The 60,948-nt window shown below is 46.0% G+C and overlaps 2 protein-coding genes across 2 annotated transcripts; one reads left to right on the top strand and one right to left on the bottom strand.

The window, feature by feature from the left end:
- Window positions 1-4,405: 4,405 nt before the first annotated feature.
- On the top strand, window positions 4,406-53,578 carry CDHR1 (cadherin related family member 1). The gene is given in 18 exon segments (XM_055793707.1): window positions 4,406-4,574; window positions 5,341-5,436; window positions 14,173-14,318; window positions 15,169-15,219; window positions 16,547-16,636; window positions 17,141-17,227; window positions 18,931-19,047; window positions 20,674-20,817; window positions 23,715-23,793; window positions 26,684-26,784; window positions 28,557-28,760; window positions 31,854-32,006; window positions 36,552-36,716; window positions 38,894-38,961; window positions 41,587-41,815; window positions 42,759-43,013; window positions 50,736-51,080; window positions 51,082-53,578. Coding segments are annotated over 18 exon segments (2,595 nt in total). The 5' UTR covers window positions 4,406-4,513; the 3' UTR covers window positions 51,286-53,578.
- Window positions 53,579-54,372: 794 nt separating this feature from the next.
- Window positions 54,373-60,242, bottom strand: LRIT2 (leucine rich repeat, Ig-like and transmembrane domains 2). The gene is made up of 3 exons (XM_005236751.3): window positions 60,040-60,242; window positions 58,867-59,648; window positions 54,373-57,382 (listed from the first exon to the last, which is right to left on the bottom strand). Exons 1-3 carry the CDS (start codon window positions 60,147-60,149, stop codon window positions 56,571-56,573), a joined length of 1,704 nt encoding a protein of 567 aa, XP_005236808.2. The 5' UTR covers window positions 60,150-60,242; the 3' UTR covers window positions 54,373-56,570.
- Window positions 60,243-60,948: the final 706 nt, after the last annotated feature.

Consider the following 60,948-nt stretch of genomic DNA (forward strand, 5'->3'; position numbering starts at 1 on the left):
AAGTGTGCAGCACTTTTTATGTTGAATTTATTTGCAGACACAAATGCACACACAGAATGCTGAATATTCCGTTCCAAGGTAATGCTTAATGTCATATGCATCCAGAATGGGAGGACAAGCATAGGAAAAAGAGTAGCTGGAGTTGTTATTATATGGATTTGAACTTCATTACTTACCAATATTGTCCAGAGTCTAGAACAGAGGGGCTTTTAACTCGGATGGAAGCAGAACAGTGGTAGATAATTTAATCTCGGTTATTTCTTTAATTTTATGTTTCTCTGTATTTTTAAATTGCAAATGCATGTAAGCATCCAAAACCTGATTGAAATGCGACTCATGGAAACCTCACATTTGTATGCCAGGCAGGCATTCCCCAGGTAGGCAGCTCTAATGTGATTGCCCTGAGGTGGACGGGCCACCCACAATGTGGAAAGAGTAATTTATCTCTGCGCCAGCTCGGTCTTTGCCCTCCCAGCCCTGGCTGCCAGCATGGGTGCTGTGCGTGCCAGCTGGGATGCCAGTGCCGGATTGGGGCACTTGCTCCTTGCAGACCTCCTCCCAGCTCCTTGCAGACCTCCTCCCAGCCCGCAGCGGGGGAAGCCCTGAGCTCATACTGGTATTGCTGCCTCGTGTGGGGGGCTGCAGTCTTTTGGCACTTTATGTGCCGGTTTAGTGTTGGTGTCTCGCTGGTTCTAGCCTGGCCTATGTTTTAAGTTGGGCTTTGGGACTGGGCTCAAGAACAACTGTCTTGGTGGGGCCCATGACTCCCATATGCAGGGACGTGGAATCAGGAAAAGGGCAGCTCTCAGTACTGGTGGAAGCCCATTTCTTGTCAGCCATACTTGCTTAAGGAAGACTACTAGTCTTAAGCTTAAATTGGGGTTTAGAGCTAAGAAAACCAAGTGTGTTGGGGCCCAGGTCTTCCAAGATCCTCTTTTACTCCAAGGATAAGAGGGCAGGAGCTGGAAGGGGCTCATGTGTGGTTAGTTTTGTGTCTGGCCCCTGTGTCCTGGAGGGGTCTGGTTTCGGTGTGAAGGTATGGGTTTGTGCTAGGGGAAGAGAAGCCTCCATGGCTCAGAGCATCCCAGGGGGCTGCGCGATGCACAAAGCAGCAGCTACAGCCATGCTGCACCAGTACCACCAGTACCGCCCAAGCTACGGCCAGAAGGGGTGAATTCCACAAAAATGTTCATTGCATTATTGTAGTGTCCTTCAATGTTTAAGTTTTTATTTTGTAAAAATTCATGTTTTCTTAAAAACTGGAGTAGATATTGTTAATCAGTGGCCCAAACCCAGAAGTTTTGTTCTGAAAATATTGGGTCTTTCTAGATTTGTTTTCATGCTGAATAGTAAACAAACAGAACGCCCTGGGAAGCTAATTGTTTCAGATCAGATGGGCATATTTCATTCTTTTTTAATGTTTCTTGCTACTTGATATGCTAAAAATATATGAAGCAGAAAGTTTCTTCTACATAGAGAGAGGGATCCTTCCATTCCTAAAATGGTTGGGACAGAATATATTGCTCTCCTGAAACCCTCTCCTGCCCCTTTTCTTCCAAAGGAAAAAATTCATCAAAATCAGCCTGGCTCCATGAGCTGTATTAGCTTTGATCAAAGCATATTTTCTGACAGAAAAAAATATTCTGTCAGAGTGTTGCTGTGTTAGGTACGTATCTGAGCGTGCATAGGCATGTATTAGCTAGGTTTTCAAATTCTAAGGGGATTAAGAGCTCAAACTCATTGAAATTCAGGAGGAGTGAGATATTTTGCTTCCTTGGAGATGCAGGCCCTAGAGATTTAGATCCCCAGGGGATGCAACCAGGGGAACAGATAGCTATTAACTTTGACAAGAGCTCTCCATCACTTTTTCTAGGAAAATACTCTGTAGAAAAAAAGTGTGTTGCTAGCTCCAGATTGAGGAGGCAGGTGAGAGGACATTTAGGTGCTATTTATGTTTCCTTTCGGGCACCACGCAGGTGCATTTCTGTAATTTTATCAGGAGTTTAATATCACTTTTGACAGTGGTGACATGGTTAAGTCTGTAACAGGGACTACATTTATATCCATCTTCTATATGTGTATCCCCTCCCACACAGTTTTCAGCTTTGGATCCACATAATGTGAATTGAAATGCACTAAAAATACATTTGTTTTTCTTAGTTGCCTGCTGCAGGTTCCCCCGAGCTTCACAGGCCGCTGCTGAAGTCACACGTTGGTTCGGCACGGAGCCTCTGCAAACGCTGCTCTACAGGAACAGGCATATGGAGTCACACCTAAGGTCTGATCTTGTAGGAGAGGGTTAGGAAAAGACCAAGATGGCAAACAGCTTTCCCCCGGTTTAACTTTTGAGCTTCTGGCAGTTGGTAATTTAGTGCCTTACCGAGCCAGGGTTTGCACCTGTATCATCGCATTTGCTCATCACCGATGAACCTAACCTTCATTGATTTGTCTGATCCCTTAAGGCACCTTTTTAGGCTTTTGCTCTCTGTACCATCCTCTGCCAAGTTCCACTACGGATGGTGAGTTTCCTTAATACTGTGCCCAAAAGTTTTACTTTTACCCTTCTGGGAGCCTTACGGCTGATGTGTTCTGCAGGCAGAGCTGCCCTCCCAGCAGGTCCAGGGGAACCTGGAGGTGCAGAACTGCCCTGCCGGCAGCGCAGGAGCATCACAGCACTGCAGCTGCAGCAAGGCTTCTCTGCCACAGCCCCCTCCATCATTCCTTTACCTGCCGTTTCAGCAGCCGGTGGGTAAGGTATGCTATACATATGCAGCGGGATCTAACTGCCAGCTCCCTCTGTAGGAAAAATACATAGAAACTGCCCAGCCTGTCCCTCTCCTGTATGTGTGATGAGAGGTAGCCCCGGAGCACTGCCCACCTTTAGCTCGGCACCCCGCAGGCTGGGGATGGAAGGCAGACTGTCCATAGGGTTAGGTCTAGGGAACACTTACCTCCTCTTTTCCAAAACCTTAGCAAATAATGATAAAACACATGGATAATTAGGAAGCCAAAAATCTCTGCTCTTGCCCAGTCTGAAGCTACTTCCTAGCTCTGCACTTGCTTTCCATGTCCCCAGCCTGTTCCCGAGGGAGCAGTGGTTGCCTGCCTGCTGCCCAGCCGGACACATGCGGGACAGGCAGCGTCCCACAGAGCTGCATGCGACCTGGGCGCTCCGCACAGCCAAGCAGCACTGCCATAGCAGGAATGGCCTCCAGCCATGAGAAGGTGCTGAGGACTTGGCGGCACCATCGAGTCATCCAGCAGTGACCTCTGCCAGAGACCTGTGTGTGGGCACAGGCTGCCAGGGTGCTGGCAGCTGCGCCCATCCCACCAGCACCCATCCCACTAGCCCCCATCCCTCCAGCACCCATGCTGCAGGCAGCGAGTCACTGCTGGTGTCAAGGGTCTCTGCCAGGAAAAAAACTTCATCTTTTCAAGCGTTGCAACAGAAAGCTCTTTGACTGATTAATTTCTTAGACACTGCTTTCACGCAGGCTATTAATTAAAAAGCAGGAAACTCCATTAGCGAACACATCCTTAAAGGGCAAGTGCTTTACCTCGGGTGAAGTTTAAACAGCTAAGCCTCTATGTAAACATCTCCTTGATTGGAGGCGAAGTATCACCACTGATAAAGTTCCTTTTAAGCAGCCAAAAGCTTTGCCTGTGAACAACTTCCCAGACTGGCTGATTTGTTAATGCTATCAATTATTGGATGACAGATATTTTAAATAAACACCTTTTATGTGCAGAAAACCAAACCAAGCAATGAACTAAAGCTACTTTGTCATTTTTTTTCCACACTGTTTAGTTAAATACAGTGTTAAATACACTGTTTAGTATGTTGGTGAAAAATTACCTGCTGAATGTAAAAGATGCTTTCAGAAATTCATGCAGTTTAAGAACTAGATGATCAGGCCAGCTCATGAAAAGAACATTTTGACTTCTGCATTTTTGGTAGGCAATTTTGCTGTATTTTTTGCTATCATAATTGTGATTTTCCTTTAAAACAGTAACAATTACATTTACTGTTTGTTACTAATGTTAGATTTTCTGCCTCTGTAGTTTCTCAAGATTATCAAAGCTAAAATAAAGGGAAATCTGGTGTAGTTCTCAAAAACACAATACCGGCTTGGAGAACTAAAGACAGAGTTCAGAAAGAAAACAGCTTTCTACTTTACCTTCTCTCTGACTTGTGTGTTTGGACAGCACAAATACAGTTACTAACAGCAGAGCCTATGAGAGTTACACTGATTCCTCCAAATCTTGTCTCAGAAATGAGTCCCACAGCTCCCTGCAAAGTAATTGGTCTAATTAGGTGGTAGGAAGGAGCTTCTTTAAATTCCTCAGAAGTTAAGACGTGTCATCCGCTTAACATCTTAGCATCTGTTAACTGCCTCTTGCACATTTCTTCACTACATCAGTCTGAAGGACACTTTCCTGGACCTTTCAGAGAGGAAAAAATATATCCCAGTCCCTTGAAGCAGAGAAAAAAATTGGCCCGTTCTTCAGTGGGATGAAGCATGTAAGGCATTTCAGCCCCTCCTTATTTCTCAGTTTGATGCACGTTTGCCTGGGTGAGTACAAGAATCACTTTGTTAAATAAAAACACAGGAGGATGCAGGCACAACCTTAAATCCAGTGATAATCTTTACTGATGTGATAATGTCCTGAAATATTTTCCTTGGCAACTGTTCCCCCTGCAAATGTCACCCTCTGTGTTAATGTATTTGGAGTTTTGTTTCCAAGGGGTTATTTTGAATCTCTTAACAGTCAGTCAGTAGAATGACAACTAATTTGTTGTTTCTTGTTTTTTTTTTTTTTAACTTTGTTTGCTGTTGTCTGGCAGCAAGTAAGTAACTATTTAATTATGGCTAATTGCTCATGCAGTAGGCGTAATTTTAAGACAGAATGTGTTTAGAATACTGGGTAAGGTACCGAGGCACTGGGAAAATTTCAGACTTGCATGTGTAGAGCAGGGGAGAGGTGTACAGTCGTTGCAAGCTGTCTGGAACTGATGGAGATGTTTTAGAGAGATCCTGCTACTTGTTTTGTTTCTGTTGGTTTTGGTTGGTGGATTTTTTTTGTTTGGTTTTTTTTTTTTTTTTTTTCATATACTCTCTATTTGCTGCTGTATGAATACTGGAACAGTGGCATGTAGGAGTAATTTTATTAAAAAATCTGTATGGATATATTTCTGAAAGTCCGTTGCAGCAACTGGGTATGTGACACACTCATAGTATTCCCAAAACACCTCCTGGTTACTGAGAGTCAGGCAACAAAGCCAAATAACTGCCACCTACAAAATGCTTTTCTTTGCCTTCTGTTTTGTTTTAATTGCAGTTCAGGCAAATTATGCCCCCTATTTCTTCGATAATGGAGCCAGAAGCACGAATGGGAACATGGCACTTCTCAGCCTTTCGGAGGACACACCTGTTGGTCAGTATTAAAATCAGTATCTTTAAATTGTGAAACCGGAGCTGCTTGCTCTTTTGATTAGCAACATCTGTTTGGTTGTAAGTTGTTATTATATACTGTGGTCTTAAATGTTTTTCTCTCAAGCTTTTAATCAGCCTCAATTTAAAATGACCTGTTTGAATTGTAGCTGTAATTTAAAACATGCATTTTAGCTCCTTTTCTTGGTCCACCAGCCTATTCACAGTACCAAGGCACAGACCTTCTGGGGTCAGAAATAAATCCATGGTGGCGAGGGACTTCTTACAACTTTTGTAAATGCTTATGAGAAGAAAGGCTAGCTGCTAATAATTTTATCAGCCTTGGGAAGAGCAAGCTATGCATTAAAAAGTAACAGAAGGATGATTTCCTTTGAACAGTTATCCCATTTTTTTCATGTTTACAGTACAAATAGTAGAAAATGTTTCTAGATGGAGTGAAAACAGCTTTGTCTAAATAACTGATGTTTTTTAAAAAGGTTTAGTTTTGTTTTATTGAAAATTCAAGAACTAGTATATTTTTCAGCTTTCAGCGTTTTGAGGCAGGTCTGTTTATCCTTCTTTTAACTGTAGTTGCATTAAGAAAAATTAAGAACAGAAGGGTGATTTATAATCTGTATTTTCCACGGGGAAGAATAATTTCCTACATTTAAAAAAATTTATGTAAAATACATTACAGTGATGAACACTACCTTTTCTTCAAACATCGCTCTGTGGTTTTGTTTAGGATTTGCTCCTGTTTGTCTGTAGCTTTTATGGGCTAAATCAGAAGAGTATTTAGCTATTGCAAATTGGGTACCAAAGCACCCATTTATTACCCTCATGCACAGAGGAGAAAGATGGCTGCACGGAGGGGTGCATCCAAACCCCTGTCCTCCCAGGGCTTGGGCAGCTTGGGGAGGTGAGGGAAGGATCCAGAGGGAACAGCCTCTTCTGGAAGACTGATGCTGCCATCTTTGCCTTCCTTAAAGTGACTAGGGATCACTCACTGCTTTGGAAGGCAGCTGCCTGGGGTTTGCTCCAAGTTTCCGTTTCTGGCCCATCGGTGTTAATGCCAGCCAAGATCCACACCGGGCATGCTAGGGGATGGGGAGAGGGTGGCTGGGAAGCAGTGACTTCTCCTTTGCCTGCTTAACCAGAGAACAGGAGGGGGAGAAGGCGGCACACAGCACAGAAGTGACGCATCTAGCCGATGAACTGAAAAAGAGCTTGCTTCTGATGCAGCAGGGATTTGCTATAAGCTTGGTCAAGCTTAAATGGAAACCTCGGCTGAAGGCCAACAGTAATGTAGTGGCACTTGCAAAAGCCAGAGGCAGCCCAAAGAGCTGCGATTTTTGCTGTACTTCTGCCTGAAGTCACATGGAAACCACACTCGCTTGGCCTTAGTGATCTGGACAGCCCTGCTGATTGCTGGAGTAAGATTAGCTGGCACAATCGCTTGTCTAGTAGCGTAGGTAAGGCTCGTAAGCCCGGGGAGCTGCAAAATGGGACCCTGACTCGGTTTGGTTGGGGTGATGTTTGCCAATTCAACCGCTCAAACCGCAAGCAGTACAACGCACCGGCTTGCCATCGAACTCCTGTCCCCTGGTGTGGTGCCAGCTCTCAGGCATCTACAGAGCATCGGCCTCTCCCTGCCACAGCTGGGAACCTCCAGCCTCCTGCCTGGGGATGGGGAGCTGGAGATGGCACACAGCAGCAACACAGGCAAAGACGTCCTTCTATCAGGACCGCAGGGCCACGCGGTGTCTCAGGTGACAGCACTCCCTGCAGCAGCAAAGGACAGCAGTAATTTTCCAGCGCTGGGACCCAGTACATCTGATCTGGGACTCCGGGCAGGCAAAGAAGGAAAACGTGCATGCCTTGTCAGCAAAGCAGCAGTGTGAGGGATCAGAGCCTGTGTTAGTGCTCTTGTAACTGGCCTGAGTAAGAATAATGACAAATATGTGATGGGCTTTCACACGTGCTATGGTAACGTTAGCAACTAGACTAGGTACATCGAGGTCCCTGGAGGGTTTATGCTTTGGTTGCAGCAGTGCTGAAGCTCAAGCTGCTCTGTCTTCGGTGCTGGTGTGACTCATGCCTGCTGGCTTCATCCAGAATGTGTTTACATTGGCTGGCTTGTACTTCTAATTTGCTGTATAAACGTGCTTTAAAAGACAAAAGAAAAGCACCTTCTGGCTTAGAGCTCCAAAGGTGCCACCAAAAGCGTTTCTCTGAGGTGAAAGGTTAGGAAGTATTGAGTCTAGGCTTTTGCAAAAGGCCTAGAGAAACCCTTCAGAAAGGGAGATAAGACCTTACTTTTGAGAAATCAAAATGTGGTAGCTTTGCTGGGCAGCTGCCAGTGTTTCTTTGGGCTAATTCACAGAACACCTTGACTAAAAGCTGCGAGTACCACAGTGTCCTGTCTTCTGAAAGCACTTTGGCAAGTTCCCTTGGTGCATGGCTTCTCGGGATTTGCTTGGTGCAAACTCCTGCTACTACGCACTGCCCATGTCGGCACAGCTGCTCCTTGGGGATGCTTTGGCAGAGAGGCTCCCGCAGGAGGGCAGGAATGGTGCCCATGCTTTGGGGCCACAGTGCTGCGTGTGCGTTTGGCTTTGCGCAGGGCAAAGATGACCAGTGTACGTGTCAGACCACAGTCAGAGTTTCATGCCAGAGCTTGCTGAGGACTCACACACTGCCCATGCTAAATGGCTACCAGGCTGGCCCTTTTCTGTGGCCCCGTAAGGGCCCCCCTCACACCGCAGAGGAGGCTATTACTTTTCATCCCTCTGCCCTGACATCCTCCGGAAGGAGGAGAAGGCATCTGGTTTCCCATGTTGGTGGCCAGTCCCAAGAATCCTCACTCCAGCAGTCATCTTTCAGTTTGAGCAGGATGATCAGTGACAGAACAGGGGAATTAAAACCTTCATATGTTTGATTCTGGATGGCTTCACTCAGGCTTAGGTGCTGCGAAAATGGGCAGGTTGCCATTCGGTCTTCCCTGGGCTTACATAAAATTTGGAGTCATAGGCAAGATGCTTCTCTTGGCAGCAGCCGGTGCCTGATGTGAGCAATGCCATGGACAGCAGCTTTAATAAACTTCCAGGAATTTTACAGTCTTTGGCGCTGCTGAGATTACAAGCAGTTGGCAAAGTGGCATCTGCTAGTTATATTCCCAGGCATCTGTAGGCAAGGGACATGCAACCTTCTGGAGCACCAAAAGGAGACAATGGATTCTCTACGTGACTGTAGAAAGAGAAATTGCAGTGCTGCAGCTGCAGGAATGCATCAAATTTAAGAAAATCATGTTATCGTGCTCATACCATCCTTTACTTTCTTTTTCCTTGTGAAATTTTGCTTACTTGTAGATCATTGTGATCTACCAAGATACATGCATTGTGGCATAAGTTATCATAAAAACAGCAAACAGTAATCTTGTGTGAAAGCTTGAAATTGTCTGCAGATTCCCAGATCCTGTTTATTGCTGCAGAGCATGAGACCCCTCGAGATAAGAAGGGCCAGAACAGCAGCCCCTTTCAGTGCCAGATTTAAGAAGAATGGGAAAAGTTAAGAACTGAAATAGCAGCTGCAGCTCATGTGGCTGTTCCGCAGGGCAGGTGGGGGAGCAGCTCTTTGCGAAGAGCTGCCTGTGTACATACAAAATGTACGTGTGCTCCTAATGAGGGTCTTAAGGCATGTGTAGGATGCTATTTCGGGTTGTTTGTTTCATCTTACCTCATTAATCCCTGTAAGCCCTCATAGTGGGGACAGAGCGGGACTGAGAACAGCAGCAGAGCAAGGGATTGAAGCGTACGCAGAAGGCCTAAGTTCATTACTCTCTCAAAGCCCAAGCATCGTCAGTGCTTTGGAGATCTTTGCGTGCCCCTCATCCTCGCAGTTTTCCTTTCTTTTTTTCCCCATGCCCCCAACAAGTATGCACTCTTCTCCATTAACAGCCGGTTTGCAGAGGTAGTTCTTTGATCTGCCAGCTACTTACCCCTGGCTGACCGACCACTTCACGTCTCTCCATCCTTCAGGCTCCCCCTGTTGCTCCTACATGCTCCTGGTCTTGTTTCTTCCCACTGTTCACAACTGGCTGTGGAGAGACTCTTGTCCCCTCTGGTACCCATTGTTCCTTCCCCATTTCTATCACCCTGATCCAACTGATGGTCCCCAAACTGTTGAGAGTCCCTGCTAACGTGTTTCCCAGTCCTTCCTTCAGTGCTCAGTGATCCCTTCCCTGGCACTCTGCCATCTCTGTGTATGTGTTTCTGTATTGTATTCGCCACAGGCACAGTAGCTGCGGGACCTGCAAGGAATTTTTTCTGCCCACAGTTTATTTTCAGCCCTCCTTGTCACAAAAAAATATCTGAGCAAAAGAATTAACATGCTGCTTTTTGTAAATGATAATTCCTTTCTGACTGGCAAGGACACAGACATGGACAGTTTAGTCCAAGCTGCATCTTGAAATCTAGAGACCCACCAAGACCTCGCATCCAGATGACTCTGGGAAGGCTAAATTTTTAAAGGTGTAAAACTGCTCAGCTTCTTGCAGAAATGAAAATCTCCCCCCTAGGAAAGCTAGGAGCTGCTGGACCAACACCGTTAGACACAGCCTGCCTCCCGCTTCGCTGCGCAGCACGGGGAGCCCTGCATGGTACAGCACTGCGCAGCGGTGCGCCGGGGGCTCGCAGGTCTTACAGCCTTCGCCTTTGTTTTTATTCTTCTAACAGAAGCTGGAGGTACATCAGAAAACTGCCCTCAGGTGGCTTCTCCTCGCTGTGGGTGCCACAGGGACGCACCGCTGCTGTGGGTGGAGTAGTGTTTGGGGCCCCGTGCGGAGCGCTTGCCGCCATACCTCCCTGTCCCTGCCGCAGGCACTTGCAGTGCCAGGGCCATTTGTGCTGCTGCTGCAGCCGCCGTGGCTTTGGGGATGCCAGTCCAGGCTGTGCCTCCGCTTCATCGGCCACTGCGGTGTGCAGGGGGGGAGCAGGAGTCACCTGGCAGTGCTGGGGAAAGAGCGGTAGCTGGTAGGGAATGGGAAAGGAGCTGGTTTTGAGGTAGTCTTGGTGTGTGGTCCATGCCATCCAGGATCCTGAGCTTCCCTTTGCTTTGCATGACCTTGGAGTGCAAAGCGTCCATCTGCAGGCTCTGTGTTAACTGACATCAGCTTTCCTGCTGGGGAAATGGGCTTTTGGCTGAGACAGGTGGACAGCAGGCACGTAACCCTGGGCGAGATGGTGTTTGCAGTGACACTGGGAGCAGAGGTGTCCTGTCCTGGGAGCATGGCCACGGATGTCCCTCTCAGCATCTTGTTAACAGATGTCAGCTGTGGTGGCAAAGACAACCGGGAGACTGAGCATGAGCCCAAAATGTGCTTGGCTCGTTTAACTTGGCAGGGAGGGGGGTTGATCGCCAAGTGTCGCAGAGCAGAGAGGGAGAGCATATCTTCAGTGAAAGGGCAACACCAGCCCCAGAGCACATGGGCAGAGGCTGGTCAGGAATAAATTTAAGTCAGAAATGAAGTAAAATGGAGCAATGGCATCATGGGATAGCCGTTCAGCCTTAGTGTCAGGAGCAAAGAGCAAACAATTTTTAAGATGGAATAGGGAAGCAGAGTGAAATCCTGGTGTGGCTCGCGGGAGGCAGCTGTAGCAGGGAGCAGTGGGCAGCTCCCCCAGACCTGCCCACCCCAGCCTGCTGCACGATCCGCGAGGTACCAGGAGCATCCAGCTCTGCCAACTGGGGCCCTCACACGGCGTTTGCCATATCCCCAGGTACAGGCTCTTCTATTCCCTTATCTTTCTGACAGGGAGAGACTGTTTTCTTCATACTCCCTGATAAGATTTTAGCTGCTTTTCCATTTACTTCCTTTTCAACAGCTGGAGATAGCACACTGAGAGGAGATTTTTAATTGGCATTAACACTCTTCTGAGAAGTGTTCCCAGGGGTGTTAATGATATGGAGAGTACTGTGCAGTGAAATTACAATTCAGAAAAAATTAGGAATAATAATAAGCTATGAAAAAAAATTTTGGTCCACAGTCCAATTTAAAAGGCACACAAGTGTCCCATATTATGAAAAATGAAGAAGCATCAGCTTTAGGTAGGAAGCAAACAGTCCAGTGTAAAGGTCAATGATGTCCTTCATTACTTGCTCAGAAACCTCAGTAATTTCAGTCTGTACCAATATCAATGTTTCTTCTCATATTTAGCAGCAAGAAAAATACTGTTTTCCTTATAAAAGAATTCCAAAAAAACGTAGGAGAGAAAATTGTGTGATCAGGAGAGCAAGCCCAGGTCCCAATGTATTCACCTAAACTTTCGCAGTCTGTTCTTCCCCACACGTGCCCTGCCATACCCGAGGAGTGCTCTGCAGTTCTTGTTCCGTTGGCAGCTGAGGGCACTCGACCTTGTGCCTGGCTGTTGCCCCCAGACTCCGAGAGACCCCAGATGTGGGTTGCAGTGTCTGTCCTGTTTCTGCTCTACATGGCAGCTCCACAGCCATCCGCCTTGGCTAGAAACAGGCAGGACAGCCAGTGGTGTGTAAAGGGGAAGGGGCAGGAAAAATTAAAAGCAAGGGGAGAAAAGTGACTAGGTAGGAAAAACTGCTAATGACTGGAAAAGGCTGAAGAGAAGTGCTGTATTGATAATGACATCAGTGAGGTGCTGACAGTTGACACCTGAATTCTCGGTTTGGCCCCAGCTGTGATAGTAAAGCAAAGCTTTTGAAAAACAGGAATACATGCAGCCGGTGCTGGTGCTGCAGAACCTTCAACAGTCTTCAATTTTCCATCTCTTATGTAGACAGCTGTACCAGGAGGCAGGTGAACTTGCAGGACATGATTTTATATCAGTGCCAGTTTATTCCTCTCCTTGCATTTCTTTGTACTTACACAGTTCAGTTGTTACAATCAGAAAAGCATCTCATCGGACTGCTCATTGTCTTTCCCTAATAATTTGGGGGGACCTCGGTTACAGGTGTGTTGTTATTTTTTACTCTATTTTGTGGGAAAATTCCGAAAAATGTGGGAAGTGTTTTGTAGCTTTGTGAACCACTTTTGCAGATCTTGGCTATTTGTTACCTGGCTGAGCTGGCTCGTAACAGGGTCTGTTGTTTGTGCTCCTGTGGGCCCACTGGTATTTGCAATGGGAACGTGTTTCTGTGTAAAGTCACCCCAATATTGCCTTGGTAATTATCATAGGAGAGTTTACTCATAAGTGAGCACAGATCCTATGTGGCTTGGCATAATTTCTTGCTATGCAAAGAAGACAGCCTTGTTTTCTGAATATCACCGCTGATGCCTGGACATTGTGTGTCCATTGAGCCCACCAATCTGTTTACTTTACATTTTGCATGCCAAGTAATAAGCAAACGAGGAGTGGAAGGCTGCACTGCAAAACTGAGGAAATGTTCAAGCAGCTGACCTGTCTGTACTGTGGGCAGGACCCCGACCAAAGCTCGAGTTAAATAGAAGCGTGTCGGTCTGGTCACTGAAACACTCCACTGCCACTGTAGAGGGTATATGAGGAAAAGATTACGGCTTTTGAGTACGGAACTAAAAATCTCTCAATTTAAGAGCAGTTTAAAACTGGAGTCTTCTGCTAACTGTGTTCTTCCTTAACTTTCTGCTAACCTTCTTAGCAGGGATCCTTCCACTGTATCTTTGTGTTCCATGCACAAGCCAAACTCCCTACTAACCAGTGAGCTGCTCAGCCACAGTATTTCCAGTGGAGAGAGCTTTGTTGGATGTAAGGCAGAGTTTCTGTTCTGAGTATCTCAGGTACCTTACCCAAGGCATAGCGGATCGGAAGGAAACAACAGCGATTTATATTTCAGGCTCAGTTAACTGGTATTTGTAAAGTGCTTGAAGTTATTTGGATGAAGATATTAAAGCACAGTAGAATGACAGACATGTAAGTTTAAAAAAATAGTACTAATAAGCTGTCACCATGTTTTGCAAACGTGGGTGTTATAACTCCCCCAGGAAGTATGACTTCTGATAAACAAAGTCAGTTTACTGGAAAAACTGGCACCAATTTCTCCAATGTTCAAAAATAGAATTAACAACCTCTCTTTCCTCAGCTTGTGAAAGAAATACATTGATGAGTTTGGAGAATTTCTTTGTGGGTATGAGCGTGAGTGGGTGTGTCAGAGAATTTAATGAGAGGGAGCTAATGAGGGGGAGTGAAGTAGGAAAGAAGACTTTTGCATCTACTAGTTCTGAAAATGGAAAAGCCGCAAATGCGCTTGTGTCTCCTGAGCTTCAGAGCTGGGGTCCAGTGTTGTGGGAGCTCTGGACTGCTGGATCCTCTGCCTGCTCGCTTGCAATTCCACTGTTACTGTAGAGCAGAAGTGCGTGAGGGCATTTTGGTACCGCTGAGGTTGTCACCCAGTCGTACATCAGCATCGCTTCTGACTCACTGGGGCTGAGAGTTAGCCAAGAGCTTGTCATCTGTGCAAACGCTGTGGTGTGAACAGTATTGATCTAGGCGCAGTTCCACAGGGAAGGGCCTGAGGTGAGAGAAACGAGCGCTGATAAACTCAGTTTAACCAATAGGCTGAAAAGTGGCAATCGGGGCTATTGACCTGTCTCCTTCTCCGTATGTCTCAGTAAGTGGATTTGATTCACAAGAGCTTTGCCTGCCGCCAGGTAGCTCAGTCACTAAGGAACAGGCCAGTGAAACATTCACTGACTGAAGTAACCACAGGGAAATGCTGATGGACACTGATTTTTCAGGTACCCATGTGTACACTCTGAATGGAAGTGATCCAGAAGGAGATCCCGTGACGTACGGCCTGGCCTATGAAGCTGGATCAAGACGCTACTTTTCTGTTGATGAGGACCTTGGAAATGTTACGCTGATCGAGGAGCTCGACAGAGAGGTACACTGAAATGGCAGCGCTCCATGTGTTTGTGGAATTTCCTTCCATTTAATTTGATCTGTGGCTCTGAGGGACAATGCCAATGTATTTGCCTCTGAAACGTGTAGTATACTTTGCAATTCTGAAACATTATGCTTCACTCATCATATTGTTTTCCAGTTGACTTGTGCCACTGACACTGCTATCAAATTTTTTGGCAGCTGTCTGTCCAGCTTGCGGCAAAGAGAACTTTACTCCTTACCCCTGTCTCCCCCCACCTGCACTCCACCAAGAGCTTAGGGGTGGTTACAGTCCTCTGGCCTTCAGCCAGGGGACTCTGCCGTCATCAGGAGGAAGAAGAGATCTGTGTAAGCAGTGTTCTGGGATGCCTCTCTAGCTACATCACAGTCCTTTAGCCCATGTAACCATGTGGGTTAAAGGTGCTCCCAGCAACAATGGCCCAAAGGCAGCCTTATTCTGGATCACAGGCATTGAACCCTTCACGTCTCCTTCCCAGAAAGGGCACACAGTACTTGGTAAACCCTTCAAAATCCTGTATACCGAGACAGAGGAATTTTGAAGCAATCCTGCCTTTTTAGGGAGCGTTTCTTGAAAAAGAGGACTGATTTTCACTCGCTCTTTACAGGACAACGGGGTTTCCCAGACCAACCATCTCTTGACAGTAGCCACACAAAGTCCAAGCAGCCCGGCAGCTGGAGCCTCTGGGGGGGCTTCCTGGCCTCTGCTCTGATGGCTTGGTGGTATTAGTTGTTACTTTGATCTACCTGCTGAGGCGCATTTACATCGGCAGTCCCTTTTCCAATCGGGGCAAACACCATCTCTCTAACAAAGGAATTTTCTTGGTTTGCAGAAGGAAGATGAGATTGAAGTTATTGTCCGCATTTCAGATGGCCTGAGTACAGTAAGTATTGAAATATGCTGTAGTTTATCAAACTGTCTGTCCCCACATATCTCCTCCTATTAAATTACCTTACAGGGACTATCTCATTTTATCAGAAAACATAATCTTATTAGAGTCTTACCTCCTGTTTCAAGAGCCAGTGAACTCCCAGGAGCTCAAGTCTTACCCCTGCTCCTTGCTCAGCTATGTGAGGACAATTCCAATGTCGTGCAAGCTGAAAGAGTGTCTTAGTGGCCTGAGCATTACCACACCTTCCTGTGAACTTTCAATGTCAGCTCAGTAGGATTCATACCTAAGAAATATCTGGAGGCTTTTTAGAGAAATGCATGACGTTATAGGAACCAGTTGTTGGACACCCAAGAGCTGGACTGTCCCTCCACCCCCGCAGTGTTTCTCTGGCATGACATTAAGAAGATTTGCTTAGGCAAAGGTGATGGGAGTTTTCTCGCCTGCTGCAGAATGAAACTTTGATCGTGCCTAATCATGAAGGACTGATCTGAGGCACTGCACAAGCCTAGCTCTACAAATTCCCTTGGCATTTCCAGTTTACAGACAGATGCTGTCCCATCCAGGATATTACTCTGTCGAAAAGAAGGCCTGGGCTTCATCACTAAAGGTGTCACAAAAGCGGGACCCTTCTGCTATCAGCAAGACTGGATAACTCTAGAGTTCTTCCTCACCTCAAACAGATTAAGTGAGATTACTACAACAAATGTTTGGGAGGTGCCAGCATCCCACAGGCACAACTGCCCTGGCAGCCTCTGTAAATAGGAAATAATGGGATCTCATCCACGTGTCCACTTGGACGCACCTAGGAAGTTTTGTTGGTCAAATATGCCTGCTTCTGTATTTTTAGAAAGAGAACATGCATTTTGTTGAAGATGAATTGTTACATGTTAGTAGCATGTATTTGCACATCCAAATTATGCATGATATTAACCTAGTATCATGATATCAAAATAGGCATTAATGAATGCTCTTTTCTGTCTGTACAAAAGACACTTACAGTGTTTTGTATATTCTCATAAAATACATCATGGTCTCTTGAATGCCATAAAGAAGAAAACTTTTGAAAATCAGCCCAAATCTGTAAAGTATAAAGCACTTCAAGACCCCCTATTTAGTTTGGAGATGTCTGGCTGTTCTCCACAAAGAAAATTCTTCTGGATTATGGGATTTTCTGTTATGTGCTTAGATTCGGTAGTGCAAAGATACTCTATTACAACACAATTTTTCATTGCCTTTGACTACACCGTAGTAGGCAAATGAACAGTTAAGTGTTAAAAATTAGCCTGAGTCATAATATGTTCTCCATATTCTACTTCAGGTTTCTGAAAAAGTCAGGATCCTTGTAATGGATGCTAATGATGAGAGCCCGGAGTTCATCAATACACCTTACATAGTCCAAGTCCCAGAGGTTGGTGAAGTTCCTTTGCATACTAGAACTATATTTCAATAGGACGTAAAGAGGAGCTAATATGTTTTTGGTAAAAGAACAAGATGTGCAGGACTAACTTGCATTCTATTGTTTTAGGGTTTGGGTAGACACTGAGTACTCACTGCAGACTTGGGGAATGAGTCTGTAGGTACTTAAGGGGTGTTATTTTCTGGGTAAGCTCCAAGATGTGAGTCATTGGCAGTTTTCAGAAGTTACTTCAGTGGGAATAGGATGCGTTCTATCCTTGCTGAGATTTTGTCATTTTTATTCCAAAAAGTGTTTCTCCCTTCTTTTTCTTCCCCAATTTTCTCCATCTTTAATCTCTTCCCTCTTTTCTTTCTGCTCTCTGGTTCCCTCAATGAATTTATATTCTTTCTGCCATCACTCTCTTTTTCTGCCTCCTTGCATGCTCATTTTTGCATTTCTTCTAACTCACCTGCTTTTCCACTCTGGTGTGACTCTGGTAACTCTTTCTGGTCGCAGAACACTCCCTCCGGCAGCAGTATCTTTAAGATTGAGGCAGTGGACAAAGACACAGGTTCTGGAGGAAGTATCACGTACTTCTTGCAGGTAAGGTATTACCTGTACCTTCAAAAAACATCTGTCATTTATTGAGCTCTCAGAAATCAGGTTAAAAATAATTTGAGGGTTGAGCCTGCTGCTAGTGCCTGTAGGACCAAATCTGTGCTGTGCACAAGAAGGCGAGCGTTGGAAGAACGGGTGTCGCTTGACTGCAAACAGCCGGGTGCAGCCCGGCAGGCAGAGGGAGCAGCTGGAGTTGCCACTGTCACTCCTGTGCTGGCCAGCAGGACTCCTCACAGCAGGGCTCCTACTGGCCCTTTCTTTGGAGTGACGGGGAGAGCAAGTCTGACTTGTAATCTCGTATGCATGTGGGATTTTTGAAGCGTGAAACAGCTCGCTTTAGAAAGCAAAATGCACTGGAAACCCAAATGTGCGCTTCGGCGTAGCTGGCTGGTGCGGAGCTGTGCGCTGGGTCGCAGTGTGAAATAGGAGGTACCAAGTCTCACGGACAAAGCCATGCCTGCCTGAAGCCAGCCTTTCAGCTGTCCCCCACCAGTGAGGAACAGAAAGGGCTCCGTATTCACAACTGAAGTGCTGTATTACAGGCCTGCTGCATGCCAAAAGGGAAACTTTTTGCATTACACCCTTCGAATTCCTTCTTCCTAGGAGCAGCTTCCTCCAGATTAGCTGCAGTTCCCCTTATTCAGGAGGCAACAGGAAGCAAAACCAAAGGCAATTTGTTGCGATGTTTACTTTGCATACAAATATGGCAAAAAATTGGAGGATACTTACATAAAACTAAAGCTAACCCTGTTAAGAGCTTGGGCATACTGTGCAAGAACACCTTGAGTGCCTTATTGAAATTTAGTACTAATTGCACCAATTATGATCCTTTTAAAATACCGTGTGTGTAGGACACAATTTTGCACAGGGCTTTTCCCAGTAAGCTGATAGACTCTGAAGCCAAGGAACTACAATTTTAAACTTCTATGGCTAGTCAATATATTTGGGTGGCAAAAAGGATACTAAATACGTATATTTGTTGAAAAAATGTTCCTGTGTCTTTTGACACAGTTGCTGGGAATTGTCAAGTTACACAGAAAAATACCTCCCCAAAAGTCTGATGTAGGCAGGTGGTGATGTCTACTGAAAAGGCCAAGATTATCCGACAGTGGCCACTGTGTATGGATGCCCAAATGGAGGTGTGTTTGTAGATACCTTCAGTCTAAGAGAATGGAGAGAGACAGTTTTGGGGCCTTTTTGGCAATCAAATGCCTTTTAGGTTTTATTTGTATATCACAATAATCACCAAAACACAACTCTATTGACAGTAATCTATGCATGCAAGCCTCCTGATATTTTTTTAAGCTAGTAGAACTTTGAAATGCTAAGAGATATCACCTTTTTGCTTCTTCCTTTTCCCCTCACCTTTTTTCTGTTAAGCCTCCCTACCTCTTTCCATGCAATGAACTGCATTAACCAAAGTTAAAGATTTCACAATGAAATACTAAAAGATTAAAAAAATCTACATTGCAGGTAACTGATTTATTCTGGATAATGAGAGACCCGTGGCTGGTTCATGAATTGTTCATAAACACACCGCGGTGAAATTCATCAAATACATTATTCACCCACACCATATCATTATTCTAGTCTTTTCCCTTAGCAGATGAAATAAAAGATGAATCGCTACGGCAACCTTATTTCCATACCCGTAATCTCTTGCTGTTTCTTCTTTTCTTTTCTTCTAGAACTTCCATGCTAATAAGTTTACCATAGACCGTCACAGCGGTGTCCTGCGCATCAAAACAGGGGTCACCCTGGACTACGAGAAATCGAGAACGCATTTTGTTGTCGTCATAGCCAAGGTAGAAAGCTTTTCTCTGAAGCTGGAGGAGGCAGGGGGTTGTATTTGAGTGGGGCTGATTAGTTCAAATGCAAGTGTGACTCAAAGGGTTGCTGAAACACGAAGCGTAACGCTGAGGCAGCAGTGTCGCTCCCTCTGTAAACGTCTGGAGGTGTGGAAGGGAACATGGAAAAGTGAGGGCGGAAAGGGGACCGGCATCTGCTGCTGGGCAGCATCTGGAGGTATTTGGGAGTGGGTTTCCCACATTTCGCTCAGGCTCTGGTACCAGGATAGAGAGCCCCGCTGCAGAGAGCCACCTGTGCATTTGGAGAGTCACCTAAAGTGAAGGCTTGGTGTATGCAGCCCCGGCTTCGAGAGGCATCACCCTCCGGGTAGACGCCGGTGCCCAGGGCTCCCTGACACAACCAGGGTGAAGCCCTGGCAGGCAGGCACTGCCCGCGGCAAGGCACAGGGCACAGCCCGACCCGCTGCAGCACGAGCGATGGGCTGCATTTCTGGGAATATTTGTGGACGTTTCTTTCACTTCCCTGCTGCCTTGTGGCAGGAGTTTATCCAAATCCTGCAAATACTTCTGGTCACATCCCTTCTTGCCACTGTTGTCCTCAGCAATGGTGCGCCTGTGGTGCGGCTGAGGATTCATAACAGGCATTAAAAGTTTATGGATTCTGGAGTAAAGTGTTTCAGGATCCGGCAGGGACCTGTCACACACAGACTTGCATGGGTGGAAAGAGGCCGATTTTGTTGTAACTTATGGGGACTTTTTCTCATGTTTTATGAAAAACATACGTAAATTTTTATGTATTTATTTAGACAAAGTTCATGAGGATAAGTAACAAAATCTGGCTTAGATGCTGCCTTTGGGACAGTAAGAAGGAAAAAACAATGAGCATGACTTCTCCAAAAAGTGGAACTTTTAGAATTGGTACAGCAGACATGCTGAACAAGTCACAATCTTCTACACCAGCATGGCTACTGCCCTCCAGGAGTGCTCTGAGACTGGGGGTGTTAAAAGCTTCTGAAATTGGAAGTCATCTTTCTAATTGGCTCTGCTGTATCAGTAGCAGCGTTGATTGTCATCAAGTCTTTGGAGATTATTTATACACTGTGGCTATCTAGCAGTTTTTGGCTGCTTAGCTCCTCTGTGCTTTCACTCTGTCACGTAAGAGTCCCTGGGAGACCTTGATCACGGCCACTGTTTTAATTTCACCCTAGCAATGCACTACCTTGCTACTGCACGTTGTGTATGACAAGACTGTATGTGGGGTGAAAAGCTGTAGACCTTAATCACAAACTTGTTGCATTAGTTTCTATCATTCTTTTTTCCCTCAAAAGCCCCTTGAATTCTCTGTCCCCTGTGTTGCTGATAACAGACCATGTAGGAGTGCATATATTGGCACAAACACTTAATATAAGAAATTAATTCTGAGACGCTGCAAGCTGTCTTCCTAACCAGAGAGGGAGCAGGACAAATGGAAGAGAAGGGAATAAGGCAGTAGAGATTAATGTGTGTGTTGAGAGAAGGGATTCCTGGGATGTGCTCCTGAAGGCTCATGAGGTGCATGCGATGCCATAAGCTGATTTGCAGACGTGTTTCAGCAGAGGTACCTGATGATGACTTCTCTTCTAGGATGGTGGTGGTAAGCTCAGGGGAGACAACAAAGTGTTTTCAGCCACAACAACTGTTACTGTCAACGTGGAGGATGTTCAGGACACCCCTCCCATGTTCATTGGGACTCCCTACTACGGCTATGTCTATGAGGATACGCTCGCAGTAAGTGCTCGTTTTCACCTGTGGGACCACAAGTGCAACCTCTCACATCTCAGTCCAGATGACCCTATGGTTTCTAGCACAGACTTTATTGGAAATGGGGACCTAAACTCTGCTTTGACTCCCAGGTGAAATGAGCTGACTGACCAAATCTCAGACTTGTTCTTATTTCCATCCATCGCAAATTTGCCAGGCAAGGCTTCCTGTTACTGCCACTAAAGTCAAAAAGGATTCTGCCCGTTTACATCGGTCTAAGCCCAGCCAGTGACTAGAGGCCCTTCCATAGCTGAGACCTGCAGAGGCACTTGGCTGAAGGCTCAAGCAGGTTGCCGATTACCTCACCCAAACACACCATGCTTGAAGCCTTTGTGTGTTTGTATGCTGTGTGGTGCTTTTATTTCCTAGCTGAGCAGTCTGGTACCAACACTGGTTATGCAAGGTGTCGGGACAATTCATGCGCAAATACTCTAGACTCTTTGTGCTGTCCCATGGACATAACTGTGGTGAGAAGCAATCCTGACATCCCCAAAATGCAGAATCTTTCTGCTCAGTGATGGCTAGGTAGGCAGAATGGCCACCAATCCTCCCAGGGCTAAAAACCACCGGATCATCAGGCAAGCAGGGACATATTTAAGAAAACCACTTGTGGGTGGGGACACTGCATTTCTTGGCAGATGTCCGCTGCTGAAGATACCACTTGATATCCACAGACACAGAATCCAAGGAGTACGTGGAGCTTCTGGCTGTGCCATCACCTCAGAAATGCCTAATGGCGGATTTGCGTAAAAGGAAGTGTACAGCTTAGCAAATGAGTTTATTATATCCACCATGATGCTTTCTGCCACATCGGATTCTTGAAGCTGCAGACTAATTAATTTTCTCTGTATCTAAGCAGTGGCATGATATTGCGTATGGATCAGCTTTCACCCTGATACATAAGATTTAATTAAATTTTTCATCATACTTATGAGAAATGGTATCTACTCATGAAATTATCCAACATTAGACTGTAGATCTCTTTGGCAGTGTGATTGCATGCCATTCACCTGATCTTCCCTTGAGGAAAAATCACGTCCTTCCTTTCTGTCCTGTACACTGCAGCCTTTGCACGACTGTATATTGGAGCTCAGTGCATAGGCTGTTCCATTTCAGCAGGGCAGAGAAGTAATGCTTGTGTACTTTGCAGATGTTTGGAATGAATGATATTATGTATATTGATTTATTCTGCATAGTTACATATAGATCTTGAAATAACTATCAGGTGCATACAGGAGTTAGTGTTTACAATGGAAATGGGAGTCAATAAACGTTAATTACATCCAGCTTGAGCTCATAACTTACACCATTATGATATTATAATGATGGAAGCACAAACTGGTCCTTCTCAGTGTGTGTTTTGCTATTAGAATGAACTCCACAGAGAGAGATGCACTAGCTAATTTTAGTGTTGTTTACACGTTTGGTGTTAATTTTGTAAGCTTGCTGCTTTTCTCTTTGGTGGAGCTGTCAGGATTTACAAGTACTCTGTCACCTTCAAAGGGACTGCACTGCATTTTGCCCAGTAGGCAGATTTTATTGCAGCTTCCAGCATAAATGATAATAAATACAGTTCTCTATTTCCAGTAGCTCTAACAGAACCTTGGTCTTGTTTGAAAAATTCACTCAAGTGTTGTCGTGAAAATGTTCCTTGTTGCCATTTGTGATTAACTGACAGTTACTTCAATGTTCCCTGGTATTGCAGCCCCCAACAGTAACACTTTAGTTCAGAGGGAGGCCTGAATTGCACAGCTCATTGCCATTTGGGTGAGCATTATAATGCTGACAGTCATCATCCCTCTGAGTTGATAGGAGTAGTCACACAAGCAAATGGTCTCCAGCACACAAGTTCTGTACTTATGGCCCACGGCCATGTTACTTGCACAGAAGGAAAGACAGTGAAGGTTTAAGGACAGTTAAATCATCATCATTTTCATCACAATTTTATGCCCTAAATGTTCTGTGGGACAAGTTGCTTTGTGATCTCTTCTTTCCCTGCCACTCTGAACTTAACTAGGGAGGACCAAAATGACCTGATAACTCCTCAGCAGCTGCTGGTGTCTACTGCTGGGAGCCTACACAGCAGCTTGGTAGTGACCCAAACTAAACCTCAGGTTTTGGATTAGTTACACCAAATCCTCTGCCCAAGTCTGTGGTTCAAAGTAGGTGTCCCTGGCCGTGGCTGCAGCCGGCCAGCCCCTGGGGCTGAGGCACCCGTGGGCACAGGGAGTCTGCAGCCGTGGCACAGCCGCAGTGGTGGGCACCGAGAAGCCCGTGGGGAGCAGAGCAGTGCTCCTGCTGTTGCTCACCCAAAGCTCAGCTGCAAAAAAGAACAAGAGGAGCTGGGCACTGAGCAAAGCAGCCCCGGCCACTTGGCAGCTGCATGGCATGCCCAGAGGCTGCAGCAAGCCGTGGTCCTCCTGGGGCGGCAGAGGCCCCTGCCCTGAAGCAGGTTGCTCTGCCATCGGTGCAGGTGGTGGCGTGGTGCTGGCAGCAGGCTGGCTAGGGCAGGTCACACAGCACGGCCGTGGGGAGTGAGCAGCAGCGGGGATGTCCCCGCTTGGTATGGAGGTACGGTGCGTGGGCTGCAACATCGCTGGGAACAGCTGAAACTGTTGATGTAGGAACAGCACAGAGCTGGCTCAAGGAGGAGCATTCAGCTCCTGCTCTGCAAAGCCAAGCACTGAGTTTTTCCTGGGTGGGAGTCAGTGGCCCTTGCTGTCCTCCCCATACAGCACAAGCAAAAGTACCCACTCTCCACCCCACGCCTCACTGCAGAAAGACTTCAGTTTATTAATAAGCAGTTGCAATTTCACTGCTCTCTGATCTCAGCACGCAGACTGTGATTTCCCTTTTCTCCCCAGGGCTCTGAGGTCCTTACTGTTGTTGCTCTTGATGGAGACAGAGGAAAGCCTAACAGTATTCATTACTGCATCGTAAATGGTGAGTAGACTTGTCTTGTATGAAATCTGAAGGGCAGTCGAAACTAGATCTGACACTAAATTAGAATGGGATATGCTAGAGTTTAATAAAGCTGAGACAAACTCTCATGAAATAATGTCAGGTACCTCGAGCAACTCCAGGGCTTTGTCTACCAGAGAACAGCCAAGATACGATTCACTGGGTTTTAGTATCTGCTTCACAGAACTATGCTTGGAGTTATTAATGTTGCTGATTTGTTAGGCATCAGTAGCCTGCTTGTCATTTCAGAAAGCGTAAAGGAAGATGCAGTCACTGCTACTGAGCGTCTCTATCGTTTAATCTGGGAGGCGCGAGAATGCACTGGGAGACCCAGACGTGGTATTTAGAGGGAGAAGTTTATTAATATTGTGCTTAAAGTGGTTAAACGGCCAAACCTCTGATTTCTTAGAAGAAATGATACTTACCAGTGAAGAGATCCTGGTTGCACGCTGCACTGGGAGAATGTAGATGCTATCAAAAGATTAATGCTTTTCATCAGCTATTCTGAGAGTGTCTGTCGCACATCTTTTAATAGCATAAATGTGAGACTTAGCTGAACTGATGATTCATTAGCTGGTGAAGCTAACAACTTCTCCTAGCTAAACTCCAAGGCACAATTTTAGTTCTATTTGGTTCTCTCTTCCTCCAAAACAAGACTTTCATGGCAACTGGGCACCCCCACTCCCAGGTGTGAGAGATTCCAAAATTTCATCAGAGAAATCTGCAGTTGCAGAGCTACGCGGTAAAGTTCCTCGTTGCGTTACGTGATCTAAAGAGCAAGGTCTGGTGGGGACAGAGAGGGCTGCAGCTGAGGTTTTGCCTTGACATGGGACAGGACCCAAGCTGACGTTCCTTCTCCTCAGTGCAAGGGAATAGATAAAAGAGGGTAAAAGGAAAGTAGAAACATTGAGAAAAAAAGGTTCCAGAAGAGAATAGATGGAAAAGGAGAAAAGGTAAAAAGAAAGGTGGAGAATGAGGAGTAAGAACAAGTGGGATGAAAATATACTAGGCAAGGGAGAAATGGAGAAAAGAGAATAAGCGAAGGCAGATGAACCAAGGAATATGTCAAAGGGAAATAGGATTAACGAGGAAATATATTCAATTTCCAAAGAAAATAGATGACCAAAAAGGTGCTATAGCATAAAAAAAGTAAGTGATTAGGAACGAGTGGAAAATGAAGATGGAAGGGGATGACAGATAAGTAGCACAAAATACAACTTAATGGAGAGCAGGCTTTCTCATGCACATTAACACAGGATTTTTTTAGGGTGAAATGGAAAAGAAGGGAAGGAAATATGCTTTTAGTGTGTAGAAAGTAGAAGAAATAGAGAACAAAGACGACAATATGTTTCTGCCCCTGCACCTCAGGCCCTGACATTACTCGTGACAAGCCATTATTCCGATACCTGCAGGCTGGGTTGTCAATGGGCAAGAAAATACTACACACAAATAGGAGATTATTTATTCCTCATACGTATTTTTCGTCTGGGAAGTATGGGATAACTTCAGAAAATACTCCAGTCCTCTGAACATGCTGTACGAAAGAATAGACATAATGCTACATACCCTGAGTTCCTAATTTCCCTGTGATGCCTAGGCAATGGCATGAAGTACGGTGACTTAAAACCACTATTGACTTAAGCTGCTTCTCAGTCAGGATGCGCTTTCCAGGCCAATGTATCTTAATAATTGACCATTGTACGAGTCGATATCTGTTCAACGTTGTGTCTAGTGTACTTTAATGAAGTTGCAGTTATTGCAGGTGTTAGCAAAACAGGATACTATCAGATGGTTTAAAAATCAACATTGGAATTGAGTTAGAGAGAAAGATAAATGACTGGGCTTTCAGGTCATCATCCTTTATTTCTGAAGGCTTGGTCTTCTTCATTGTAAGGGTTTTCTTTTCTATTTCCTGCAATGGTAGGGTCTGCCACCAAGCATAGGTTGTGGCTGATACCGTACGTGGGGTAATGTGCAGGGGGACAGGGCAAGGCCCCTGAGCCGCCACCTGGTCCCCTCCCTGGTCCCCACCCTGCTTTTGACCATGATGGCGAGGTGGGGGCAGGCATTGTGGGGAGGCGCCGCTGCCTCTCTGCAAGCTGGCATTTGCTTCAGTGCAAATTCACCAGGTCTCCAGGGATGGCGGCCCCGTGCCTGGTCTTCGGTTCAGCTTGGTGGGAGTTAGGTCGGCAGCGGCAGGCAGCCTGCAGCCCTGTCCTGCCTGTGCCCAGCTCGGCCTCAATGCACAGAGCCTGGGCTTTACCCCAGATCCTCAAAAATCCCTTTTTGCTCAGGGCAGCTTTGCAGGAGGCGGAAAGGGTTTGAACAGCTGAATGTCTAAGGCCAGAAGATGCTTCTCCAGAGATGCTGTCTGCTGAAAGAGTGACTGTGTTTCTTTTAGGTAGTCAGATGTCTCACCTTAACTGATATTAGTGAGTTGAAATGTTCTTCAGTGCTTAATTATGCATTTGCTAATTACAATGAGGAATGTCTATTTTTATCTAAACCAGGGTATAAAGAAGACTGCATAATAGAAATGAAAACCAAATTTGCACGCCTGGTCGCTGAGGCTTGAAGGGAATCTGACCTGGGTTGGAAGGGGAAAGTGAGGGCAGATGCCCACAGGGGCAGAGCTCCACTGAGCCGTTCCTAGGGAAGGAAACCCTTTTTGGCCCTCATCTGTGTTCTCGGCTCACTGTGACCAGGCATAGAAATGCTTCGCTCGCTTTTCAAACACAGCTTCAAATCTACTAATGGATAGGGATACACATATGGACAAAGATATGCTTAATGAAGCGCACGGTTGATTGCTCATGCTTTTTCAGAAAAAGGAAGTGTGACATGTAACTAGAGCATCTTGGTTTTATTGCAGGAAGTGAAGATTCATTTGAAATTGGCAACACAACTGGAGCCATTTCTGTTATAAAAAGCCCAAATCAGCTCAAGAAAGAAGTGTATGAACTAAAAGTTCAGGTATGTTCCGTGGCCACTTGAAGACTGTTGGTCTTAAATGCTGTGAGTAGGCATGATTGTCTAATACAGCTCAATTTATAGCTGGCTTTACCTGTTTTAGAACCCTATATTTACCCCCTATATTTGAGCCGAGTGCCAGATAGCATAAAACGGAACAAAGTGCTTTTGTTCCCTTGGATATTTAGTGTCTAAATTACTTCCTTCAAATGAAGTCATCTTGTCCTAACTTCATCTCTGAGTCTAGAGAATCAACATCCTTTATAGCGTGTAGATATCTGTTCTATGTTTTTTCAGATTTTATTGCGAAAATGGGAATTACTGTCTTGTAACCTCCATGTGATGAGATAGGTAACTGCCAAATCTATGATTAGCAGTAGGGCTGGGGTAGATCATGCAATGTCCTAGCAGTATCCACTCCTGAAGCATTGATCAGCCACATACAAATACATGCTAACACCTTGATGAGGTGTAATACCAGTCTGACAGGCATTATTTAAAGCAGTTTCTGAAGACCAAGAATTTAAAAACGTAGCATTAAATTGTGAAGACTATATCAGTTCTCTTCAACAAACGCAGAATACAACCACAAGAGTTTGTCATGGTAAGGACGTTGTCTAAAGGCAGCTCTGGGGGCTTGCACGCTGCCAGAACCAAGGTAGCATCCCCAAGGGCACTTTCTTGTTAGTGAGCTCAAGCAGCTTGCTGAACCTGGGAGGTCATAGAGGTCCCATCATCTGAGTTAAACTTGGACACCATTTCTTCCCCTAATCTCCCTGGCTGACCGCAGTCTGCCAGCACTTCCCAGGTACAGGACTGGTTAAGCCCTTGCAAACCTTTCTGTTTCTCCTAGTTACATCTGTGGCAACCCAGAGCTTGGGCAGGCGACAAAAATCTGTCTGAGGCACCAAAAGAGTGTTGCATTACCCAGACTAGGTAGTGACAGGCACCTCAGTTACCAGACTAACATCTTCAGAGAAATTTAGCAGTCTAGTGCCTTTGGGTTTCAGCCTTTTAAGCAAAAAAAAACCAACCATGTTATAGATAGCTGTTTTGTTACAAGAAACCAGCTGGAGTCTCTGTCCTGACAAAAGAAACATTTTAGGTTCAATCCAGCAAATCAGGCTGCATGTTGAAAATGTTGAAACCCAGGCGGTTTTGAACTTTCAGTTCAGAAAAACGCCAAACAGGTTTGTTTGCCTGTCCAAAATATATCCAGTTTAAATTAAGCTCATCTGGACAGAAAAGCAGAATTGTAAATCAGAGACTAAATCTCAAAAAACTCCCATACGAACAAAAAGAAGTGTGTCACTTTTCCAAATATTTGCCTAGATACCACAAGTACAGTTTTTCTCACAGTTTTCAAGGCTGCAGTCCTTGCAGCAACATGAAAATCAACTACCTGTGGTACCACAGCAAATTTATAGATTGTGTTCCTTTTCTATTCTGTCAACACTTCAGGCAAGCAATTGTCTTACCTCTATTAGATTATCTGTCGTTAGAGAACTGTTTTCACCTAGGGTGAGTTAGAAAGCTCACAAAATGAGGAGGAGAATTTTTTCACTGGGGCTTTATTGGGACTGGTTTATTATCATAATCTACTAATCTTCATAAATTTCAGTGTGAAATGGACTGAGATTTCTGGAGAAATAAAAGGCTGTGAATCTTTGTACCGGTTAGCATGTTAGGGCATGCAGAACAGTACCTAAGCATGGAGCTGAGGAAAGAGAGTATACCCTCATCATTCTTCTCTCTCCCTCTCCTGCCCGCTGCAGGCAACAGAAGTCAGTCAGGAAGGTGAGACCTCCGTGTACGCTTTTGCCATGGTGACTATACGGGTAGTCGACCTCAACAACCATCCACCAACGTTCTATGGAGAAAATGGTCCCCAGAACAAATTTGAACTGACCATGTATGAGCACCCACCAGAAGGTGAAATCTTGAGGGGACTCAAGATTACAGTCAATGATTCAGATCAGGTAAGTGGAAACTAGGTGACTTGCAGTTTTCCAGCCTTATTTTCCCAAGAGTTGTCAGATGGGGAAATGTCATTTTAGGAACTCAACTATTTCACCTGCATTCCCCAGAAGCCTAGGGCAGATAAAGTAGTTGCAGGATCCATTACCACAGAGAGGTTGGACTCAGAAATATGCTTAGTCTGTCGTATAGCGTTATGTCCGTGAGCAGGGTCGCCCTAAAGCTGCAGCCCACTTCTTGCAGTGACCAAAGTTGAACAGTCCTTATGAACTTCCCCTGACTAGTGGCTGTATTCAGTTGTTGTCAGTGTAAATGTCCAAGCAGGTCCTCCCTTTGGAGATTTAGAGTTTCCAATCGCTTTAGTAACTTCAAGTGCATTTGCTGTCTGTATCTTCTCAGCCCTGCTGGAAACAATACAGCTTGTACCCTTACATTGCTTTTATTACAATATATTATTATTCTGGCCCTTATGTTTCAGCCAGAGTCTGCAGTGCATGCTTTGATAAATCATTCCCACTGGAGTGATATTTTTAGGTAATCTTAAAAATTATGCCAGAGCCAAACTAATTCTAACCAGATAAAGGGAAAAGACTCCATCCATCTCAGCCTGCTATCTAACTGACCTGTGATGCCCGTAGATACTATGGTGATGGTTGCTATAGGGATCCCTAAGCTAAATACTGTATGAATGGCATCCATCTGAGTTAGCCTGAGGTTAGGCAGCGACAAGAGAAAAGCTTAATGCATCCGAGAACTGCATCACTATTGGAAAGAGTGCTTTTATATAACCATGCTCAGTATTGTGCTGGTTTGACTGTATTGTACTCTATCAAACCCACTAGCTTCTTCCCCCCTCCCTCCTGCTGCTCTGCAGCAAGCAGATAAATGACTGCTTTCAAAGCAGTGCTACGTCTATCCTGCTATTGTCACAGGGGATGTTGCTGCAGAAGGAAAGAAACAAACCCCGTCTCTTCTATTTAGAAACAAAATATGTAGGTATCTTATATCGGCTGACAAAATATTCAGGATGCAAGTTAGGCTATAAAATAAGCAGAAAACATTGCTAAATACACTGTCTAGTTTTCTCAAGAAGCTTCCTAGTACAGTGTAAGGCATCCCTCTGGGGGAGGGGGGGGGGGTGCCATTCTTTCAAGGCATAGCATACGTTTTCCCTTCCACATGAGACAACAATATAAAGGAGAAAAATTAACATATGTCTGTTTCTGTCACGGCCATTAGTGACTCTTGGGGGAGTGGATGGTGCGGTGAGAAGGAGGAAGCTGTGGACAAGGTCTGTTTTAGCCCTACAGTTTGATGGAAATGCCATCTTTACTTGCAAGAACTTTATGCAGATATTTCTCCCCCAACCCTCTTCCTCTGATAGACACAGCTTAGGGCTCAGTGCTATTGTTCCTGCAGTCATCCCTGTGTCTCAGGGCTGGCTGCTTGGAGACATGCAGCAGCACAGCTTGCTCCAGGCAGATCTGGGTTCGGTGGACATCACTGTCAGAAATGACTCAGCTGACGGAGAGAGGCAGTTCTCTCACTGCCCCCTGCCACCGCCACGTACAGTCCCAAGCACAGAAGACTTTGTACAGTCAGGTGGTGTGCTTTCCCCATCAGCGCTATTTTCCATAATCCAGTGGCTCTGGCTTTGTGCATCTAGCTGTACTACCCAGCAAAAGAGCTCCTGTTGTCACCTCTGTAGCTGGGAAAGTTTGTATGACCAGATGACACAGACCATCGAGTTTGGATCCCAGATCATTCTGTTTTACTTGGGGGACTATGGCTGAATACTTTTCCTCTTGACATGAGCTAAGGTTGCAGCGAGAACTGCTCATAACAAGCCCTCCGGTGGTACAGCCAAAAGTAGAGTTATGCTGTTTGAAAGGTATTATTAGAAATTCTTCATCTCAGGTTTCATGCTAGGGGGAGAAGGTGGCACCAGCCAGGCAGCGAATCTCGCTGGTTTGTCACAGTGTAAACATGACATTGAGAAACTGGTGAAGTCAGAGAGCTGGTGAAGTGGGCTCAGCTCATTTTCCCACCTCCCCTGTAAGGCAGAAGTATCAGAATCTCCATTTCATCTTTTCCCTTCTGTGCTCCAGTTTGCTTTATAAGAATTGGTCTGGCCAGGTAACAAGCGACAGGACAAGAGGAAAGGGCCTCACGTTGTGCCAGGGGAGGGTTAGATTGGGTGTGAGGGAAAATGTCTTCTCTGAGAGGGTGGTAAAGCATTGGAACAGGCTGCCTAGGGAGGTGGTGAAATCACCACCCCCAGAGGTGTTTAAAAAACATGTAGACGTAGTGCTTAGGAACGTGGTTTAGTGGTGGGCTCGGCAGTGCTGGGTTAACAGTTGGACTTGATGATCTTAAAGATCTTTTCCAACCTAAAAGATTCAATGATTGTATATAATGGGATTTGGATTCTCACTTCACCTGGAGCTGTCAAAAATATGTGTCGGATTTTATTCTGCCCAAGTTGGGCTCCTCTCTCCCCCCAGGTGCATCAGCTTCCAGAAGGTTTAGTGGCTTTGACTCTGGGCTGGCTTAGTCCAGTCAGTGCAAACTGTGGGGTACCACCTCTGCTTGGAGGTGGCACATCTTTGTGGCTCTGCATCATCCCAGGCTGTGAGCTTTTAGGACATAGGCTGGGATTTTGAGGAGTCCATTGTCCTGATGCAGACAGTTCAGTTGTCTTCCCTTGGCAGGAACCAGGGCTCGCCTGCCCGTATGCACGTGGTGTTATCTCTGTCACCTGCGCTGGTTCACAGTGCATGGCACCAAGCCCAAGGGTGCTTGCCGCAAGATCCCTCTCTTAACCAGTCCCGCTGCAGGGTTTTTCCATTATGACTGGAAGAATAACCAAGCTTGTCAATCTATTTTAAGAAAAGCTGTGTCCGTCTTGTGACCAGGGATGGAGGGATTATATAACTAAGCTTCTTAGCAGTCTCTTGCCCAAGGGATGGAGAGCAGAGGGCTCTAAGCAGTAAGACTTGTTCTAATTTTATACAGTGTGAAGAAACAGAGCCAATCTAGGCTGTAAGAAGCGCATCGTTTACTGAAAACAGTGCCATGTCTGCTTTTATTCACAGGGAGCCAATGCTAAATTCAACCTCCGTCTTATTGGACCTGGTGGCATCTTCCGAGTGGTCCCCCAAACTGTCCTGAATGAGGCTCAGGTTACAATAATAGTGGAAAATTCTGCTGCTATTGACTATGAAAAATTCAAGTTGTTAACCTTCAAGGTACTTCTGCTTTCCGGGTCTTCTCTGCCTGTGTATAAGATGTGTGTGTGATGGCTTATGTATCTGATGGGATTTAGCTTCTTAATCCGTCTGGAGCTGTCTGATGCATTGTCAGTGATATTATATTCCATGTAAGGCAAACTCATTTCTGCCTCTGGTTCATCAACTTCCAAAGGTTTAATGGGTGCATCTGTGGACTAATTTAGTCCAGTCAGTGCAAAATGTTGAGTATTATCTCTCTGTGGAAGCTGCATATGTTGGTGGCTCTGAGTCATTCTAGGCTGAACCCTAAGGCTGTTATTTCTGCTTTTACAATGATAAATTCACAGGATGAAACCCTAATTTCTCTGGGGCCAGAATATTACCTGCTTAGTCCTAAGTAATTTGGTTCACGATCATGCTTTTGAATGTTGGCAGGCTGAAGACCCCAGCTGACTGGAAGAAAATTTCCCCAAATTGCTCACTGCCCTTGTCAGAGTGTATCTAGATATATGGCCTTTTGCAGACTGACCTGAGGCATCTCACCCATGCTTTAAGCCAGCCATACGAAAGCCAGCTTTCACCCGAAAGCTGGACCCTTGCACTACCACCTTCCCTGGCGGATTCATTGGCTCATCAGCAAGATAATTAAGTAGTCTGGTTTTATATCAGCTGCCTCTGAACATGAATATAGATGGGTCAGTTCTGACAGCAAAGCATGGCACAGACAATCCCTGTAATTGCTAAAAAAAAAAATTAAAAAATTGCCAAAACTATCTAGCTGGGTATTAACATATGCTAGTTTTAATTTTGTACAGAAAGTGGCATTTTTTACACATTCCACAAGCCAGCTACCTGGATTTTGTTCTCTCCTTTGCTACATGGTTTGCTTTGTGTCCTTAGCAAGTTCCACTGCAGTATGCTTCATGTCTCCTCTTGCAATGCTCCTTAGCCATTTTGAGTTTCATAGGTTATAGATGCTACAAAAATGTGAGGCATCATTATGGTATTAAAATGGAAGATTCTGAAAGGGCTATAAAGTGCTACCGAAACTAATTATAATAAGCGCACATTTATTCAGGTTAAACTACCAAAAGACCAGTAAAGAAGTTACACGTGGCCTCCTCATGAATACTAATAGAAATCAAAGTAGTTCATGTGATTGCCATAAACACTGAAAGAATTAATTACCAGGAAAAAGGATATTGTTTTTTTTTTAGCTTAAGCAGTTACTCACATTTATTTTTTTTATGAAATTATTTCTACTGGAGAAGTCCATAAGGCTTTGCTAAAAATGAAGAGCCTTTGTTTAGTTTCCAAATTAAGAAGGTGCAGCTGGATGATATGGTAGTAATATATGGCACCAAATACTTGATAAAGACCTCATTGCTGTCTCCATTTCCCTGAAAAGTTCAAATCACTTCCTACCCAGTTTTATTTGCCAATGTAGTCAGTCTTGTTAGAATTTTGCATGACATAAGAATACATTCCTATTTAACATGTATCCCAAAGCAGCTTTGAAAAGCTGTTTTCGGGGGAGGATGGGTATCTGTAAGCAATGAGTCTTCTCCTCTGGTTTGTTATTAAACAGGAAAACGCTAGAGAGGAACTAAAGCCAGTTTGACTGGGAGATGCACTGAAAAACTACCTGAAGCAAAGGCTACTAGATAAAATCTATCTTCCATTTACGGTTGTCTCTCAAAGGCAGTTGGTAGTCAGGACCTCCTTAATTTTCGGCTGGCCAAGAGCTAGAGTGGGTTTCCCAAGGCATGGCAGCGGTGGTAATTCGTACCCCTTCAGCCTCTTAGAGCTCCAGTCCCTCTGCCGCAGGGGCCAGACGTCGCTGTCCCACCTTGTCCTGGGCTGACATACTCTGAGGGCCAAATTTCCCGTGTTCCACCCCCTGCAGCTTGGAGCACATGGTGCCTTGACAGGAGCCTGGACACTCCTGCCCCTCACAGCCTGCCCACTCACATCTCCCACAGACCAGGACCAAATGAGGCTGCGGTTATCTCCAGTTGCCAAAATCAAACGCTATTTTAAAAAATGTGCCTGCCAATTTTAAGATTACATCTCAGTTTCCTCTTCTGACCTGTATTAATTTTTACTGTGTAGTCCTGTGAAGTAACAGTTCTATGCTACGTTTTTTCTCTCTCTGCATAAAACCAACAATTCAGCTCTGCATAAGACATTGCAGGCAAGTAAGCTGACAAAAATCCCTCCCTGAAGGAAGATGTTGTCAGTGTGTTGACATAGCTGGACTATGGCTGCTAAAAAGAAAGGGAACTGAAAATGAATGTAGGAAACAAAGCAAAACTGCTAAGCTCTCATAAGGCATTCTAAGATTAGCTGATTCCAGCAGCAAAGATCATTTCACTGCAGATGATATAATTTAATTATAGCTCCATGTACATGATCAACAATAAGATTTTACCCCTGTGCTGCTTTAGGAGCTGAGATTGCTCATGAGCAGCTTTTTGCCGATGTCTGTATGCCTGGTCTTTGAACACAGAAGTTAGCGCAGAGACCCAGTGACCGAACTCCCCTTTTAGGGCAGATGTGTCCTGTAGTAATTACAAGCAATCCTTCAAGATTCACTTCTTCAAGAACCCTTTTGTTGCTTTTTTTCCAGCCATTAGAATTGTTCACACAGCAGGAGCAGCTCCAGGAGATGATCCCGAGATAGCCTTTTCCCTGTCTACCTGAAGTGCTCCCTCCTATCCCCAAATCCTGTCACCTCTGAGTGGTACAAACTCCTCCGAACGTGGCAGGGCAGGGTCGGCAGTGCCAGCACCGCCTGCCCATGGGGAGCTGCGACACGGTGGGAGGCAGGCGCACGGTGCGGGAAGGGTGAGCCCCCACAGCCCCCACCTCCGCACCCACGGAGGAGGAGATGCCGTGGCAGCCCTGCTCTACCTTCCGAAGCTTAAAGCTCCCTCAGGCATTCACCCTCTTTGAGGGAGCTCCTGGAACAGACACCTACGGGGAATTAAAACCTGTGCCACTAGACTTTTCAGTTGAGCTTCTCATATCTCAGTTAGCTGTCCTGCTCGCAAGTCTATTAGTGGTGTGCTGGCCTCAGGAGAGTTCTAGAGCCCTCCTGCTTCGTGTTAACTAGGTCTTTACCCAAAGATGAAAACCAAAGGGTTGACCACTGGTTGTTGTGTGAACCATTCAGGTTCAGCCCCTGCAGAGCCCAAGACTGATGTCCTAGTGCCGATGCTGTGTGTTGCAGCCACCCACCAGGGACCAGGCGCAGGGGCCGGAGGCTGTGAAGGACTCACTGTCTGTCTGTACCTGTTGCTGAAACTGCTTTTGCTCAGTCACACAACACCTGAGCAATAGGCTTGCTGCTTTACTAGCTCAGGCTTCCTCCTGATAGCCCCCTAATCTACTGTGGAGCCAGCAGACACAGCAGAAATGCTGCTGCTGTTTTGCCTTCGACTAAGAGTAAGAGAGGAAAATTTCGGTGCTAAGTAGCTGAAGTCCTGCTGGAAAGTGCTTGCCTGAGGCTTTGGAGGTGACTCGCCAAATACTTGCTCAGGTCTGTTCCCAAGTGGGGAGCTGAGAGCTCCCTGCTGCCTACTGAGAGCTGCTGTGCACCAGGCGCCTGGGTTATCCCCTGCCTTCTCTGTGGTGACTGCTCTTCCCTGCATCGATTCCCTGTGTGCTGGGGGCAATGTAAGAAACCCACTTGCTGACCCAGCAGTGCCATCCCTCAGCTGAGGGGAGGATAGGTGTGCACTCACGTTAAGCTCTGCTGACAGCCAGCCAGAACATCCACCCTGCTGGCTTCTCCCCACCCCTGGTTCTGCTGTACGGGGCTGCCTGCCCTTTCAGGTGAGCAGAGTTATGAGAATGTGTTATGCCAGAGCTCTCTGTTTCTCCTCGGAGGCAGTGAGGCAATCCAAAAGTCCCAGTGGGTATCTGATAAAGTCCTAGTCAGCACAAGGCAGTGAGGGTAGGGTCCCAAGGAGTTTGGTGGTAGGAGTTCTCACAGACTTTCTGAAGGGGGGTTCTACTGTATGTGCCTGATCCCTGACCATCCAACATTTGGGGTGGGGGTACTGCTGCTTCCAAACAGCCCAGGGTACCGGTTCTCTCATCTCCTTGCCCTGTTTGGTGCAGTTTATTGCCCTGACTTCTTCCCTGACTAAGAATTTATGCTTCCTCTGCAAAGGATTGTGATTCAGTGTACAAGGTTCTTCAAAATTATTCGGTGCTTATGTTTCTCTGTGTTCTCGGAGCTGCCCAGGGATAGGTGTTTGCTTGCTTCTGTTACAGCTTTTTGAGCTGTGTTGGTCAGTTATGACCAATTGCATTTGTCCCATGAAGTCTAATATGTATACACAGGTTGGAACTCCTCTTTCCGCAGCTTGACTGCCCATCACAGGATTGCACAAACAAGCCTAGGCTGCACACTGACCCAGCTCATCCTCTCCCTGTTTTTGAGCTGTTTGGTCCAACCAGGCTGAAATGTACAAATGTGCCGTGGGTAGTGGAAAGAAGCTCCTTTAAGAAGTAATAATAGCTGCTTTTAGTAACTTCCTGGTTTTCTCTTCTTAGCTTCTTGCAATAGAGGTGAACACACCAGAGAAATTCAGCTCGACGGCTGATGTAGTGATACGCTTGCTGGATACGAATGACAATGTCCCAAAGTTCTCCTCCGATTACTACATTGCCAGGATCCCTGAGAACTCCCCGGGAGGCTCTAACGTAGTTGCTGTTACAGTAAGTTTCATTAATCTCTTAAGAAAGGCTCTCTTTTCTAAGTGTCTGTGGTGACAGTTCAAGTACCTTAAAACTGGTGGACAGAGGCAAGTAGCAAATCGTACTCACCGTCGGCTTCTGGACTCCAGTTCCTTTCGAGCATCAACAAAAAAAAGCAAACAAAAAAAAACTTCTGAAAAAAATAAAGTTTTAGGCAAATGTTTTTCAGAACAACAAATTCACTTTGATTTTTAATTAAAGGCCTTCTGCTTTTAAGACAGATCACAGGGTCTGTGAGTACTAAGAAAGCCCCTGTTAAATCAGTGTCCAGCAGGAAGAGTCGGTTGTGACAGTTCCACTGATCGTGGAATTGGATTTACTGGATTTGCTTGCTTAAGTATGAGTAAAAAGAAAACAAGATGGCTGCTTAGCAGGTATTAGTCTCCTCCTCCTGGGAGGAATCTGGCTTCTAAATGCAGAATTAGACAATTAATGAAGGCAAGAATATAACATTAAAAGACTTAGAGCTGGGAAAGAAAGTTGTCTATGTAAGTGTCTTCTCACAGCAGGAAAAATATGCCTATAGATTTCCCAGTATATCACATTTTCATAGAAATAAAATCAGGGTATCACATGGGCCCTGTGTGCTGGAGAATCATTTCCAGCGGTCGGTTGATGAGAGCTGTGTCTCTTCGGTGCAGCTGCTAGGACTGGAAACAGACCTGGTGTCCCAAAGGCAGGAGAGCTCCTGGCCACATGGGGCTCGGTGGGTGATGCAAGTCGCCTGGCGGAGGCCTCACAGGTAGGGATGACGGACACAGGTTGCCAGAGATCTCCAGCACAGGCTGGCTGTGAGTAAGAAAGAAAATTAAATAATCATGATAATAAAGTGCTGAAGGCAAATTTTAGCAATGGAAGAATGAAAGCTGAGAAGCAGAACATAAACAATACAGAAAAGGTTATTAGAGGAAACAGATAGGAAAGCTGTAGAAAACAGAGACTTCCAAACATCACTATCTTTGCAGCAAGAGCAATAAAAAATGCCCAAGGTGAGAAGAAAAGAAAGATTTCTTTTTTAAAGTTTGCAAAAGCAGCAAAAGTAGCCATTCTGAGCCAAGGTACACAGGACAGCATAGCTGAGGAATCCGTGTAGCATTTACTGTCATGTGCTGTCACTCAGTACTTGACCCAGAATCACAAATATACTTGACAAGTTGAGGCACTCCAAGGACTCAGGATACCAATTCTGGCAGAAGTCCCAAGTGTGCAAATATTTTAGGAACAGTTAGGCAGTCCTAAAGTAGACTGAGGTCAAAATTATGGGATGAGAGCATCTGACAAGCTCACACCGAAGAACTAAAGAACAGCTGCAGTAGGGCTGCAGGTGGGTTACGCTAACCATGCAGGAATCAAAGGCATTGTCCTGGTTTCCAAACAGTCAAGCAAGGTGATGAATGAATCAGCCGCTGCTGCCATGAATTTTGATGGCCAGGTACAAAGGTATAACGTAACACCACCTCAGAGCGATCCGAGAAGCAGGGGTTTATGGAAATAGCTGTTACCAAATCAATAGCTTTCCTAGTCCTGGGCTGAGAAAGGAAGCCAACAGGAGTCTGGAAGAAAGATATCATCTGGTGTAGTATCTGCATTACTAAAAGTCACACAGGCACAAGAGTGATTAAAATATAAGCAAAGCTGAAATATTGTGTATAGCTTGAAACATTTGTTATGCATTACTTTAAATTGAATCAAACAAGCAGAGGCTTAAAAAATACTCTATACAAAGTAAATAATTTTTTCTGGGGAATATACATTAATATTTAACTGATAATTAGGAAAGTTTGAGAGAGGGTAGTTTGTTGGTGTCATTGAGATTAGCTTCATCTCTATTAAAGGGAGGATGTGTTAAATGTCAATGGATGGAGCCATCTAGTGGCTTTCTCCCTGCTCGAGCCTCTGGGCACCCGCCTGGCCAGGAGACAGGAGGCATCTCAGCAGCTTCCCTGGGACAGTGACCTTCCCTGGTGTTAGATTTTGCAGTTTTCTAAGTGTACATTTATGTGATTTCTCCCTAAAAATGTGATGGCAAAAAGAGTGAAAATCATTTGGGTTTTCTACATAGCCTGTTGTTAAAAGAAAATTGAAACATTTCTTTTTTGCAATTTAGTAAAGAATGACACTGATTTTCTTTTCTTAAGGCTACAGATCCAGATTCAGGGCTTTGGGGAGAAGTCAAGTACTCTATCTATGGAACAGGAGCAGATCTGTAAGTAAACCAAAAAAAAAAAAAAAAGCCCAAACAAAAACCCACAACAAAAAAACCTATATAGCCTCTAAGCAGAGTTTTAAAAGAATTTAAAAAAGCCACAAAAAAACAAACAAACAAACAAACAAAAAACCACCACAGGCTAATTCTTGACCTGCTCATTTCTAAAGGACATTTATGCTGTGTTCTTTGTGAGTTCTGTGAAAACAACAATAGAAAACCTAATGTGATCGTTAAACATCTGCTTCATGAACCCATGGAATTTTACCCACAAGCCCCCAAAGAGATATAAGACATCTGAAGTACTAATGCACAGACCTGTTCAATCACCATTTGAAAGACACTTGTGAAAGAAAGAGGAGGTTTTGGTCTAGTTGTCGTGAAAAGTCAGGTCTGGAGGGGAAAAAAATCCCTTGCTCTTTCCCCTTCCATTTCCGTATAGCTGTATAAATAGTCCGGTTTCTTGTCAAAACAAATCAAAGATGGCAAGACCTTCAAGAATATAAACTTCAGCTTTGGAGGACAGCTGCACTGGGTGTTCAAGGCATTTTATATATGTAAGCCTAAGAGCCCTGCATCAAGGAAGAAAGGAATCTGATGCTTACTTGATTTTGTGGTGATGCCTAGCTCCCTCTCCCTGTCTTTGGGGGCAGTGCTGGGGTGAGAGCATCCTTGAAACAAAGGTTTCTCCCACACTGTTTCCCCCCCAGTAGTTGCACTGGTTCCTTGGTTGGGGCTGCCAGCCATGGCTAGCATCACCGGCCATCACAGATATTGCTACTGGAACCTGCAGCTCCTGGGTATGGTGGGGCTGCAGGGCAGAACATTGCAATGAGTGAGCTTTTCAGGCACTCATCCCCAGAATCCATTTTTCTTCCTACATTATCCACCTGGAGTTAAAGCTGAACTCTTCTTATTAAGGTGAAAGCCATTTAGGAGGCACAATCAAAGCCCAAAATCCACGATGTTAAGGGTGAACCTCTTCTGTAGCCAGAAGGATACACATATGGGAGCATTTCCACGATGGATTATTTTGAGCTCTTCACTAAGTCCTTAAGCTAGCTGCTAACTGCATAGAGGCAAGCAGGCAAAGGTCATGTCGTGCAGGCAGACCTCTTAGGTTTAGAATGTAGCAGCTGGTGCAAAGAAACTTGTGAAGGTTGGTGATGAAGGATTTAGAAAAAAAACCAGGAGTGCAACTTTATTCTGATTGGAATTAGGGGGATGCTCAGACTCAGTGTTTTATGCTGTTGAATAAGGAAATTAAAATGTCAAGACTTTCTTTTCCTTCCTAAGTATGAGATATTTTTTTTCTTGTGCCAGAATGGCATGGCTCTGGAAGGCTGGATTGATTTCCTAGCCCTGGGACCTCTAGACCTGCTGAACACACAGTTTGATGCAGATTTAAGTTTCAATTAGAAGCATGATTTTTTTGTGTGTCAGTTTGCGTTGGCAGAAGGATGAGTTATCCTGGAGTAAGAGGAATAGTGTTTCCTATTGAAGATAAAACCATTATGCTGGCAATCCTATATCTAAGCTGCTAGTGTGAGCGGGTTACGCTGCTGTAATGTCTTCATATTTCAGTGCTTCTAGTCTCCCACTAAAATGGGGGTGATGAGAGTCCTCTCTGCATGGTTAGGCTGGGTTGGGTGCTAAGGAGGCACTTGGCACAGGCACTGTCCCCTACCGAGATTTGGCACAGCTCCTTCCACCTCCAGGTCTTGGCTTTCATCAAGCCGTGTATTTGTATTTAATAGGGTAATGAAAACAATTGAAGAGCCTGGATTATTAAGTGCCCGTTTTATAACGTCTCTCAATTGTGCTCACAGAGGAAACACAGAAAATATTTTGTTATCCTGTACATTAATAAAAGCGTATATAAAACTTTTCATCTGTTAAACACCCTACTGCTTGGAGCCGACGCTGGCAGTCCATTTTAAAAAGCCACCGTGTTGGGATCTTCTCTATAAATCCAAGCTTTTGGCTGACACTTTTGACAGTGTCTCAGTAATTACAAATGTGTAGAATCAAACTTGCTATCAATAAATCTGAACACCCACTCCATCCCAGTGCCAGTCTATGGAAAAATGATTATTTTTGGAGGGGGTAATTTGCCCTGCACTTTGGGGGATTTAAGAGCAGCCATTTTTCTTACCCATTCTGAGAAGTAAAGAGCTTAAATATGATATGTGGCATGCTTTCCTTAGCTATTGAGGTGATATCGTTCAATCTTAATTTATGCAGGACATGATCTAATATATTGTACTTACAAACTGGAAAAAAAATAAATAGGCAGTTCCTTAATGTTTTAACGCAAAGAAATCACTCTGTGAGAAGGCCATCACACTGAGCATTTACTGAGGACAAAGACTTTAACAGAAAATGCAGCTTAAATGGCTAATGCATAATTGAAAAACACCAGACACTGATAGTTTCAAAACTAAAGGATCTAGACAAAAATAGGTAGAGTGAATGATTTGGAATCATCAGCCAGACAGGAGTTAGGTGAAGAGTACCAATCTTTGGGCGCAGCAATTCCGTGTTTAGAGCCCACCTTTGCCCTAGGCTGTAAACACACATTAAGTGACCCAAAAACCCAGAAGTTTTTCCATGCTTCTTTTCCAGGTTCCTAATCCACCCATCAACTGGTATAATTTACACCCAGCCCTGGGCTGTATTAGATGCTGAAGTGAACTCAAAGTATAATTTCTATGTGAAGGCAGAGGACACGGATGGGAAATACAGCCTGGCTGAAGTGTTTATCACTGTGCTAGATGTCAATGACCACTCTCCAGAGTTCAATGAAAACATCCAGGAAAAGACAATGATTATCGGGTCACCAGTGAAGATCGAGGTGAGAGATGACACAGTGTGTCGCAAAGCAGAGTGCTTTGAAAAAAGCCCCGACTCTGCTGTTTATTGCTCAGGGATCGTGATGAATGTCTGAAAGTTGGCTTTTCCTGGGGCTTTATTTTTTGCACATCCATTTGTATGTAACAAATGGATTAAAGCGTGGAATGATAGTGTTTACAGAGTGCTGAGAAGGAGAAATAAATTCCATAGGCAAAAGATAAAATTCTCTTACAATATTTGAACCATCAGCTGCTGGAGGATCCTGGATTATACAGTGATCATAAGAAGCCCAAATAAGATGAATGAATGAAAGTACAGGGGTTTGGATACTTAACCTTCCTGCCTTGCCTTTGTGCTCAACCACACAGATTCTTTCCCTTCACTGTGCAGAATTGTATTTGTTGATCCAGTGTGGAACGGGAGGTAAAAAAAAAACGCAACAACAATTCACCAGCAAAGGCGCAGAAGATCTTATACTACACATATCTGAATGCATATAGCAAAGCCTGATTACACACCACCCCATGTTAGCAGAATAAATATGACGGCACAAAAATTACGGCAGCTCTAGTTTACAGTGCAGAGCTAATCCCATTGTTCTCTATCACTTCAGATTTGTCCCCCACGCTGTGTGAGAAACTCCCCAGCACTGAGTCATTTGCATTCTATAGACGGGTTACAGTTCAGTTTTTCCTCTGATTTTATTTAATCTCAAATAGAAATCGCTTATACAAAAAGAACTCTACTCCTGCTGTTTTTCACTACAAAAAGTAGCATAGCTGATACCAGAAAAGGGAAAATTGTTTCCAAGATGAAACAAGAACAGCGCAGTCGTTTCACAGCATGGATATTATCAGAAGTAAATGCTCAGGAACTTTCAGAGTTTTGTCTTCAGGCAGACATACAAACAATAAGATCTTTGTTCTTTACGTTTCCCCTACCAGGCTATAGATCAAGATGCAGAAGAACCCAACAACATTGTGGATTATTCCATCATGCAAGCAGATCCAGCCAACGTGTTTGACATAGACCAAAGCACTGGGGAAATCAAGCTGAAATCCTATATCCGTTCCCTGGACATCATCCACAACATCACAAAGAATAAAGACTGCATCTGGTCGGTGGTGGTGCAGGCCAAAGACCGAGGCTCCCCGTCCTTCAGTACCACGGCAGTTCTGAAGATTGATATCACAGAGGAGGTAAGCAAATGTTTTAGAAACATCTTTGTGTGAGACGATCCTTGAGAGGCACTGAAGAGTGGACACTGCTTGCTCCACTTCTGAGGCTACTTTAAAAATGCTTCAAGAGTTGAAACCAACAGCCAAACAGTTGCCAGCTATTGCTTCTCCTTCCTTGCTAGCTCTGTTTTGTAGAGTGTTTCTAGAGCCTTGTGGTGAAGCTGGATTCTACAGCCACAAACGTAAAAGGCATTTTGGTCAGAGAAATTGCAAAGGTGCGTGGTGTGGTTGGGAGGTGAGTTGCTGGCACCTGATCGTTAGAGATAGGTGCAAACTAAGGACTGTAGGCCCCTGAGAGTAAAGGTAAATCCTGACTGCTAAATTTCTGCTTTTTTGTTTTCATTCAGAAGAATAAAACAAAAAGTGAATGAAAAGTAGCTGGCGCCAGAGTGAAATATATCAGAGCAGTTTTGCAAGTCAATGTAAGTGACATAGGAAAAGGGAAAAAAACTTTATAGAAACGCTTTAAAGTATATAGAATTTTGAATGCGAGTTTAATAGTTGCAGTATTATTAGCAGATATAACAAGAAGGCTCTGAAAGATAGCACGCATAGGTTGATAGTTTCCCGTTAGTGCGACTTTTACATCAGCCAAAGAACAAGCAGCGATTTATGGTGAGCAGCACACGCTTGCATGATTCTTATTTATTGTAACTGCCTTGCCATGCCTTTAAGTAGGTACCAGCAGGGAGGAAATGTGCTTTAAAGTAGATGAGAAACACATCATTACCCTGACAGTCTCTGGACCACATACATACTGGGCAAAGATGCAAATCTCTTCCTACAGACAGCAGCTGCCCTTCTCTTTGTTTGGTCAAAAGGCGCCAACTGCTCCTTTATCGGTCGCAGTCTTACTCCGTTTTCTCAATCTCCTCTTACTTCACTGATACTCCTTATCAGATGCAATTACGTGATACTTCTTGCGTACAGTTCAGAGCCTGCTGGAAGTTAAAGATGTCTGCAGAGGACACTTGTGTGGCCAGGCAAACTCTGCCACCAGCAGCACAGGAGGAGCTCCCGGTCCCTGTTGTCAGTGCCTGCCCTGCCAGGACTGCCAGAGGACCGGGCTGTGCCCTGGCGTGGGGCAGCCTGGTGTGGGGCTGCCCATAGGGCTCGTTGGAAGCCGCCATGCAGCAGTGCTGGGGCTCAGCACGGGCAGGGCATGTCGCCTCCAGGCTCCGGGGGGCTGCACATGCTGCGTCCCTGCTTTAGCTCTAGAGGTTTAGCCATTCTTACTGATGTAAAGGAAATAAGCTGCCTATCACTTTGATTTCTCATAAACCCATAAGTTTTGGGGGTTTTTTACAACAAATAAGAATTGCTACCTGTAGCCAACAGTGGGAGCACCCGCCCTCCCTGCCTTGCTTCCAGGCTTCCCGTGGGGCAAGCATCTCAGGAGTGGGTGGCAGCAGGTGGCCTCAGGCACTGTTGGCCCCCTGCATCTAGCCTCCAGCTTTCCCTTTCCTTTCCCTGTCCTCCCAGACGAGCTGGTAATCTTTCTGGTAGCGTGCAGGGCTAAGGTACCAGGCTAAGGGGAGGGAGGAGGGAGGGAGGGAGGGTGCCCCATGCTGCTGCTGCTGGGGGAGAAGTTGTGTCCCTGAACCAACCGATGAAGGACATCTGGAAGGAAAGCAAGAGCAGCTGATGCTCTGGGACAAGCAGTTTCCTGGATTTCCTTCTAGAGCTTGAAGAAATGTCAGCACCTGATGGAAGAAAGTGTCTTGTACAAAGTCCCCTCTCTTCTTCCTTTTCTCCCCCTCCAGGGGTATAGATTGGGCACAAAGTGAGGGAGTGCTTCTCCTGGTAAAGTCTAAAGGGGAAGCAAAGAGGGCTGTGAAGACATGGACTGCTCTGAGACAGTTTTTCACTTCTTCCCACGCTTTCCTTGATGCCAAGTCCCAAACCAGAGCCTGAGATAGCAACGGCATCTTCTTTCTTTGCTTTAGTAGGTCTCTTCAGCAGGACCTGCATTACTAATCCAATGCACATCCTCCATAAATTTTTGTATATTTCTTCATTACTTCTTTCATTGCTTGCAAGGATTTGAGTTGAGCTGTTTGTCTTCAAGAACATCATATCACCTTGCAAAAACCACTCTCACATTTCGGCTTGCACATGAGAGGCAGTGCCAGTGTACAAGACCCTCAGTCACTCCGTGTCCCAGAGACAGTGCAGATGCTGCTAGCACCTTGTGAGGAGAACAGCCCCTTGGTGTAGGGACATCGCATTCTCTCTCTCAATTTCTTGCTTACTCAGGCTGTTATGAATGTACATTTCATCCCTTTGTGCTTCAGTTGTACAAAGCCTTTTTTAGTTAGCTGTTTGGTGGGTATTTATGTATTACTGATTTTGGATAAGGAGGTTATTTTTCAATGCATCCTCTAGAGGTTTCCCGCAGTGTTAATCACACAAAGTAATTAAACAGGCATATTTTCTGATTAACATTTACCATTGCAATTAGCGCAAGGCTGTGCCCTTTGAGATAGATGGCTTGTAGCTAAGTTCAGCAATATTGCACATCAAAAGGACCTTTTGCTCTTAGAATAATACAGTGATAAAAAAATTCCAGAGGCCTTTTAATTTAACTGAGTCTGGGTTTATGGAAATCGGTATTGAGTGGCATCTGTTAATCTCCCATCCTTTCTCTACAGAATAAGAAACGTGCTGGAAAAGCCTCTCTTTTTTTTTCCACCCTGATGTATCACTCAAAAATCTATCTTGCTGCCCAAGATTTTCCTGGAAGGCTGATTTCCATTCCTGATCCTGAAAGCTGGCCTGGTGAGGAGATCCCTCTGCCTCTTCATGACTCCACTGAGGTTCTGAAAATATATGGGGGTGTTTATTTACATCTCTTCATGGGATGAGGCTTAAGTCCATATTTAGACAGCACAATGTGTGGTTCTTAATAGCTCTGGCTACACATTTAGACTTCTAAATGTAGCTGGTAAGTCTCCAGTTTAGATTCTTCTAACTGAAGAGTTCAACAAACTCCTTCTGTGAATTAACGTGGGTATCTCCTGTCTCATACGAACCCTGAAACCATGGGAACTGTGCTTGCTGGTGGCACTAAACATCCTTTGCCACATTCACAGAGCAGTTAGCCTCTTCTTCCCCAGTTACACACACCTTGGAAAAGAATTGTTCAGAGAAGGTTGGTTTGATTTGAGAAGTCTTGCCCCATGCTGGCATCTGTAAATGCAGCCTTCATATACAGGTGATAGCACTGCGCACTGGGATAAGCACTGGAGGGGGCAGCTTGTGTTCTGCCTTGGATCAGGCGTTATTTCTGAAGCAAATCTCCTGATCATCTCTACATACTGTGGGATGGCTCGTGTCTCAGACAGCTCCAACTGCACTAAGTGGACTTCTTTGAGACTAAAATGTGTTTGGGGAGAACACCTAGCTTGCTTCAGTGCTAGCAGGCAGTGCATCCCTGCAGCCACACCAGAGCAATCTGATATTCAGAAATGCTGAATATGTCGAAGTGGCCTCCTCAGAACCAGCTGGCTTGTTGTACAGACCCACTTGCTCAAGTTGATGCAACCCGAGTTGTCTATAATCTGCGATAACTTGGGCTCTAAACAGCTTCGGCTACTTACTTAGACTTCTAAATATAGTCGGCGAGCCTTAGCTGGTCTCGTGGTTGAACAGCTCAACCACACACTCCTGTCGGGTCCAGCTTCTAGATACATCACCCACTTGCTCTGCTCACTGCAACCAATGCATTTTATGAAAGGCTCTTGAGAAGCTGCCGGGAGGTGTGGGTGTCTGCACGCTGCAAACCGTTGTGTCAGGAGAGAGAAAACCAAAGGAAATAGGTCACCATTTCAGTAGCAAAGAGAGGCACGGGCATCCTCCCTGCAAAAATCAGGTTTTCGAGAAGGAGGCATGGCAAGAACAAGCCCCACGTGCTGCAGAGGAGTGTTTTCCGCAGCCTGCCCTTCAGGTACACAGCCTGAAAGCATCTATGTACGCTTTAACCGCGCAGTGCTGGGTCTTATGAAACTGGCTTCAAAGGCATGTGTCAGTGTTAGAGCCCCTCAAAAGCTGGCGAGTCCCAGTGACCGCTGGACGCTTCAGCAGCCCATGGGACTTGGGCTGAGGAGCTTCTCTGCAGGGGACATACCAGTCACAAGGGTCCTGCAAGGGACCACACGTGCCTAGTAAATAAAAAATAGGTGATGACATCTTTTAATCCAAAGAGTTGCTTTAATCCTTTTAATTATATTCTTGTCTCAGGATTGGACTTCTTTCTGGAAGCTGAAGCGCACAGTTTAGCTACTTCCAAACTTCTGCCACGGTTCTGTAACCCTCTAATTGCCCCCGGCCTTTCTCTGAGCCAGTGCTCATTATAACTGTGAAATCACAGCAAAAAACAGCAAAGCATTATCTTCTGTGGGCAGTGGCATTTTAACTCCTTTGATGGCTATTAAGAAAGAGAGTGTTTTTTCCAGGGTTTGGCCTACAGAGGTATGGCAGTTGCTTCCCAAACCAGCTTTCGTTTCATTGTGTATCTGCTTTTGTTTTACGTGTACAAGAGAAACCAGTGCTCTTCAAAATGCAGCATGCCTCTTAGGGAAGAACAGCTAAATAAGTCACACAGTGGCACTATTCGCTGACCCAGTTCTGAGGCAGCGTTGACCCGGTTCTGAGGCAGTGTTGGCAATCGATACAAGGACCTGAAGGTGTTTTGAACATGTTCAGGGCCAAACTGCTCAAACCTAGGTGTCTAAGCGCTCCCAGACTTCTCTGTCAGAGGGTGCTCAGACCTCTCTCAGACCTGTTGTATGTGTTAACTAACTGGGCCACAGTGATGATACAGACACGATTGCAAAGCTTTTTGGTGACAAATGCACTTACCACAAGCTTCTCTGCAGGCTGGCTAAGATAATGACATTCCAGGCTTGGTTTGCAAGTTATTCTTCTTATTTATCAGGTGACTGTCACAGCCGTGACAAACAGAAATTCTCCCACTGTATGCTTACAAAATGCCATATGATTTTATGCAGAGGTTACAGAAGAATTGTTATCCAAGGCTGATTCTAGGCAGCGTTTAGTGTAGTACCAGCCCAGTAACTAGAATGTAGGCTGAACCAGCTAACTATTAATGGGTTTAGTTTTGGTATTAATCTCCTGTTTGTAACTGGAAGCTCTGAAGAGGTGCCAGACTTGGTGAGACAAGGAAGAGTTGAGTGAAGCCAAATTCTGAAACTCCCCATACGATTTTCATTGCTTCTCACCCCTGCAACTGTTGTACACTGGCAACATAGATACGTTCTATTTCCGTCTAATCCCATTTATTCAAGATTTTCAAATAGCTAGTCAAATAATTATTACTGAGATACAGCATCTTCTTAAATATATGTCATCTTTCTCCTAGTGTTGATTCTATACTATTTGGCCAACAGTGTCTTGCTACAAAATAGATCTTGACAACACTCATAATAAGTGGACTCATTTTGGGCCATGTACTACTTAGCATGGTTTATCTGACACTTCATTCATCAGGCTTTCACATGAAGTCACGTAAGCCAGGCTAGAATTTCTGTCATCTGATGGGACTTAAGTACAGAAAATCCATGTAATGCAGAACAGCAAAGCTGATGTGAATCCAAGCTCTGCCAAATCACGGGCTGCTCTGCTTTTGGATTCTAGCTCAGGTCCATTGCTAATTAAATAATGGAAAAACTCTTTGCACAGCAAAATGCTGAAAATTGGTCACTACCTGTAAGGTAACATGGTCCATGAGTTCTGATAGCAGTTCTTCGTCCATTTCTCTTTAGCAGTAGGAAACATTCAAGGTAGGGGAAGAGTGGGCTTGGACAATGTGTTGGAGGTAAGCTGTGAAAATAGAGAAGTGAAGTGAAAAGACAGTGGGGTGTTTATTAATGAATTTACATTCACTATGTTTAGGGATATAATTTAAAAACAAATACTGTTCCTGTGTAATACATGACAGGAGGTGCTCTGAAGCACCCTTTGGGGATACTCAGTGATCTCCCTCCACAGACTGTGGAGGGTAAAGAGGTGGGCGTCCTAGTTTAGAGTCATACGGGGAAATCCATCTGATCTCACCTTAAATGTCTAAAAGTCAGAGGTGCAAGTCCAAGCTAGGCACGAGGCTCTCCTTATGCTCACTGTCTTTAATACCTGTTTTAGCATGTGGTGGCTGCTACTGTGGAGGTGTCCTTTGCTCCTCATTGACTAAAAGCTGGGAGCTTAGACCGCTAACTAAATGCAGATAACCTGTTACTAGACATGCAAAGTTGGGGTGATGATTCCCTCCTGGAGTGGAGGCCAGAGGAGTGGGGCATGGTGCGCAGCCCTGTGCCTCCACAGCCACAAATAGCTTTATGACTGGCTCTTGGTAAACAAACCTGCTCGTGAATGTGCCATTTCTGAAAGATCTCCTGGCCTTCCGCAACACCACTGTCTGTCCAGACATTGTTGCAGGAGCTTGTATTCATTATGAACGTCTCTTGGAAATAATACGGGTGATCCATGTGCTGCGCTGCTCCCTTTTATTCCCTGATCAACCAGTTTGCTTCCTAACTTCTTTTAGTGTTTCTGGATTCAGTTCAATGCCATTGCAACTGTCTCCTCTTCTGTGCCTAGTTCAACACTTAGCTCCCTTTATTTTATATGCTCTCTATCCTCTACACGTCTCACCCTAGTTCCCTAGTTGTATTTATAAGAGATACAGGCCTCTTTCATATATAACCATGTGAGGGTTGACAGTTTCTCTTATTTTTGATATTTCCAGATCAAGTCCAGGGTAAAATCCTATATTTTAGGCCTCAAGAAGCGTCCATGGACAATATTTGGAATTTGCATGAGTGGCGTCCTTTCCACCATTTCTGTAACAATGGTGATCTCCACCATCATGTACTGGAAAAGTGTGAAAAGATCCAAGCTCCACCCGCAGGGCAAAATCCGCAAAATTATACGGGGACCTCCGAGACGCTCAGTGTGCTAAGCTGCAGAGTGAACAGGCCATTCATTTGTCCTTAATATGCCATATGTAGCTTATGCTATTTATTTCTTTCATTTCTAAAAACAAAGCTCTTTAGTTCTACTCATCTCCCCTACCTCAAAGAGTTTTGTTATGTCTGTAAAAGAGTACTTGAAAACAGAATGCAGCACATACCTGCTAACTACTCATTTGTACACCCGAATTTTATGAAGTGAGGTTTTCTCATAATCTTTTCAGTGCCATGCTCAGTAATAACCCCATAAACTGCATCACCTGCAACTGTTTTTGCAAGATTGTTTTCTACTCAAAGACTTCTGTTTGGGTTCAACACTATTATTCCTAGGAAATTAACTCTGAAACGTAGTACAACAATACAGCTGCAGATCCTGGAGCCAATTATTTTCTTGCTCGGTTCTTGCAAGTTAAACAAACACTACGGTGAGGTGGAGGAATCCATCCTAATTTGGCAGCAATACTCCCGTAAGCTTCCGTGCTCGCCATCCATCCATCTCACTACACTGTAATGCTTGCCCAGCCTCCTGCTCCACCTAAATTCTCCAAACCTGGACTGGCTCTTTGCCTCTCGTTTTTTTTCAGAGACAATTTCCATTAGTCAGCCCTGCGTGTTACATATTTTGGACAAATGAAATTTCCGGGTCGCTGTCTGTCCCATAGAGTAAGTCACGTGTTTTCTTTGTACTCTTTTACAGACTCTTCACAAAGGGCCTATGGCCGCCTTTTTGATGCAAACTAAAGATAACCCCATGAAAGCCTTAGGAGTGCTAGCTGGTGTCATGGGCATAATGGTGCTGATAACTATCATGATCTCTACTGCCATGTTCTGGCGCAACAAGCGGTCCAACAAAATCATGCCGGTAAGAAGGATCATAAAAAAGAGGCAGACCCCACAGCCCCGGGCAGTCAGGATGGAGTGGCTGAAGTTCAAGATACCCAGCAATGCTGCGGATAAGTTTGTCGTTGAAGACGATGCCAAGAGCCTACAGAACGAGAACAGCAACAACAACATCCAGGCTGCCCCCGTGCCACCGCCCACCCCCCTTGCCCCCGCCGCCCCCCGCCCTGGCTCCCAAGGGTGATGCCCCAGGGTGGCGGGTGCCAACTGTGTCTGGCTCCCTCACTCCCAAGTTCATAAACAAACAGAAGAAGAGAGGTCATGGCAGTGCCCACAATGCCCTCGTGTCAGAGCTCAAAATGAGGTTTGAGAAGAGGAACGCAGCTATTGGTGAGCCCCACATCTAGGTGCTCCTGGCAGCCCCCAGAGACTGCGGATTGAGGCTGTGCATGGATATGTTTATGTGCTGTGGTCTCCCCCGTGTCTGTCAGCACCCCATGATCCGACAGCAACTTCTCGCTGTGATAGCCACCCCTCACCTTCAGCAAGTATTACATGCTACAGAGTCACCCCACCCACAGCAAACGCTGCGGTCTGTGTCCAGTTGTGAGTGTGGTTCCTTCAGCTCGTGTCCCAGCACTGGTCCCTCCCTGCAGCTGTTGGATCGGGGTGCTGAGTACCCTCACGCCAGCCACAGTCTCTCCACATGAACGGGGATTCAGGTTGCCCCCCAGTTTGGAGGTCCCTACCCCAGAGTCCGGGTTTTCAAACAAGGCGCTCTGCAGCCAAGGCACTGAAGGATGCCACTTCTGACCTGGTCTGGCAGGTGGGTTTGAGGTGTCCAAGAACCTGACACTTCAAACCCCAGCCCCACTTTAGAAGACTGTGGCACCAGCACTACATCAAGGGCCGGGTGTCCTACAGCAGCGATGCTGCAAGAGAGTAGTGTGTAGCTGGTACCCGCTGTCCTCAGGGTGCGACGCATTTTGCAACAGCTGGCGGAGCGATGTGCTCATGGCCTGAGTACCTCCATTCCCAAAAGGTAAGCGAGCAGGCTTGGAGAAGTTCTTCGTTTATCCTGCAGCTTATGCTGGGTTTTGCCAGAGTACGTTGACATGATGCTGTGCTTTGCTGCTGTCCTGGACTTGCCTGCTAATTGGGGGACGGGGGGTCCACCACAGCCTTGTGTAGACCAGCTGGGCAAGATTTGGGCGCAGAAGTTCAATAGCCGCACTCACCCAGTACTGTCTCCTTCCGACACCACGTCCCCTAAGGAGGGAGAAGCTGGCAGGAGAAAGACATGATTAAAGCAGCAGCGAAGACAAGGTAAAACTGAGAGAAAAATGATAAGTGAAAAGTATAGACAAGTGCTGGGAAGTTGCATAGGTTGGTCAGGGAAGTGTCTGGAAAGATCATTTGGTTTTGTAGATGAGCAGGAGGTGTCAGGAAATGCGTTTCATCAGCTTACCTGGCTTGCTCCAGGGACTGGTGAGTGAAAAAGGAGGTTTCCATAGAATATTCTGTTTTTTCCTGTCAGTATTTTTGAGTGAATTATGCAGCAGCTAATGGTGTGTGTGTGTGTGTGTGTGTGTGTGTGTGTGTGCAGAGCAGCTGATGCTTTGTTTTCCTGTTACGTGATGGTAAAAAGGCACCAAAGGCAGAGCACTTTTCCCCTGGATCTATCCCATAGTTTCTCTCTCGTGTTTGTTTCTGAGGAGATGTTTTTCAGCTGGCCTGGCTGTTTCCCTTCCCTTGGGGAGAAGGCAGTATGCACCAGGCTGGCTGGGGAGCAGCATCCTGCACCCTCTGCCCGAGCCCTGGCCCCCCAGGGCAGCTGTGCTGTCATGGATCAGCACCGTGGACATCAAGATGGGGAACAAACCTGACAGGACAGGACACAAGAGGTTCATGAGACTGTTCTCCAGCTGTCATTTCAGCTGGACCAGCAGACCTAACCCCCAGGGCCTCCTCTCACCCTGTTAGCTAGTCTAATTCCCTTTTTTTGCATCAGGTCTTCATCAGCTTAGGGGATAGCTGGTTGAATAAGAAGTTACCTACCTACCGGGAAAATCCTGTATTTTTTAACTTTGGTTCAATCCACCTAGAAGCCAGAGGGTGACCATCGCTCATGCCACCCATGGGCTGAGCCAGGAGCTGTGGCCAAGAGGTGCAGCAGGGTCCGAGCTGGGGGTGTGGCAGCAGCGCTGCTCCCATAGTCTCTCCTGCTGCATCTCATATTTCCTCCACCGTTTTCTTGCTCATCCCTCTTCCCAGGGCTGCGTGGTGTCAGGCCCAGGCTCTCACGGTGTATTCAGTCACCTCACCCTTGTCCTCCGGCTGTGAGCCGGTGGGACGGGTGGGATGCAGCCCACAGCCAGCTCCCGCTGCCCTGTGTGAGCACATGCCTTCTGCTGCTTGTGTCTCTGCCAGGCTCTGCAGCGTTTCCTGAGGTACCAAACGTTTGTGATTTATTCCTTGTACTACTGTTTTCCCCGATGTTGTGTTGAAGCCGGTATTCAATGTTCATTCTCTAACGAGGAAAGCCTATAAAGACCATTGAATTAAGTGAGATTTAACAGGAATTATAGGCTTTTAGTCTTAGAGATTATATTTAAGAGGGAATAAAGATGTTTTATTACTATGTTGTGAGACCCTTTTCCAGTTACTCTGTATTTCAACTTCGAGGGACGGGTTTGTATATAATAAAAAAAAAAAAAAACCAAAAACCAAACCTGCAAAAGGTGCGTCTGTGGATGGTGCACTTCTGTGAGCAACGATGCCTTGTCAGTGCTTGTGATGTGACCGCATGGGCACAGGCAGCCAGGCGGCTTTCTAGGGTGACCACATGGCCCCTTTTGTGGATCACGAATCGGGAGAGGGGCTGCATGGTTTCTGGGCAACACCAGCCTCGAGGGAGTGGAGGCAAGAAGCGGGATGGTGCAGGGGACAGGCAGGGTCACAGAGGAGCCCCTGGCCAAGCACCCGCTGTGCCCTGCAGCCTGCTGCGGCATGGCCCCAGGGGAGGAAGGCTCCTCGCAAGGCTGCAGGCTGTGTGCTTTATTATGAACTTTCTACATGTGGTGATGGGAAGTTTTGTCTTTCTCTGGCTGTCCCTCGCTGTGGTTCAGCAGCTCTTTACAGTCTCCACAGTTTGCCATTGTCCCTCCTTGTTGACTAGGGTGGGAGAAGACCAGTTGTTACAGCCCCTGATTTGTTTTTCACTCCCCCTCATACACTGGTCCTTAACCAGCATCAGCTCATGCCTGACCCCACATGCACTATCTCCCCAGGGGTTTCTCCAGGACAAGGCTGTCTCCCTGCTTGGCTGGCTGCTTCTGCTCCTTCCCCGCCGCTCCAGACCCCGTGACACATGCTACAACTGCCCGGCGTCCCCCATCCCTCCTGGGAGCTCCTGGGCATCCAGGTTGCTTTGCAATTGGTAACTAAATTCATAGAAATGAATAGCAGGTGACATCTGCATATTCTGAAAATCTGTCGTGTTTATTACTTTGACACTAAAAGACTGGCAAGACTAGAAAGTGCCTTGAAGTACAACACCGAGGGTCAGCATTAGCAAGAGGTCTCTGTTCCAAAGCTGTGCAGCGAGTTACAGCAGGAGGAGGTGCTGGGGGGGAATCCTGGGGCCGGAGGACAGACAGTGTGGAAAGCAAAAACAAAAACACAACTAGAAAGCCAAACTGCCGTGGAGTGAAGCTCACGTTAGGCTTTATCTCTGCTTACCGCTGAGGTTTCTACTCTAATTTTTTTTTCTTTTTGAGGCAGTCTGTAATAACACATATGAAAAGGGCTGCAGGTCTACCAGCCACATGCTTTGGTTGTACTGGAAAGCATGAGGCCAAAAAAGAAACAGGTAAGTCACATGTCCTCAGACCCCCAAGAAATGCAGCATGAGCTGCTCTGCAAGCAGGGGCCGATTGTCTTTACATGCACATTTGGGGTATTTTACCTCTAGAAAGGAGGCAAGCTTCGGTTTCAAAGCAGCAGGATGAGTAGATGGCCCATCTGCATCTGGGGGAGGTGCCTGGATCCCAAACCCCAGCTCCACCACCCTCTCTGTCCCCGGCCACTTTTCCTGCCAGCCTTATTCAGGCCAAGCATCCTCATCACCCCGTCCTCATTTTGGCTAGAATAGAGTCAATTTTCTTTTTAATAGCTGGTGCAGTGCTGTGGTTTGGAATTGGCATAATAATGTTGATAACACACTGATGGTTTTGGTTGTTGCTAGGTAATGTTTTTACTAAGTCAAGGACTTTTCAGTTTCTCAGGTGCTGCCAGCACAAAGGCTGGAGGGGCACAAGGAGCTGGGAGGGGACACAGCCAGCACAGCTGACGCAAACTAGCCAGAGGGACATTCCGTACCACAGAACATCACGCTCAGTATATAAACTGGGGAGAGCTGGCTGGGGCTGCTGGTCGCCGCTGGGGGCCTGGCTGGGCATCCATCAGTGGGTGGTGAGCAACCATGTTGTGCATCACTTGGGTTTTTTTTCCTTTTGGGTTTCATTCCTCTCTCCTTTTCATTAGTATTCTTATTATCACTATTCTTATTATTTTATTTTATTTAAATTATTAAATTGTGCCTTTTTTCCTGATTCTCCTCCCCATCCTGCTGGTGGAAGTGGGGGGAGTGAGGGAGAGGTTGAGTAGGACTTAGTTGCAGGCTGGGGTTAAGCTACAATAACCCGGCAGCCACAGGGCCCTCCTGGGAAAAAAGGAGACAAGTGATGGGCAGGGTGGAAGGGGAAACAGCAGTTGAGTGCTGGCTTGCAAAAGGCAAAGTGTTCATTTTTCTGCAGCTCTTCTTTTTAGATAGTGTGAAACTGAAATGGTCCTCTTAAGATGTCTGGACACAAGTAAAAGGCCCTCCCCTCCCATCTAGTACAAAAAAAAAAGCCAACTCAAAACCTCAGAAACCTTGTGCTGCAGCTACATCATGCTGGTGTTTCAGCAAGCACTCACAGGTTTCCTATTTGTTGTACAACCAAGGCTGTGAACCTCTTAGGGCTGTGTAAACCTTAAGGAGTAAGAAAAAAAAAATATCAAAAAACCCCACCAAAAAACCTCACCACCAACCAATAGCCCTTACCAAAACAAATTTTCGCCAAGTGAAACAAAATAGCTGCATCACATTGCCCCAGTCCTTCTCATCCTCATTTTTCTTGCCAGTTGTGAGCACAGCCTTGCCCAGGCCCCCGGTCTCTGCACGCAGGAGCTGGCAGCCGGCACAGGGCAGCGCTGCAAACACGCCTCCCCCTGCACCCCCCGGCTGGGAGAAATACAGAAACAGAGACCAGCCCCTACGAGTGGGCAAGGGGGACCTTTGGCCTGTTTCCGTGTGCGTTGCTGTTGGGTTTGGGGTGTTTTTCTTCATTAATGCTTGTTTCCCTGTGTATCTGTGTGCATTGCTCCATGACAGTGCTGCAGAGGCAGCCTGGGGCTGGGGGGGGGCACAGCCACTCGCCCCCCCGAGTACCCCCATTCCCAGGGCTCTCCAAGCCTGCTGCAGATCCGGGCCGTGTGCCCCACCATGCCCTGAGTCCTTACAGCACTGAGCCTTCTTTGGTGGTCCTTCAAGAAAAACCAGCACATGCTGTGGCTCGAGGTCGTCTGAGAAAGGTGCCGCTGCACTTGCAGGGCAGGCAGGGCTGGGCTAGTAGAGGGCAGGGCTGGGCTAGTAGAGGTCAGCGCTGTTCCGGTGGGGTGGCCGGGGCTTGCCAGGCTCCTCACGGGCCAAGGGCTGCCGGGCGCCACGGCCACCCTCGGGGCGACAGAGCCCATCCTCGCTGCCGGCAGGCAGGCTGTCCAACGTGCTCTCCTTGCTGCCCGCAGCCTGTGCCTGGCCCCCACGGCGGCGGCGGGGACAAGCGCAGGGGCAGCGGGCCAAGCAGCCGGGGCGAGCCTCGGCGGTACAGGCGTACATGCCAGCAGGCACGGCCAGCACCATGGCGCAGACGATGACCACGATGTGGATGAGCTTCTCGCGCTGCTCCAGCTGGCTGATGTCGCTGCCCGTGACAAAGACGACACACTGGCCCTTGCGGGGTGCCTGGTTGCGCACAGCCACACAGACCTCATACTTGGTGGCGGGCAGCAGGTCGGTCACTGAGTAGGTGTTGACGCCAGGGCCGATGTAGATGGTGTCCTTCTGGGCAGCATCATAGCGGCCCACCAGGAGGGTGTACCAGGTCTCCCCCGGCTCTGCTGCTGCTGCTGCCACTGCAAACCACTCCAGGGTGATGCCATAGACCGTCTGCTTGGCGATGCGCACTTCTACGTGGGTGCCCGGCTCGGCGGGGGCAATGGGGGCCCAGCCCACAGGAGTGGTGGATGCCCACAGGGCTCCCACCTGAAGGGTGATGGCCGCCGAGGAGTTGCCCAAGAAGTTGGCAGCCATGCAGGTATAGTTGCCACCATCTGCTGGCCGTGCCGCCGGGATCAGCAGCTCTGAGCGAATGGTGTCCTCGCTGACGGGCTCAGTGGACACTGTGGGAAGAGGGGAGCCATGTCAACAGGCAGGGACCCCTCCTGCCCATGCAGACAGGGAGCCACTTGGGGCAGCCCCAAGACCATTCCTGCGTGGAATGGGGGGGCAGGAGGCCAGGCAGGACGCACCCTGCCCCGGGAAGAGGAAGGGGGCATGGGAGTGTGCCAAATCCCAGCAGAGCTTGTCAGCAAAGTGTTATCTGGGCGAAGAGGCAATTAATGCGCTGAAATGCCCGAGTTCAGGAGACAGGGAGGGCATTCGACCCCGTGCGAGCGGCTGGGGAGGCTGCTGCAGGCAGAGGCCAAGCTGCCCGTGTGCCAGCTGCCATCAGCCTGCTCAGGTCAGGGCGAGCCAAGGTGAGCTGCTGAGGTGCAGGAGGCACAGTTGCAGCTTTGGACACACGTTCCATCCTACATTAGGATTGAGTGCAGGAAATTGTCGGTCTCAAAAGGCTGAGGCTGAAAAGAGGCGTGTGGAGCCAGGGGCGTTGGGCTGGACATGAGGCAGCTTTGGAGAACAGTATGAAACCCCCTGCCGTCTGCCCAAACAGGGGCATGTGGCTGTGGCTGGGGAAAGCCTGTACATAATTAATTCAGCATGTGCTTATGGAAAGATGCACAAGTGCTGCTACGACACTACAATTAAAGCAAATAGCAGTGCAGGATTAAGGGCTAATGCTATCTTATTTAGCTAGCTGGCTTATTAGGAACACATAACCTGTGCGGTGCCCATATACATTATTAGCTTACCTGATGAAAATAGCAGCTTGTCCTACTGAAGGCTCTTGGTAAAAATAAATGTGAAGGAGGATGTGCAAGAATGGAGCTGGATAGGGAGGAAGAGGAAAAGGCCTCATATTAAGAGGCCCTCAATAAAGAATATAAATAAGCCAGGTTTGCGGAGGGTTACAACCTCTGGTTTTGTTGTAGAATATGAACAGAGGGAGACAGGCAACAGGGCTGCAGGGTTTTGTGGTTTGTGTGGGTATTTCTTGAGACAACATATGGAAAACCACAAACATGTTGTTTGTTCCCGCTCCTAGAAACACACATACATAATAATATAGAGTGTATGTGTATTTAGTATATAATATATAGCGTGAATGTATATGCGTGTCTAGCTAGCTATATATTTACTATATATGTATGACTGATGTTTTGTTACTAGTTCTTACTTCATGTGTCACGATGAAAGCACTACTACTAAAAATCCACACAAAATAATTGTGTAGAAATGAGGCTGTGCTCTTCTCATCTTTGACTGATATCCTGCATGAAGCAGGTCTTCTCATGCCGGTCAGACACACAGGATGATTAAGATTATTTGGATTATTGCTACCACAATAACTGTGATGCTCTAAAGCAGGAGTGAGAGCCAGCATGGTGACTGTGATGGCCTGAAGACCTATGTAAGTAGAATAGCAGTACATAAATTCTAAATTTAAAAAAAAAAAAAAAAAAAGAGATGAAAAAGCTTTGCTTACCATTAAATGCCCTTAAAAGTTTGAGCGCATAGGTCCACCAGACCACAGGGGAAGGGCTGGCTTGCACAAAGCAGGTCAGGGTGATGTTCAGCCCCACTGGGACTGTCAGGTTGGTGTCAAGGGCTGAGGTCAGGGGCTTCATGCAGCTGTTGAGCTCCACTTCATGAAAAAACTTCCCTGCCCTGAATTTCGGGCTTGAGCAAGTTAAATAGGAATTCATCAAAATAATAGGTGGGCCGACTGACTTGATAAACTGGACAAATCCCCGCAGGCGACAGTCACAAATCCAGGGGTTGTCATGGAGGGCCAGGACAGCGTTGGAAATAGCTTCTATCTGCCCCTCTGCCCTCTGGCTTCTCTGGTAGACGGGCCAATTGTAGAAGACATCCCTGGATATGACGGTAAGCTGATTTGAGGACAGATCTAAATAGGTCAGGTTGGGCAGATAGCGGAGCGCATGTTCTGGAAGGACATCCAGCCGATTGTGCTTCAGATCCAGGATTTTCAGGGCCGGGGTGTCTTGAAATGCTGTCCATGGCACTGAACTTAATTTGTTCCCTTGCAGGCGCAGCTCCTTCAGAGTGGGCAGATATTCCAGGCTCTTAATGTGCATCACGGTGATGTTGTTAAAATTGAGCCAGAGATATTCCAAGGCACTAACATTCTCAAAAGACCCACGAGGCAATTCTGTTAGGTGAGAATTTTCTATTCTAATTTTCCTGATGTCCTGAGGAATGTTTGCAGGGATCTGCCTCAACAGTGCAGACATGCAGAGCAAACTCCTAAGGTGGAAACCAGAAGATTCTCCGGGTCATACACCACATTCATAGCTGACAAACTAGTTCTCTATACAGGTCTACAAGCACTTGAATAATTATAAGGTATTGTGTACAGGGCATGCATAAGCCATGCATCCATCCTTCCCTGGGTTTCACACCCGTTTTCCCACAAAGAATACAACGAAGTCATAAAAATTGCTATGCAAGCAACTATGTATCTCAGCAAAATAAGAGAACTCTCATTCTATGCTTTAGCTAATACTATCCAGGTATTAAAGGAAGCATATTATGCAGCCACCTGTTTGGTTTTGGTGTTCACATCATCGGCAAATATATGTTGGGAGTCTCCGAGCTGCTTTGCTGGTGCTACGAGTAGGGTAACTAGCATTCTTACCTTCCAAAGCTGTCTTGAGAACAAGAGCATCCTGTGACACAAGATGAAACAGATGGGTTTATCTTGTGGAAGGCCAGAAGAAGAAGAAAAATATGACAAATAGGGTCCATATTCTTCTTTAAGAAAGCACTGTGCAGGGTTTGTACCAAACATGCCAACAGCCTCCAAGAAGCAAATCCTATTAGTTGTAATCTTCCTTGACGCAGAAATAAATCCTGCTGGGGACCCAACCCTAAAGAAGACATGTACTATGTTCATAGCGTGTGTCAAAGTGCTAAACATCACCCCCAGGACTACTCTTGGCATTTATTCTTTAGCTGTGGGGATTCTCACAGGCATGTTTATTTGGTTGATAATATGAAGATGGAGGCAAAACCACTTCTGTTCCCAAGTCCTTAAAAGTAATTAACCAAGCCTATTTACTTTTTTAAAAAATTTCAAGGGATCTGTCTAAATCTCATATACTTTAATGGCATTTATCAATGCAGAAAGCCACAGTAAGGGCCAGGCTTCACAGCTGGAATTTGTCAGTGCGTAGTGCTGTGTTGTACAACCCATCAGGCTCCACACCCTGCCCACAGCTCTTTGCAGGGTGTCCCACTGCACACAGCAAGCATGAAACCTCATCCTCAAATTTGGTTGCTCTGTCACAGAAATAGAAGTATGGCACTATTTTTCCTCTGAAACAGCTTCCCCCCACCCCCATCTCCATTCTTACATGTTGGTAATGAAAAAAGAAACATAGCTGTAGCCAGTCCATGGGCTTCTCTGAAAAAATATACCTTGGACATCAATCTCTATTGTATAAATATAAAATTTCAGTGCTAGTCTCTGGCCTCTCCATGAGACATGCCAATTGCCTTTCCATCAACTTGAAAAACTTAATCTAAACATTTCTATGAGCATTGA

The sequence above is a fragment of the Falco peregrinus genome, chromosome 1 (assembly GCF_023634155.1).
Source record: "Falco peregrinus isolate bFalPer1 chromosome 1, bFalPer1.pri, whole genome shotgun sequence".
Classification (NCBI taxonomy): domain Eukaryota; kingdom Metazoa; phylum Chordata; class Aves; order Falconiformes; family Falconidae; genus Falco; species Falco peregrinus.

Bases quoted from the DNA above. Each gene is read 5' to 3' on its own strand.
- LRIT2 (XM_005236751.3), bottom strand. From the start codon at position 60,149: ATGGACCCTATTTGTCATATTTTTCTTCTTCTTCTGGCCTTCCACAAG. The intron at 59,649-60,039 runs GTAAGAATGCTA...TTTCCACCTTAG, and splicing joins TCTCAAGACAGCTTTGGAAG to GAGTTTGCTCTGCATGTCTG. The intron at 57,383-58,866 runs GTAAGCAAAGCT...CTCTTCCCACAG, and splicing joins ACTTTTAAGGGCATTTAATG to TGTCCACTGAGCCCGTCAGC.